General features: G+C 37.0%; 4 protein-coding genes across 4 annotated transcripts; 2 read left to right on the top strand and 2 right to left on the bottom strand.

Moving 5' to 3' along the window:
* The first annotated feature begins 5,742 nt into the window (after positions 1 to 5,742).
* LOC120769392 (cytochrome P450 6a2-like) lies at positions 5,743 to 8,021 on the top strand. The gene is made up of 2 exons (XM_040096361.1): positions 5,743 to 6,829; positions 7,240 to 8,021. Exons 1-2 carry the CDS (start codon positions 5,743 to 5,745, stop codon positions 7,653 to 7,655), a joined length of 1,503 nt encoding a protein of 500 aa, XP_039952295.1. The 3' UTR covers positions 7,656 to 8,021.
* Positions 8,022 to 10,031: 2,010 nt separating this feature from the next.
* LOC120769651 (cytochrome P450 6a22-like) lies at positions 10,032 to 11,852 on the top strand. The gene is made up of 2 exons (XM_040096756.1): positions 10,032 to 11,118; positions 11,310 to 11,852. The coding sequence occupies exons 1-2, from the start codon at positions 10,032 to 10,034 to the stop codon at positions 11,723 to 11,725; spliced, it is 1,503 nt and encodes a 500-aa protein (XP_039952690.1). The 3' UTR covers positions 11,726 to 11,852.
* Positions 11,853 to 30,156: 18,304 nt separating this feature from the next.
* Positions 30,157 to 37,608, bottom strand: LOC120768765. Its single transcript, XM_040095532.1, is given in 5 exon segments — positions 30,157 to 30,687; positions 30,872 to 31,765; positions 31,768 to 32,014; positions 35,796 to 36,214; positions 36,348 to 37,608. Coding segments are annotated over 5 exon segments (3,063 nt in total). The 5' UTR covers positions 37,435 to 37,608; the 3' UTR covers positions 30,157 to 30,271.
* A 6,666-nt stretch (positions 37,609 to 44,274) lies between these two features.
* Positions 44,275 to 46,141, bottom strand: LOC120769497 (probable cytochrome P450 6a14). Its single transcript, XM_040096527.1, has 2 exons — positions 44,882 to 46,141; positions 44,275 to 44,690 (listed from the first exon to the last, which is right to left on the bottom strand). The coding sequence occupies exons 1-2, from the start codon at positions 45,966 to 45,968 to the stop codon at positions 44,275 to 44,277; spliced, it is 1,503 nt and encodes a 500-aa protein (XP_039952461.1). The 5' UTR covers positions 45,969 to 46,141.
* Positions 46,142 to 60,948: the final 14,807 nt, after the last annotated feature.

Below are 60,948 nucleotides of genomic sequence, written 5' to 3'. Positions count from 1 at the left end.
AATGTGTCTGCCGAGATATTTTAATCTCAGTCCGGCAAAAGCGATATTAGGGGAGATATTGCAAATATGATTCCACCTTGTCTTCCTCCATACTGCTTTGACAAAGAGCGTCCGACAAAATATTTAGCCGCACCGCTTGCGAATCTATTGGACAGTCAGCAAGTAGTTCGGAAAACCTCATACGATTCACTCTGGGCTAGTAAGATTACGCAGTCGCATAAGTGCTGATCGTTGAGCGGCGCTTGCCGAGCGCACTAGAGATTTATAGGTCAAGTTGTAGAATACAAAGAGATGTCCGACTCGCTTCAAATCGAATGAAATTAGGGTATGGGTGTCCTCACTCGCAAAACTCATCCGCTATGCAGCTTCCGGCGATTCCACTGCGACCTGGCACCCATACAAGACTAATATGGAAGAAGCTTGAAGCTGTATATTTCTAAAGATATCATACACCCCTTAACTAGCTGTGAAAGCAAAGTAAACGAGCTCAAGCCCAGTACATATAGCCGCTCGGAGTGAATGCACACTCTTATACAAGAAGAAGCTGCTCTTCGGAGTAGTAGATCTACTGCTATATTGATGGCAGTCACTTCCGCTTGAAAGACGTCTGGTTGCTAAAAACTATAGTTAATGTAGAGCTCCAAACCGAAAACCTCATTCTCCCTCTTAACTTTCACCAGCCGTGAAAACTCACCCCACCTCTTCTCCAACAGCTTCGCCCCGCCCACAAACTCCCTGTTGGTGTATGAGCTGAGAAGGAATCGCCAAGAGAAGGTTCTGCTATGCAGTTAACTAGATTGTAAGGAATGCAATCCAAGTAGTCAAGAATTTGTTGTGTTCCTGTCCGGCACTCCTAGTATACCCAGCTTTCTTAAGTCTATAACAGCTTTGGCCGCAAAGCGCCTGCCAGCTATGTCTAGAGGTGTAGAATGTAGATTGCCATTTAGTGCCATTGTTGGTGTTGTCTTCTGCTGTATTAGGACATCCCCGAAACTTGAGTCTACATCGAATTTCACTTCGTTAGTCAGTACATTGCGACCCTGCAATGTTTGTAAGTATGTAAAAATAATCTATATATCTCTTCTATATATCTCTCCAATTGTTTAATCCAAAAACCAATTTTATCTCTCTCCAAATTGACTACATCAGACTTTAAGCCGTCCTTACCAGTTTGTGTTTCACCCACTTGCAGACTTGATTTCGGTCAAAAGAAATATACACACATATATAATTCTAAGTATGTATTTTAATCTCATACTATACAACATTTTAAAAAGCTACTTTAACCAAATGGAATAAAAATATGTTATACAAACAACTTCGTTGAGTACACTCTCACCTGCACTCTCACTCGTCATCGTAAACAGCGTTTCTCTTTCTGTAAATAATTTTATTTCTTTTTTTTACATTTATGGTCACATTAATGACACTTCTATGGCCACTTGTAAGTTTTTTGTTTAGCTCGTCGTTTTCACTTCAAAGTATATACATACATACGAGGGCAGTCCGATAAGCGTATAGCTTACAAAAGATAAACGGAAATTTTTAGTCAATTTATTGCACAAACTATGATTTTCTGAGGTATCTGGGCAATAAACTCCTAACTCGACTCAAGTGTTCGCACGGTGAGAGAGAAGTATTGAAAGAAAGAGAAGTCTCGTGCTAGCAAATCTGGAGAATATTGTGAATGGGGCAGTTGGTAGTATATTTCAAGCAAATTGTCAGTGGTGATGGCGAAGTTGCAAGTCAGTACCTTGTCGTTATGGAAGAACATTTGTATTTTGTCAAGTGGTTGGAATATTCTGCAATTGGACTTCGAATCGGTCAAATAGATCAGCATTATAGAGCCTTGTCACCAAGTAGTCTGTTTTTCACCAAGTAGTCGATGCGTGTACTTAACAGCTTATGAAGCCCAGAAACCGATTGCCATATCCATTCCGGCGAATAGGATAGTCTTTCCCATCTTTGAATCAGTTCCAAACGGTGAACTCCACTGTTTCGACTTCTGGTCTCTGGTGTATATTAATAAATCCATAATTCGACAGCGATCACAAAACGATGCTACAACTCTATCGGATTGCCCTCAAACCATAGGCAAGCTGGCTTGCGAAGCGTTCAAAACAGAATCACAAATCCGACTCTGCTAGGTACATATAGGACCACCCTCGTACATATTTATTTTTTTGTAATTTTCAACCGTTTGTGCCAGCAAAGCAAACCGCCTGGGCTCTTAAGTCCAGAGGCTCGAGGTTTGCCATTCTAAAGTGAACTCATATGGGGCTTGGGTAATATTTGCATTATACTTTACCTAGTTAACGTCCAAAGGGCTCTCACAAAGAGTGCAGCAGGTAAGCAGACGTTTATTGTGGATACAAAAATTTTATAAATTAAGGTTTCATTGGCTAAAAGAGTATGAGAGTTTTTTTTTAAAAGTAATAAAGTGTGTACTTTTTCAAACAATATTTCGATGGTGGTCCACAATAATGTGAGCAAGAAACGCAATAACGGTGGCGGTTTCTATGCTTATTGTTAAAGGAACATCGCCCAATCCAAGCAAAGAGTACTTAAATTTTACTACCAGCAATGCTTTATAAGCGTATAGGCAGATACTCGGCACAACCTGGAGTTCTCTCCCTCTCTCATCCAATGGTCCAACACAGCTATAGTTAGACCAATTCTGCTCTACGGTGCAGTAGTATGGTGGACAAGCGTACGAAAATTCACCTACCAGAAAGCCAATGGAAAGGGTTCAGACGTTCACTGTGATGTGCATAAGGGGAGCTCTAAGAACAACTCCAACGGTGGCTCTTGAAATGGCACTAAACCTGCCACCTATAGAACTTTTCGCTGAAAACTGCACAGCAAAATCGGCGGAACGGCTACTGGCTACAGGAGAATTTACATATAGAACCTTGAGGTATAGCGCCGTGTGTAATGGCGATTGGGCAAACACATGACCCCACTTTTCAACTGAAAAAAAAAATGTTTAAAGTAAACGTAGAAAAATATGGCTGACGTAAAAGTATCTTAGCTACTCGCAACACTCTAAACATCTATACGATGACTTGAAAATGAACGATGCGGGCCACCAACGCATAAGACAACCTTTTAAGTTGCCGGTCTACCGCAGTATATTTCAAGCGGAGTCGTTGTTATCACGAAAGCAGCGGAGCTGGCCTTCAATGCACCTGCAGGCAATTCCAGAGTCACCATCTACGAAGAAAGCCAAGCACCAACCTCATATCGCATATCGGTCAGAAGTGTCTTGGAAGCAAGGCGGCAGTGGAAAGTGTTGCCAATTTCACTTCTACTGGGTGCCAGGCCAGAAAGGCATCGACATTGGTAAACCCATGCATTGTCTATACGACAATCTCGACATGTTGATATGTTAAAAAAAATCAAAATCCGATGAAACAAGCTACCTAGGTGCAAAACTGTAAAAGTCATGTGCAAAACGGTAGATCGGAAATACACAAAATTTCTACTGGCATTCGATAGAAGATACTGTAGGAACATGATCGGAATACTAACTGGTCACTGCCTGGTGGCAACATACGTCCGCAGAATGAGCTGACAGATTGAGAATACTGCAGGAAATGATTAGATCAGGGCACCAGGGAAATAATGCAGCATCTCTTGTGCACTTCTCCCGCATTGGCAAGACTACGCTGTAATCATCTGTGGTCCACACATTATGATACACTGGAGGAGGTATCGACCTAACCTAACCTACTGTGTGCTAAAGGTTTAATAAGGAGATTAGATTCAATCATGGAGGATTACTTGGTTTGCAAATTTAATTTCCGAACGGTTCAAATAGTTGAAGCACTATTCCAATTTTTTTTTTCTTTTGGTGATAAATACTAACACTTATTAACGCTCTCGTATTCAATGCAACTACAACGATCGTCGAAATGAATTTCTGGCATAAAAAAGGTTCGAAAACTTTCTTGTAGATATACTTATATTTACAGCTATAAGATCATCGCTTACGCAGTGATAGGCGAGTTAACAACAGCGCGCCAGTCGTTCTTGGCAGATATTGAATATTCCTAGTGTAGCCAAGTCCTTCGCCACTTGGTATTTTCATCGGAGTGATGGTTTTCCACTTCTTCTGCTTCCACCGGCGAGTTTGATCTTTGTTCGTCAAGAGAGAACTTTAAATCTCAATTGCCTACTCAGTCGGTGGTAGCAGCGATTGGCAAGAATTATTCTGGGTAGGATCTCGAGGCTGACGTTGTGGTTGATATTAATGCTGGTTCCAAGATTGACGAAATTATAAACGACTTCAAAGTTATGGCTATCAACAGTGACGTGAGAGCCAAGTCGCGGGTGCGACTACTATTTGTGTGATGACAGGAGATATTTAGTCTTGCCCTCGTTCACATGCGCTACGCTTTATTGTCCAGTGTGCAAAAAGCAGAGCTAACAACGTGGTTGTTGAGGCCAATCGTATTAATATCATCGACATACGCCACTCATATACAAGATTGTGCCTTCTCGATTCAGCTGTGCAGCTCGAATTATTTTTTCCAGCAGTAGTTTGAAGAAGTCGCATGATAGGCAGTCGCCTTCTCTCAAACCTCGTTTGGTATCGAATGGCTCGGGGAGGTCCTTCCCGATCCTGACGAAACTTTTAGAATTGCTCATAGTCGGTTTACACAGCCGTATTAGCTTTGCGGAAATACCAAATTTCGACATAGCGGCATAAAGGCAGCTCCTTTTCGTGCAGTCGAAAGCAGCTTTGAAATCGAAGAAAAGGTGGTGTGTATCGATCTTCCTTTCATAATACCATTTGCAAATACAAAAGTTTCCTTACTAGTACTTGATTTTGATTGATCAGTTAGTCTGGCTACTATATGCTATAGTGGCCCAATATTAAAAATTTCTTTATATGTTGCAGTATTTTGCTGGAAAGTAACCCTTATTCATTATCTTGAAGATATCTTTTCGAATGTATATATTTTCCATACAGGAACTTTAGTTCGACCGCTAACATTGTATGGCAGCTAAATGCTATATAGGTACGAAATCGGCCTTTCTGACTAATGAGCAGCTTCTTGATAGTAGACGTGTTTAAAATTTTTGAATAATATCTCAAAAACTGACGGCCTAAATCGGCTAAGGTCTCCAAAGTTTTTTGCTGGGTGCAAAAATCTGTTCGGCAAATTTAAAAGATTATTCAGAGTATAAAAATGCTACACAAACATAATAAATTGATGCCACCAAAAAAAAATATAATAAACAAAACCATATACACGATATGAACCCCTAGAACGATAAAGATAGATAGTCACGTCTGCAGTCTGTTGAAATTGAACTTTGTGGCTATTCGAGTTTCATGTTATTTGTATATGGAATATATAGATATATTTTTGCTACATATCAGATAACTAATTGTAAGTCTCTCACTTAACTGTCTCTATAAAATGAAAGTCAGCAAAACAAACAGCTACACAAAAACCTTACATATGTAGTTGTACAATGCAGATAACCATAACGTGTAGTTTATGGCACGTTATCAATATGACTACTATATACAGCAGTGCATTTTATTGTTTGCTTTTACAAAAATGTAAAATATTTTACAAAACTAAATGATAGTGATTACTTAAACGGCAGCTGTCGCGAAGCTTACAACAACGGACGCGTTGAATTCAACTTCACTGAAACGAATAGCCGAAACGAAATTCTTGAAAGTCAATAACACGTTTAGTCGCGCAAACTAATTTCATATACAAAATGGATTTCTTTTTTATTATATGTTCCACGCTTTTTTTGTTAATCATCAGCTATCTACGCCATAAATATCAATATTGGGAGCTACGTGGTGTAGCACAGCTAAAAATGAATTTCCTCTATGGAAACTTCTTCCGCATAAAAACCATACATAAAACAGAAATCTTCCACGAAGTCTATCAAAAGTTTCGTGGTAAGACAAAAGTAGTCGGCACATATATTTATACCAAACCAATTGCGATTATACTCGATCTCGACCTGATAAAGTCGATATTAATAAAGGATTTCAATAAATTCACCGATCGTTTCGAACGCGACCGTAACCCGACAAACTCATTAAGTAACAATGTTTTTTCAATGCCCGGTGAGAAATGGCGTCCACTACGCATAAAGCTTTCACCGACCTTCACATCGGCGAAAATGAAGTTTATGTTTCCCACGCTGTTGACGGCAGCGCAACAATTGGAAGAGGCTTTCAGCAAAGAGTTGTCCAAAACAGCGAGTGGTGTTATTGAATTACACGACTTAATGGGTCGCTATACAACCGATGTGATTGGTTATTGTGTCTTCGGCATTGAATGCAATAGTTTGAAGGATCCGAATGTTGACTTTCGTCGCATAGGACATACTATTTTTTATCGGCAGTATTACTCCATACGTTGGCGCACATTCATGCTCACTTATCCGATTATGTTTAAAATACTACAATTCTTCAAGGTCAAACGTATCCCCAACAATGTCGAAGAGTTCATATTTCGTTTGGTGCGTGACACAGTGCGTTATCGTGAAGAGCACAAGGTGGAGTGTAACGATTTCATGAATCTATTAATTGAATTGAAAAATACAAAGGACTCGGAAGGTGTGCAACTAATGAGTATTGACGAGCTGGCAGCGCAGGTGTTCGTATTCTTTGCTGCTGGCTTTGAGACCAGCTCCAGTAATATGACTTATGGGCTATTTGAGTTGGCAAAGAATCAGAGAGTACAGGATAAGTTGAGAGCGGAAATTAAAATGGTGCTGAATAAACATAATGGCGAGTTAACATATGATGCTATGAAAGAGATGACCTATTTGGATCAGGTTATAACTGGTAAGTGAAAAGATGTTTCTGCTTATATAGTACCTTTAGGTTTGGTTAAGTTAATCTGGTAGGCCAAAAGGCCACGGATAGCTCAGTTTGGACCTTTACGATACCAGATGGAGTTCACTTGCTAAGTCCAAGAGAAGTGGTTATCGTTTAGGATGCCTGCGCTTGACGCGAATTTTAACATACTTTGCGGCCTCTATGAGTTTTTCGTGTACCTGAAAAGCATTCATGTAATCCGGGCAAACTGTACATATGTATCAACTTAAATCATTAAAGTATTTTATCAGTTAGATAACTTAAACTGCAAAAACAAAGATCAGAGCATATATAGTAGGTGTGTATACTTAATATCGATTCATAATCAACTAAAAACGATCACAACGAAATGAAACAAATGTTTCTTCTCTTTACAGAAACTCTCCGTAAATATCCAGCACTCGGTGCCATCACTCGTGTCTCCGTTGACGCATATAAAGTACCCGATACCAACATTACACTCGAAAAGGATACAAACATCTTTATACCCGCCAAAGAGATACATTATGACCCGGATATCTATGACAATCCAAATGAGTTCCGCCCGGAGCGTTTCGACCCGGCAGAAATGGAAAAACGTCATCCGCAAGCTTTCCTTGGATTCGGTGACGGACCACGTAATTGTATTGGTCTCCGTTTTGGACGTATGCAGGTGCGCGTTGGCTTGATAACTGTGCTCAAATCTTATCGCTTCAGCTTATCAGAAAAGACACCAACAGAATTGGAAATTTCTAAAGATCATATCGTGCTCGTGCCATGTAGCGAAGTGTGGTTGAAGGCAGAAAAAATATAAAGATAGACGAATGTATTTAGTAATAGTATATTTTCTTTTTATGTTTATGGATTTTTATAATTTCTTTTAAGTAGTTTTCGACTCAGAGAATTTAGATTTACCAGTAAATGAATATGGAACTATTGTCTGTCTAATATAACCAGTAATTTTCAGGGATGTTATTTGATACCATTTCAGTTGAAGAATGATCTGTACAATATGTAGCTCTAACTGAAATATTAAATAACTATACATGGTATGTACATATGTAGATATGCACTTAGTCCTGTCATAAGTTCTGCTGCAAGTTCAAGCCGTTATAAAGATGTAACTGTAATAAAATTTTGAATAAAGGTTATTGTGTGTAATAATGGATATAATAGATAAGCGAGTCTTCAAATTTCAGCCGAGTATTGGTAAGACAAGTTCTCCAACTCTGATCACAAACTGTGGTCTAACGATTTCTGTATCTCCAGACGGTCCATCATCTGCAGGCAATTATGATAGCAGGAATATTGCTTCTAAGACACTACTAGGTGGTTTTTGTTTTGTGTGCTGGAGAAGAAATTGGCTGGAAGATCCAATGTTCTCGATTAAAGAGATCTACTCGTACCCTGTTACCTCAATTTGAACCCTTTTTCAGAGAAGTGAAAAAGAAAAGAAATAGTGGCAGAACGACGGAAGCGCGAATTTGCTTTGAGATGCTGACTGGCAGGAGTTCGTTCCGAAAGAACAGTGCACGAAACTGCTAAGTAGCGAAAGCAGTGGTGCGACGAGAATAAAAGAATCCGTTCCAACAGTCTGTAGTGATAGCATTGTCGTCCCGCCTCTCCACAAAGACGAAGTGAGAGCAACTTTAAAGCGTCTTAAGAACAACAAAACACCAGTAGTCGATGGATTACAGGCTGAACTGTTTATAGCCGGCGGTGAGTGGAATATGAGTGTACTCTGGCTTATCTAGCTTATTCCCAAGAAGAGACATCTTGTCAGTATTGTGTGGAACACTTAAGCTTATTGCAAACAAACTGATTTGAACTTATTACTGTGGCCTTAGACTTGATAAATCCACCATAGATCAGATTTTCACAATATGTCAATCTCTGAGGAAGAAAATAAAACAGATCGACACCCATCACCTTTTTATCGATTTCAAAGACGCCTTCGACATCACTTACGTGAGCTGCCCATTCGACGCCAAGTTTAAATTTGGTATCCTTGCGAAAGTCATACGGCTAAGCAGAATACCGTTGAGCACAATCATCAGCTCCGTAAAAATCAGGAAGGACTTTTCCGAGCCGTTCCGGGATTTCCTCAAAGCGTCGCTAAGTAAACCGCAGTGGGGCCGTATATTTTCAAAATAAAATGCTACTGGGGTGCGCAGATGATACTGACATCGTAAGCCTTAAAAAAAAACAAAAAGCTTGGTTTTGTGCTAAACTACCTGGTGGCCAAACACATAAATTCTTCACGCCTGGGGTACTACGTCACTGTTTGGAAGCTATAAATTTGAAAAAGTTAAGCACTATGTATCTCTCGGAACCAGCATAAATTTCATCTTTAAGAGGCTTGGAGATGAAGCGCAGAATAACTTTGGCTAACACATGCTACATAGATCTGTCATTATTCCCTTACTATTATATGGTGCAGAAACATGAGTGACGACGATGTTTAGGTCATGAAACTCGCATGGAAGATGATGCTCCAGCAAAAAGCTCATTCAATTCTTGAACACCGGAATCAAGGGCGCCTACGAATCCAACGGAAGGGTGAAGTATATATGGATCTAAATGCACTTGAGATGTACAACTGCCACGATTTCGCAAAATACAGAGGCTCCTAGCGAAGTTTCTTACTTTATAGCCGGATACTGCGTACCACAGAAGAAGTCGTTTGCATCTAATTTTCTTCAATTTGAGTGATTTTGTTGGATGATACGAGTACTAGAAATTTAATTTCTCTTTTCTCACGCACTTTGTATTCAAGATCTTACTAATCCAGCCCATGACTAAGCATATTATGTTATCTTCTTTCTTTGGCTATAGCCGAGTTATGGTATCACAGTCAAAACTAGACAGCATAATTTCAAGACAACAAGAAATCTTACAATCTATCTTATCAATGCGATAACAATGCCACACAAAAATACCATCCAAAGTACAATGCACTAAGACAGATGACACTGATTTTTCGTATAAATACTTACCGAGTGGACCTACACCACATTAGTATATATAATGCAGAGCATGCATAATATGTTGCGGTAAAACAAAAAAAAATAAGAAACAGTTTAAAGAAAATATTTACGGACACTAAAAAGAAAACCGCAGAAAAACATTGTTAGATGAGAAAGTGGTGTTAACAGCAATATATAGTAAATCGGAAAACAAGTGTTTCAAGATGGATTTCTACTTCATTATATTTTCCACAATTTTTACGCTGCTGCTCAGCTATCTACGCTACAAATATCAATATTGGGAGCTACTTGGCGTACCCCAGCTCAAGATGAATTATTTTCTTGGAAATCTCTTCCGCATTAAAACAATACATAAAACGGAACTGTTACACGAAGTTTATAAGGAATTTCGTGGTAAAGCAAAATTAGTCGGTACGTACGTTTTTACCAAACCTATAGCCGTTGCGCTGGATTTAGACTTGGTGAAGTCCATATTAATTAAAGATTTCAATAAATTCACCGATCGCCTCGAAAAACGTAAGAGCAGTGAGAGCATTATCAATCGCCACCTGTTTCGTCTGGATGGCGAAAGGTGGCGTCCATTGCGCGCGAAACTCACACCGACCTTCACATCGGCGAAAATGAAGTTTATGTTTCCCACGCTGTTGACGGTCGCACAACAATTGGAAGAAGCTTTCAGCAAACAATTGGCCAAAACATCGAGTGGTGATGTTGAACTACATGACTTAATGGGTCGTTATACAACCGATGTGATTGGTCATTGTGCCTTCGGTGTTGAGTGCAATAGCTTGAAGGATCCGAATGTGGTATTTCGTCGCATGGGTCGTCGCATTTTTTATCCAAAATTTTTCTCCATACGTCTACGTACATTTATGACTTCATATCCCACTCTCTTCAAATATCTAAAATTTTTCAATATAAAGGAACGTTCAAAAGATGTCGAAGATTTTGTAGTGCAACTTGTGCGTGATACATTGCGGTTGCGCGAAGAACAAAACATACAGCGTAATGATTTCATAGATTTGTTAATTGAGTTGAAAAATTCCAAAGATACGAAAGGTATGCCACAAATGGGTATTGAAGAGATGGCTGCGCAGGTGTATATTTTCTTTGCTGCTGGCTATGAGACCAGTTCTAGTAACTTGAGTTATGGGCTATATGAATTGGCGAAGAATCCCCACGTGCAGGAGAAGCTGAGAGCGGAAATTAAAAGCGTCCTTGAGAAGCATAATGGCGAGTTGACATACGAAGCCATGATGGAGATGAGATATTTGGATCAAGTTATAACCGGTAAGCTGACCTGTTGAAATATTGGCTATGCAACAATGCAGGGCCTGAAACACATCTTTTTCAAAAACAACATAACGCAAACTATAGATATCGCTCCCATATATCATAAATATGTCAACTTAGTTATTATTGAATTAAAGTAAATCTAATTAGTAATATCAAAAAAAAATGCTTATGTGTTTCCCTTACAGAGACTCTACGTATGTATCCAGCACTTGGCGCTCTCAATCGTGTCTCAATTGACGACTACAAAATACCCGATACGGATATCACACTTGAAAAGGGCACACGGATCTACATACCCGTGAAAGAGATACATTATGATCCAGCTATCTATGATAATCCCAAGGAATTCCGCCCAGAACGCTTCCACCCGGATGAAATGCAAAAGCGTCACCCACAAGCCTTTCTCGGTTTCGGTGACGGACCTCGTAATTGTATTGGTCTTCGCTTTGGGCGTATGCAAGTGCGCGTTGGCTTCATAACTCTGCTCAAGTCGTATCGCTTCAGCTTATCGGAGAAGACACCAACAGAATTAGAGATTTCTAAATATAGTATAGTGCTTGTACCGCATAGCAAAATTTGGCTGAAGGCAGAAAAGCTGTAAAGATTATACTTGTGTTGATACACAATTATATATATTTTATGGTCGACGAAGTTGAGCAATATTTGTGCCGAAGTAGAATTTCGGAGCTTCAATAAATGGTGCCATATAAGAATTTCTGCAGAATAAAGTCGTTTTTTTTTATTTTATTTCAGGAGTGACAAAGTTCTTAACCAAACCATGAAAAAGTGGTTTAAGTGAAATGGTTTAAATTTTTGTGAAAATACTACAGCCTACAAGGGCTGCATCGATCAAACTTTTAGGAAATGTTTGTCTTCTTCTTTCACATTATCACACAGCAACTCGTCTATTGGTTGTTTTGGAAACTACTAAAAGTGCGATAACTCACTAAATAAATGCGTCAGAGACTTTTAATTTACACCCAACGTGATACGAAAAAGTTTCATAAAACACGGTAACAAAATTCGAAAATATTTAAGAGAACATCTGCTTGGAAGATCATATGACATAATGACAAGAATTTATCACATTGATTCAATACTTACCCTTGCCTTCGTATAGCTAATATAATACTTTGTCGCTCGCATTCGTCACGTTATTTTTCAAGTTCACTAGACTCTATTGTTTTTATATTTTTATATTTTGTGCTCATTTCTTATTGTTATTTGTTCCACCGACTAATAAGCAAGTCTAAGATGTTTATGCTGTGCCTCTCTTCTTCACTGATTGTGGACGTTTGACGTTTTTCTCTGCATATGAGTGAGTGGCTTTTAAGGAAGAGTGGAAGGAATCAAGCAAATTTATTTTATTTTCATATCAGAATCATATTTCTGTTAACCAAATGCAGTAAAATTAAAGGTTTCTGACGCAATAATAAATAATTCGTACAATCAACACGTTTAGCAACCATTTGTTTTGGAGTACTTGATACGCGAGTTACCTTTGTTAGATTTGGATCAACTGGAAACACTCCTTACAGACAACTGCTCTTTACTTTCCGTCTCTATGCGTAAAGCCACAATTCATCTCCTGCCACGTTATCACAGATGACCTTTGAAGCACCGTTATCTTATTTTTTAACACTTCTCTTGATCAATTGACACGAACCCGTTTTTGAGCAATTGAAAATTTGCGTTGTATCTAACCTAAACTAATTTTTTTATAGTCAAGTGCTCATTCAGTATTGAACAGTCTGACGATAGGTCACATAACGATATTGCGATATCAGTTTACTCACAGCATCAATAGTTTCCGGAACAACAATTGATTTTCGACGACCTACACAAAATTCGTCTTGGAGTGATCTATGGTATCCATTGAGTTGATTATGCTATCGATAGACATTGGAGCTTCATCGCCAAAAATTTAATTATGGTCATCTATGCACTCTTGATGGGTTAATCCAAGTCTAAAGTTACAAAACCTGATCGCACAAAAATGTTCGCGATTTAAATCCAATTGCCAAGATGATTATTTTAAAATACTGCAAGCAACACAAATAGCGCGCGATACTCAAAACGTTTTGAGTCTGTGTAGCATCAAAAATATGAAATTTTACGCTAAAGTTGTGAGTTGCCAGTTTCGGTTACCAAAAGTCGAAACTTAAAAGGCAACCTACGTTGTTAGCGCGCAACAACCATAATTTTATAAAATGTTTGAACTTAAAGAATGTACATTAAAATACAATTCTAAGGATTTATTAAATTTTGATTGTACATTAAAATGCAACCATGTAGATGTATGTCCCGCTATTTGTCTATGCTAGCTCACCTACGGCTTACCCTTTTGCGTTGGCTCATTCTCTTTTGATTCGCTGGCGGAGTGGTACATACACCTACAAGGAGCACAATTATTTTAGCGAACGATCGAACGATCGAATTATTGAACTTAATAAAATTCAAATCGGCTTAAAATAAGTGTTTTACTCTGCCACCCGCCAACACTACGTTTTGCATGCTTTCTTAACCGATAACTGGAAACAAGCCTGAAGCAAAAATAAATAATTTCCAAGATGACAAATATAAACGTCTTGATAAAAATCATTTAGAATCCGGAGCAGTGGGGGTACTCAAATGCAATTTTCCGCCTAACATATAATCATACGAATTGCCATTTCGAAACCGAATTGAAATCATTCTCAGAACATATCTGATAACCTTCGACGTGAGCTTCTTCTCGTACCTTCACCAAGGAAAGGAAGTCATTTACGAAACCACCATACCGATTATAGTATAATATAATTGGTTGTCCATTTCACGCTTTCCTACTTGTTTAAAGAAAAACCTCATAACCTTCAAATTTAATGGGGAATGTTTATTATCATTCGAAATAACATTCCTTCGTATTTATGTGGCAACGAAGAAAGGACAGACTAGAAGTGGGCGAACGTAGGGACAGTAACATGCAACACTGACTGCAATAGATAATGAGTAGCGACGAAGAAACGAGTAACGAAGACTTTGAAAACGACAGTCAGTCGACACGCGGACGAGCACGATTCACGTTGCAAGCAGCTTGTAAAATTAAAATAAAATCGGTTTGTAAAACCAAAACAAAAATCAGTCTGTATAATTAAAATCAACTTACAAACACTTTTATAAAATAATCACGAACCCACCCTACAAATTGGGGGCTCAACCGGTGGAATTGTGATAAAAAAGTTTTGAAATCATTTGTTTGTAGTGCGTTGAAAAATTGCGTCGTCAAACGCAGTGCAATACACGAACATCTATCAAGTGTCAGCCAGTGAGAAAAAAACGTCTTCAAACGCTATATAAATTTCTTATTTTCAAACATTTTAAAATTCTATAAAGTTCGGGAAGCGTCATTAATTGTTCGTCATCATACGAAATCGCCATTTCAAAATTAACGGCGTAAAAGCAGCTAATGTATTCCATTCGTATGAAATACAGATCCAGCTATAAGTGGTAGTAGTGAATTCGAGTACGAGAGAACACAAAATATGAGAAACAAGTAAGGAAGGGCTAAGTTCTCACCGAACATTTTATACTCTCGCACGATAAAGTGATAATCGAGATTTCATTATCAGTCATTTACATATTTTTCAAATACCCTATTTGTGTAAAGTTTTATTCCGCTATCATCATTGGTTCCTAATGTACATATATATTATACAGAGGAGGCATCAGAGGGAATTCAAAATAGCGTTATATTGGAAGAAGGCGTGGTTGTTAACCGATTTCACCCATATTTTGTACATGTCATCAGAGTATTAAGAAAATATTACATACCGAATTTCATTGAAATCAGTCTAGTAGTTCCCGAGATATGGTTTTTGGTCCATAAGTGGGCGACGCCACGCCAATTTTCAATTTTAAAAAAAAAGCATGGGTGCAGCTTCCTTTTGCCATTTCTTCTGTAAAATTTAGTGTTTCTGACGTTTTCTGTTAGTCGGTTAACGTACTTTTAGTGATTTTCAACATAACCTTTGTATGGGAGGTGGGCGTGGTTATTATCCGATTTCTTTCCATTTTTGAACTGTATATGGAAAATGCCTGAAGGAAACGACTCTATAGAGTTTGGTTGACATAGCTATAGTAGTTTCCGAGATATGTACAAAAACTTAGTAGGGGGCGGGGCCACGCCCACTTTTCCAAAAAAATTACGTCCAAATATGCCCCTCCCTAATGCGATCCTTTGTGCCAAATTTCACTTTAATATCTTTATTTATGGCTTAGTTATGACACTTTATAGGTTTTCGGTTTCCGCCATTTTGTGGGCGTGGCGGTGGGCCGATTTTGCCCATCTTCGAACTTAACCTTCTTATGGAGCCAAGAAATACGTGTACCGAGTTTCATCATGATATCTCATTTTTTACTCAAGTTACAGCTTGCACGGACGGACGGACAGACGAACGGACGGACAGACAGACATCCGGATTTCAACTCTACTCGTCACCCTGATCACTTTGGTATATATATGTAACTCTATATCTGACTCTTTTAGTTTTAGGACTTACAAACAACCGTTATGTGAAAAAAACTATAATAGTCTCCTTAGCAACTTTGTTGCGAGAGTATAAATATTGGACCAAATAGCTATTGAAAAGTTAACAATCGACATTGTGAAGTCATTTTCATATGACTATATGCATGTGGTGTGTTTAGGTGTCATGAAAAACTTACTTCTTGGCTGGATTAGGCACAAAAATAGATTGTATTCTTTAAAACCAGCCCAAATTAATTCATTAAATTGTAAAATACTCTTTTTAAGTAATCAGGTTCCCAAAGAATTCGCTCGACATCCACGTACCCTACAAGAAATTGAGAGGTTTAACGCTACAGAACTAAGGCAGTTTTAAGGCGGAATTGTTTTACTAGCTGATATTTTAGACGCTGAAAGGTACAATCACTTTTTGCTACTTAGTTTGGGTATGCGAATTTTATTAAATGAAACCTCTGGCATCGAAAATAATGAGTGTGCGAAAATTCTTTTAAGTGAATTCGTCAAAAACATTTCTAGACTTTATGACGATTCATTCTAAACTTTTAACTTCATTAACATTCTGATGCATTAAATTATGGAGGATTGGAATCTATTAGCGTATTTAGGTTCGAGAACTTTTTGTCCAAGCTTAAACGTAAATGTAATAGTAAAACTCTTATTGCTGCCCAAATTTATAATCGTTTAGTTGAGAAAAGTTTGTTCAGTAATGATAATTTTGAGGTTGCAAATGTAAAGCAAAATCAGCCAATGAAATCAATAAGTACAATTTCATTTCATTTATCCTTAAAAATGCCAGATAATTTTTACATCATAAAAAATAAGATTTTTAAAATCATAAATTTTTCACAGGAAAATGGTGTATCAAAAATTTCATCCGTGGAAGTTATCAATTTGAACGACTTCTTTATTACACCAATAAAATCATCAAACTTTATATATAAAATATAAGATATTGCTCTGCTTTACAATTTTCAAGTTGCGTCTATCAGCATTTAGCGGAAGAAATATCACAAAAAATGATCTTGCTTAATAATTTTGAATGTAGTGAATATGTATGTATTCCTCTTATTCACAATTAGATGGATTTCAATAGCTCGTTTATATTGATTGGATGTGAGCAAACCACTAAATCAAGTAAGTAGTTAACACAACATCGTTTTTTTGAAGTGGTTCTAACATTTTAATTAAATCGTAGATTTTGACGACTTAAGTAGCAAACTGGATAGTCTGGATAAGAAGGTAGAAGATCTGTTAAAAGGTACATACATACATATAATTTCGATAATTTCAGAACATCATACAACTCAAAAGCTTCTGAAGAGAGTATTGGAAGAAGTTAAATCGACCTCTCTTAATGCTACAAAAAAAAAAAAAAATAATAAAATTTTGCCACAAAAACCTTTTGCAGAAGCGCATGATTTCGCTACTTTTGAAGACAAAATTCAATCTTCCGAAACAAAATTTAACGATTTGGTAAAGTCGCATTTATATTATTATATCAATAATTTGTCTATATATTTTTATAGGTGGCTGAATTGCAAATGATAATAGCATCCAATTCGAACAAATTTGTTAAAATGGCTTGGCGAAAAGTTTTTACGGACGATGTTGCCCAGATATACTCCTGGAAAGGAACGAAGACGAAAAAACCGGCAAGAGCACTTAGTGTGACGACATCATTAAGCCGTAATATTTATTTTATTGCTTTATTCTTATTTTTTTAATTAATAATAATAAGTAATTTTTTTCTATTATAGAGGCATATCTTCAAAAATTCCCTACCGCTGCCACGGATATGGAATTCGAGCGGACTACATTGATTTTTTTCCAACACGCCAGCAACAGAACAAAAAAAGAATTGAATACGAAAACAAAAAGAATATGTCATCGGTAATCGTATATTAATTAGTTCTTATATTATTGCGCGACAATTTTAAATTTAATTTTGTAAGTTGTAATTGGATTATTCTTAAGTTTTGCACTGAAATTAACTTTTTCGTTTGTTTCCTTATCTTAAGAATGTACATTATTTTCGTTAATTTAAATTAAAAAATAAATTTTTGTTACGTTACCATGTTATTTATTGTTTAATAAAATTTATGTATATACATATGTATGTATATGTACTGCGTACAATATATGTACCTCTATAAATTCTTATATAAATAAAAATTAATTTCAAAACTTAATTTCAACCAGTTCTTATTTTTAAATCAGTGGCAACTTCAATTAATGTAATTGGAATTCGTTCCATTCCTCTCGTTTCATATTTGAGAAAACGTTTGAGATTTTGACATTCTCAAATTGAGAACAAATAAAATTTCATATTAAAAATGGCCTTTTTGTTTGAGAATGGCTTTGTTTTCAAATTGAAATGACTTAGAGAAAAAACGTTTGAGATTTGAAAATAAAGTTGATTCTCAAACGCATCTCAATTTGAGAATCAACAAAAATGTTCTTTGGGATACTACTATGAAGATCTGTGTACGAATGCATAAGTATATGTACATAAATATGTCAATGAATATAGTACATACATATATTTAAAGGCAAACAAAATTACAAAGCCAATGCCAAACAACAAAACAATGCTAAAAATCGAACTAATTACAAGTGGACGTTGCAAAAAAGCAGCGAATGACAGCAACTGCCTCAACAAATGGTCGGCCGAGCAGTGACGAAAATCACCTGCCGGACGAAGTTAAAGTGCAGCACGAACGAAATAATAACAACAACGGTATCGACGGTGGCTAACCACAAACCAGACGGTGGTCAAGCCATTATTTCCATATATGTATGTACATATGTATATACGAAGCAATCAGACCTATAGTACATACATACATACATAAGTACTATGTACATATTTATTCTGAAAAGAGAAATCAAATTATACTCGTCATAAAAACTTATGCAATTAAAATTTAGAAAATGAGATTTTTTAAGAAATTAAAATGTAGTATATTTAAAATCGTTAGAAACTAAATATTAATTTTTTCCGTTTCAAAGAGAAGATGGAATTACTATCGCTCGGTATTAAAAAGCCTATTGCTTTTGCTCAAAAAACTCCATTTAATCACCGCTGATATCGGAGAGTTTATCCTTGGCTCATACCTAAGATGTCTGTTATGTTTCAGGATTTGGCGATTGATGTTTTAATTTTTCAGAATTTTTTAACATACGAGCGCTATTTGTGTTGTTTATGCATAGTAACTTCATCTTGACAGAAATGGAATGGAATTCGATCGCGAACATTTTCGCGCGATTATTTTTTACAACTTTCGACGCGGAATTTCTCAGCAGCAGTGCATCAATGAACTTAATTCTATTTTGGGCAATGAAGCTCGATCAAGAACCAGTGTTTATTGATGATATGGTGATGGCCAGTCGATCAGTGGTAGATCACGTCGAGACGAATTTCTTCAGTTGTTGTTCCGGAAACTATCCATGCTGCCCGCAAAGTGATATTGCAAGATCGTCATGCAACTAAGTATTGACATTAATGGAACTAGCATCCATTAAATATCGCATGAAGATTTAATTGTAGAGCAAATTTTTCTCGTTGGATTTCACACAATTTGTTAATCGCTCAAAAAAGCCTCGTACCGATTGGTCGAAAGAAATGTTAGAAGAATACAATAACTGTGTTTCGAAACACGTCTGTCTGTAACAACGTGACAGGGGATGAATCGTGAATTTAAACAATTGAGCCCGAAGTCGATTGTACATATGATTGTTTCAAAATGAGTCGAATTCAAAAAATTTGTTCGCGCACGCAACTTACCCAAGCAAATTGTTGCCTGTTTTTTAGAAAAACTGAGCTTGTCGCAACCATACCACTAAAACAATACAGAGCAGTAAATTCTAAGTGGTTTGTAACCATTTGTTTGCCAGTTGTCTTTCAAGAAATCAGGAAAACCAACCACCGAAGACGGGTATCTCTTTACCGTTATAATTCGAGCCCTCATACATCGCCTAAATCAAAGTAAGTATTTCTGAGCACTTAAAGCATCGATTTGTTGAGTAAAGCACCGCAAAATCCAGACTTGGCACGGAAAGAGATCTTTTTATCCCCGTGCGAATATAATAAACTAAGAGGTCAACGTTTTGCGTCACCTGACGATGCGGTTGATGCCTTTAGATGTTTTGGAGATACAATACAGCGAAATTCGATGGTTAAAATTTTTTTTTATACTCTCGCAACAAAGTTGCTAAGGAGAGTATTATAGTTTTGTTCACATTACGGTTGTTTGTAAGTCCTAAAACTAAAAGAGTCAGATATAGGGTTATATATACCAAAGTGATCAGGGTGACGAGTAGAGTGTAAATCCGGATATCTGTCTATCCGTCCGTCCGTGCAAGCTGTAACTTGAGTAAAAATTGAGATATCATGATGAAACTTGGTACACGTATTCCTTGGCTCCATAAGAAGGTTAAGTTCGAAGATGGGCAAAATCACACCCACAACATGGCGAAAACCCAAAACCTATAAAGTGTCATAACTAAGCCATAAATAAAGATATTAAAGTGAAATTTGGCACAAAGGATCGCATTAGGGAGGAGCATATTTGGACGCATTTTTTTTGGAAAAGTGGCCGTGGCCCCGCCCCCTACTAAGTTTTTTGTACATATCTCGGAAACTACTATAGCTATGTCAACCAAACTCTATGGAGTCGTTTTCTTCAGGCATTTCCATATACAGTTCAAAAATGGAATAAATCGGATAATAACCACGCCCACCTCCCATACAAAGGTTATGTTGAAAATCACTAAAAGTGCGTTAACCGACTAACAAAAAACGTCAGAAACACGAACTTTTACGGAAGAAATGGCAGAAGGAAGCTGCACCCAGGCTTTTTTTAAAAATTGAAAATGGGCGTGGCCTCGCCCACTTATGGACCAAAAACCATATCTCAGGAACTACTAGACCGATTTCAATGAAATTCGGTATATAATAGTTTCTTAACACCCTGATGACACGTACGAAATATGGGTGAAATCGGTTCACAACCACGCCTTCTTCCAATATAACGCTATTTCGAATTCCATGTGATGCCTTCTCTGTATAATATATACATTAGGAACCAATGATGATAGCGGAATAAAACTTTACACAAATACGGTATTTGAAAAATATGTAAATGACGGATAATGAAATCTCGATTATCACTTCATAATACGAGAGTATAAAATGTTCGGTGACACCCAATAATAGCAAATCCAATAATTTCCTGACACCTTCACCAATTTTTAATTATTTTCTGTTAGTTATATAATATATAATATAACATTTACATATTCATTTTATTTTTTTTTTAAAGAAGATGTATCATATTTTAATATTTGTCATTACTTGCTCATTTAGTATGAAGAAAAAATTTTAGTAATAATTTAGATTCCACAACAATTGTGTTATATATAAACCTCTGATAGACCTAAATCATATACCCTTATACATAGTGCTAGTTGGCTACCCCACTAGTTGTATACCACTATCGCCCATTAATAAAGAGTTAGGCCGCATTAAACCACAAGAATTACAACGAAGAAACCAGAGATTGCCAATAGGACAACGACAAAAAATAATAATAATGGCAATGACTGCAAAAAATCACGAAAGCGTGTAGGTAGAAAATTATAAAAAGAAGAATTTCTACATACAAATCTGAATGCACTTAAAGTATACAACGGTGTACTTATTCGCTTGGAATTCGCTTTTTGTACATTTTTTGTAAATTAAAAGAACCAATGAGGCACGAAGTGTTTGGATGCGGGAGCATTGCAACAGAGAGTATTTTTTATTGCACGGTAAACGAATCTAAAACACTATTTAAATATGCACGCTCATTAAAAAATGCATACATACATAAACGAAATAAGTACAATGACGACTAAAGACGACGCACAGACAACTGTAGTGACCGAAAATGGAGCCCGTGATGCACGGCAGTGCAAAACTGCGAAAAAACGCCACAATTAGTAAAGTGAATAAGGGAACAAATGGCTTTAAATATTTGATGATCCATTAGTATGTGTGTATATATGTATGTAAATACACACCTACTTGTATTTGCATACATACTATAGAGCCATATAAACGTACATACGTAGTTCTAGTATTTACATACATATGTAAATGCATGCCCAACGAATGTCGACAGGTTGAGTAGAGTTTTGAGTCTACCTGAATGATTATAAGAAGATAAAAAATTTACTCTTACTTTTATACGCAACTACATATGTATATACATATAAGTTGTGAAAACCTATTTATAAAAAGTATAGTTAACCTCTGTAGCCCTTTAACCGCTCAGATGAGTTTTACGAAGTGATTGGAAACATACATCTCCAAAACACCATGATCTATACATATTAACGTGTATACCCTCCTCGCAGCACTTTGCGTTCCACATTTTGACTTCGATGTCACCAGATCATTAAGTGTTTTGAGCATCTCTTGTTATGCTCCTATTTCATAAAAGCAATGACTTGGCCTTTTTGTCCTTCCTAACTTTCCTGTTTATTTTACATTTTTGTTGCATGAACATATATGTTTTGATATTATCTGATCTAAAATTTTGTTCGAATGACGGCCGCATACGGTTATAATCATTGAACTTCTGTTTTCAACAAGTGTACTTACACCTACTCACAGGCCTAACAAAGCAGAATGAACAAAGGACTAAAACACGCTTCGACGGAATCCAACTTAAGGGCAAAGTTTCAAGATGAGGACTCCCTGTTAGAATGAAATGTTATATAAAGCGATCCGAATAGACTCAATTTGTGAAAGGAATTCCATTCCAACCAATTTAAATTGCAATTAGTGCTCTATTTGTCGATGTTCGATGAGAAATAACCCTAATAGAGAAATATACCAAAAAATGGCCAAAGCTTAATATAGAACGTTCATCAACTCTTATGGAGAATAATGCCCATTTGAAATTATTCCTGCCATTTTTAATCCAGGTGAGCTTTGCCCGATTTGGAAAAAGTTTTAAAAGCGGCACAACAAGGGTTTTAGTGATTGCACATATTATGTAAGAACTTAAAGCCTGTTATTGAACCTATTGTGCCAACCGCAAGAGATTATATTTCTGCAGCTAGAAATTCGGAATGGCTGTAAAACATCACCAGCCGTGTAGAATGAGATTGACTAATATTATAAACACTTAAGGATTGTCGTTAACTTGAAGTGGGTAGCAATACAACTTGGTCTGGTGTTTGGACGAGAAATATAACGTGCTACCGATCAGAGTAAGAAGTTTCTATCCGTAATGCGACCGACTAAGCCTAGGAGTTATTCCATAAAGCAAAAAGGTGTGAAGAGTTCTTAAAAACAGAGAGAACAATTTGCGTCCCGGAATGGGATAACCTAGGTTCAGGAGGTACAAAGAATTTTTAACCAGTGAAAAAAGGGGCTTCGGGCTACTTATCAAACTTTAGGAGAGATTCTTCAACTTAGGAAACATTATTTCAACCGATAACAGTACCTTGGAATTCCATGTATAATTATACCTTTCAACAACAGCTATTTTAGACCGATTATCACTCGAGGAATAAAAATAAAATTTGACATTATTCTAGGCGGTGGATCTTCTTACATTATTACTAATACAAATTGCTTAAAATAATTTTTATACTGTTGTAACATGTTTTTACAGAGCTTAAGAGTTTTGTTCACTTAACGGTTGTACGTATCTCCTAACACTAAGCGAGATAGATATGGGGTTATACATATATATAAGTTCAGCAAAATGATCAGGATGAAGAGAGTAGTTCAAATCAGGGAGACTGTCTGTCTGATTGAAGTTGGGAGGATGGAGTCCCCCCTTTTGATGACGACCATGGCAAACGTAATAAGAATAACGAGTTAAGGGCACGCACCTAGTTTTACTTACTATTAAAGCTTTTATGGTAAAAAATATTTATTTTTTTATAAAAACGTTATCTTATAGTTTTTAACAGTTCCTCTTCTACGTTGGCACACTACTAGGGATATGAACAAAGAGCTTTTCAAAGTAAACAGGACTTAAAAAAACAGAATAAATGGTTTTTTTTCGGCAAAATCAATTTATTTTATTCAAAATAGTCTCCTTCTTCTTCAATACAGCTTTCTGCATGGTCCAAAAGCATGTCGAAGTATGCCGGTGCAAGCCTTTTGAATGGCCTCTACGTCTGCATAACGCTTTCCTTTCATAAGTAAATGGATTTTTCCGAAGAGGAAGAAGTCGCACAGTCCCATATCAAGTGAATACGGGGAGTGGTTAATGGTTAAAATGTGATTTTTGGTCAAATAATCGTCCTTCGAATGTTGGATTCTGAGCAATTTTTGGTCGTCAGTCAATTTGTGCTGAACAAACCGTGCTCACACCTTTCGTAAGCCCAAATAATCGGTCAAACTGCGATAAATCGATTTTTTAGAAATGTTCAATTCCATTTCCATGAATTTCAATGATGATTTCGGCTGTTTTTGGATGAATTCACGCAGAGTTTCGGTGGATTTTTCGGTGATCACGGATTGTGATTGGCCCACATGTTGATCGTCATTTATGTCCTCACGACCACTTTGAAAACGTTGAAACCACTCGTGTACTCTGCTATGAGATAGGCAATCATTCCCATATACTTATTTCATCAACTGAAGCGTTTCAGTGAAAGTTTTACCCAAAATTTAATGCTGGCTTGTTGTTCGAAGCTCATTTTCTCACCGATAACACAAACATACTGACACTTAAAACGCAATAACTTCACTTTCAATCAATGAAATGTCGTGAAACATGTCAATGGACAATTGATAAAGATAGCGGATTCTAACGCACCAGTCGACATATAGATGGCGCCACCATGGGTCGCTAGTTCGAAAAGTCCTATTTACTTTGGAACGCACCATGTATTAAACTGTTTAACTTTTTCTTCATACGCTTGGCACATTTATATTAAATTTAGTTAGTATAATCACAGAACACATGGAATTTAGGAGACGTAAGTAGTAACAATCCGATACTGGGTAAAAGTAAATATGTAGAAACTCATTTATTAGAGGGAGATATGTATAAGTATGTAAAACTCAACCAGATCCCTTAAAAGGTCACTTTGACAGCTTAGCAAACAAAACCGTGAACAATATAAAAAAAAATAGTACTCACATTGAAATATCATGGATTTTATTATAGTTGTAATTTTATAAGCTTTACACTACATAAATAAAAAATTAATTATATATTAATTACCTGAATAATATCAATATTTCTAAAATGCCAGTCAGCTAGACAAATGAATGAAAGATAGGGAGACTCAATTCGAATGTAGCCGGATGTTCGTCAATTTGCGCGGATCAAAGGTGATGAAATACTTTCTGGTCTTGACAAAACTTTATATAAAATAATGTTGCGTTAGATTTATAATTCGTTATTTGATGGAATTGCTAATGATATGACAAAAACAATCCTAAACTGGTCGGACGCCTTAACACCATCACAATAAATGCTAAAACATTATAAAGTAGGGAAATATAATATAAACTTACATATATCTATTGATTTTATAAAAAGCACTTTATCAATATTTTGTGTAAATATAAATAAAAAAATTATAATCTTCAGAAATAAAATTCAATTTACCCTCTAAACACTAAACTTTTCTGAGTATTGGGAAGTGGCTACGCTCCATTTGCCTTGCAAAACTCTCCTCACAAGCATTTACTGTTTACTGTATTCTGTTATTGAACATAAATATTAACCAAGAAGCTTTTCACAGCTTTACTGCTGTGGAGCTTTAGGCATGTAAGCTTTTAGAAGCACATATTTTTGATATGCAAAGTGAAAATACATGCTTGACAGCTTTAGCTAAAAAGCTTTTGCTAATACAGTTAAAATGTAAACTTCTTAGAGCTTTTTTGCAGCAATACTGTACATGAACCAACACTAATTTTGATTTTCCAGCAAAATAATAACGCAAATAAAGAGAGGCTTAGAAAATCTTGCTAAAAAAAACATGATTCTTCTATTTCATTTAATGAGAACATTTTTATTTAATAATAATAATTCAAGATACAAAATTTTTCTTAGGTCTTACGCCGTAAGACTACAAATCCTTGATTAGTATCGTTTTTGCCAAGTCTAAATCGAACACAATGATTATAGGTTTGGTAAAAACGTACGTGCAGATTAATTTAGCTTTACCACGAAACTTTTCGTAATATTCGCGTAATAGTTCCGTTTTATGCATGGACTTTATTAGACGAAAGTTTCCAAGGTGGTTAGTTGTTGGCTGCGGCACCCCATGCTTCTCCCAATATTGAAACTTGTACCGTAGGAAGGTAACCAGCAGCAAGCAAAGCGTGGAGAAAATAACTAAAGAGAGAACCATTTTGTGTGTAAAGGAGCTTAACTAATTTTTGATTTTTCACAGTTCGGTCTCGGCCATACACTTTCGGTTTCAGTAAATCTAAATCGACTAGTGCGTTGTTGTAAGTTCCGCGGCAATTGGCGTTTGCGTAAAGGCAATCGCTTGACTTTACATCAAATACATTTTTATTCCTAATAGCCCCAAACGCCCTTCATATAGTTGCAAACAGGTTTCTTTATTATTATTTATTATGTTTTTTTATTTATATTTTTTCATGATTATCGATAAATCTCCTTGAATCACATGCTGCTGATTAGTATTATCTTTATTAATGTAATTTTAAGCTTTACTCTTAGTGCGCATCTAGCAGTTGTATGATTAGATACTTTTATACTTTCGCATTATGTCTGTGTATTAAGAGAGCGTATAATTTTGGTAAATGGCTGCATTAATAAACTCTGGGCCCAATTATTAATAAAAATAATTATTATTGTTAGTTTTGCTATATTAGTTGATGGTAAGCAATCACAAGAACATTTATGTTTAATGCCAAAGTAAATTCAATAGGTCCAGAACTTATCCTATCCCCAATATACCAGATAAATACCCCATACAGCCTATTTATTACTACCTCCAAAATACCTGATACACCCAATATACTCATAATAATGATTTCTGTATTTCCATTTGAATTTCAACCGCATATTTTGGGCAAATTCTATGCTTTGGTCTAAACTCCTAATTCTAATATAAAGATTTCCGATTCTTGCGAATCTTTGGTTAAGTTTATATCTCATATATCTTATATGAGTCACTGAGACTGTTTTTAATATTAATATGACGGCAGCATGTGGTACTGAAACGAAATGAGTATAAACTAAATATAAGATAGAGATATACAAAATTTCATTATCATCATTTACAATTCCAAAGAATAACGAATTTTAAATCCTAACGCAACATTCTTTAATATAAAGTTCTGTCAACACCTGAAAGTGTTTAATCACGTTTGATTACAATTGAATTTAGTCTCTCTTTCTTTCTTTTATTTGTCTAGCTAAGATATTTCAAAGTGAGTACTATCTTTTTTATATTGTTTGCGGTTTTGTTTGTTAAACAATCAAAATCAAAGTAATTTTTTTAAGGAATCTGGTCTAGTTTTACAGATATCTCTTTTTAGCTAATTAGGTTCACTATTTATCTACATTAACCCAGTATCGGATTGTTACTACTCTCCCACATTCCATATCATGTTTGTATATACGCTTATTCGAATAGAAGTTCCGGTCAAAGTTATTACATTACAAATTATACTAAAGATATCCATAGAAGTACTATGGCGCGGTGACTATCGCTTCTCTGCTCACATAACTGATGGTTAATTCCTGTAGGGAGCAACAAAAGTGAAAATGAATACCTCTTTAAATCATAGGTAGGTAGGTAGAAGTGCAGCCCTATCGGGCTCAATTAGCACTTGATGTGCCATTTTGATACACTATTCGTAGAACCTCCTGTATCTGCTTTACGTTTCACCTTCTCTCTCAAACCATTTTGAGGTTTCGATGAAACTACTTATGTCCGATATGCTTTTAGTGGAAATCCATTCAAGGTTTGGTGCTTGATGGATTCCAAGTGTTTTGTGTCGGATCTGTGCTACAGCTGGGCATTCACAGAGAAAGTGGAAGATTGTTTCCTTGTTCCCTGCTACTCCGCAGCCACGGCAGATGTCGTTGTAGGGCATACCCAATTTGGATGCATGTTCACCAAATGGCCAGTGCCCTGTCGTGGTAGCTGTTACTCTTTAAATTATTTTTCTTGACCTATTTAATAAGTCGTTGGTTACTTTCCTGTCTTATTTTGGCCATAATTGTTTAGTTATGACGCATTTTGTAATGTTTTTCCACCTGTTATTTGCAACTTGTTGAAATTGCCTATTGATATCTCCTTTGTTCGATCCTAGCGGGCTTGGTATTAGCTCCGCCTCGGATTCGTTGAGGAAAGCTCCTGCCTTTGCCAACTCGTCTGCTTTTTCGTTACTGAAAATGTTCCTGTGGCCGGGAACCCAAGTTTAGTTGGAGCTTGTCTTTTATTGAGCTTAGTGCTCTATTGTAGTTGTGAACTATGCTGGTATTTGTCATAGATGAAGCCATGGCCAGGACCGTCGCCTGGCTATCCGTAAATATAGTTGCTTTATGTATATTCCCGTGGTTTTCTGATAGAACTTAGCAGGGTCGAACCTTAAGCGTCTAACCTTCAAACTTCGCTGCTATGCCTTAGAACGATGGTGCCGAAATGGGGTAGTACGCGGAATGGAATCTACGCAGACGAATTAGCTTCCAGGGTTGAGGGAAGTTTCGGAATACCAATGGCATTTCCATAAATCTTTTAATGGCCGAACAAATTTTATTCACTACAAAAAAAAAATTTCAGAGGCTGATTGCCATCAAAGAATAAAGCAGGTCTTCGTCCTGCTGAGGGAGTTAAATACCTAGAAAACCAAATATATATATGTATATGCACAAATATATATATAAATATATAATCCTTTGCTGCGTAAGGCACTGATGGATTTAGAAGGAAGATCAATGGGCGCGACAGCTGCTTATGATTTCATTCCAAAGAACTTGAATCTCCACGTCTTAGACCCTAGCCCTGGCTATCGCTTCTCTGCTCACATAACTGATAGGGAGCCTGCTCCAGTTTTTGGCTTCCTGACCACTACAGCGTCTTTCAAATGAAAGGGTTGCCATAAAGGTAGCAGTAGATCTGCTGCTGCGAAGTGCAGCTTCTTTACTATCCACTCCGTAAGTATAACAGTGAAATTAGCCTTGAGCTCCCTGACGGTGCGCTCAAAATTAGTGAAAGTATGTCTAGACTCCTTATCGCTATCACCGAGTTACTACACCATTAGACGAGTGTGGATACTTGTTCTTAGCGGTATTTTAGGAATCTACAAGGCTAACCTCATCAGCCTACGACATGTACTTCAATAACTGTGGAACGGTTAGAATGTTGGTTAGCTTTTTTGTAGTTCATTACCGGTCTATTGGGCCGCAGACCACCTCGGCAAGCGTCACAAGATCCTTCTGGCTTAAATTCTATGGGGTCTAGTAAACTCTTCACTTTCTGCAAAGTACATTTTGTAAGATTCTAAAAATTTTAACTCCACACTGACCTTTCGGTAATTGTGCAGTAGGTTTTTACCAGACACCAGTTGCATCAGTTGTTTGGAAGAAAATGACATAGAATCATCGCAACATTCCACGTGCATTCGGCTTGCATTTGACAGATCAAAGCAAAAGCACCACGGATCATATAAATTTTAATGTCCAGGTATAATAGCGGAAATAGCAATAACTACTTACTTATAAGGTTTGTGATAGGTTCAGGTCACTTTTCACATAGTTAATATCAAAGTAAAGGAGGTTTTCATAGGGCTCCTCAAAGGACTATATACATATATGTAACCGTCTAAATGCTATCCCCCGTCATGTGGACGCATCAGCCACTTAACCCAATCTAATACACTCTTTCCAGGAAGAGGCGCTACTTGAATGTCATGAAGATTACTCTTATATTGACGGGTATCTAGGGTATAAAACCAAATAAAAGTACGAAGGACCTCATGTTAGGCGTATGATGGCTAGAGGACCTAGCTAGAAGGCCAAATTTTTTATAAAAAATATATTCTCTCTGAACTAAAATAATATCAATGCGGTTTCGACTACTTTTGCCATACAAACTGAACTATCAAATTCATGTCCTTGTACAGACGGAGGCAGTTTGGAGAATATAGCAAACATATTTTTTAGATCGGTGTATTTTTTTGTAAAAGTTCGTGCAGCTGCCATACAAACTGTCCGATGGAAATTAAGCTCTGTCAATAAAATTAAGCTTCGCAAAAAGAGATATTTTTATTAGTAGTGTACTGTAGTATCAGTATGGTAGTCTTATCTCATAACTATCCGTTCTTTTATTGTCTCTGATCTTCTAATATCTCAACCCAATCTTAATAATTAATACATTGCACATAAAGCAATTTCCGTTCATGCAGCAATGTGTGTCGAGTATGTCTCGTCTGACTTTCAGAAACTGTTAAAGGAATAGAGCACTACTGAGCTAGAGAGTTACTAAAATAAACAAAAAATAAATAAAGCACATATCAATCCATCTGCTCGACCTAAAATTTAATAAGTACTATTTATTAAAAATTCTAAAATTCAGATTATCTTTCAGCGTCCTTAGAATAATGTAGTAATATAAGTTTTATCTTCACAATTTTTCTGCCTTAAGCCAAATTTTGGAACCAGGCACAACTACTGAATTTAATTTAGCAGACTCTATAAGTGCTGGTGTCTTCTCCGATACGCTGAAGCGATAAGATTTTAGCAAAGTTACAAACCCAACGCGCACTTGCATGCGAGCAAAGCGGATACCAATACAATTACGTGGTCCAAAACCGAAACCGAGAAAGGCTTGAGAGTGACGCTTTTGCTCTTCATCTGGGTGGAAGCGCTCCGGGCGAAACTCTTGAGGATTTTCATAGATATCCGGATCGTAATGGATCTCTTTCATGGGTATATAAATATGTGTGCCCTTCTCGAGGGTAATGTTTGTGCCGGGCAACTTGTATTCATCAGTCGAGATACGAGTAATAGCAGAGAGCGGTGGATATTTGCGAACTGTTTCTGAAAGCAAAATAAAACAATATGAATCTCTTATTGCAAAAAATTATTATTTTAATTAAATACTTAAATATATAAACGATGAAAATGCTTGTGAGAAATTTAGATATTTTCGGCTATTACGATAAATTTCCCATGAAAAAACAAAATTATAAGGAATGGAAAATATATCCTGTGTCCAACTTACCTGTTATAATTTGATCCAAATATGTCATCTCCATCAGAGCCTCATATGTCAATTCGCCATTATGTTTTTCAAGAACGCTTTTAATTTCCGCTCTCGCCTTCTCCTGTACGTGGGGAGTCTTCGCCATTTCATATAGCCCACAGCTCAAGCCAGCAGAGCTGGTCTCAAAGCCGCCAGTGAAAAAAACAAATACCTGTGCAGCCATCTCTTCAACACCCATTGGAGGCACGCCTTCCTTATCTTGTGAGTTTTTCAACTCAATCAACAAATCAATTAAGTCATTACGTTGTATGTTTTGTTCTTCGCGCAAACGCAATGTATCACGTACAATCTGCACCACAAAGTCTTCTACGTCTTTTGAATGTTCTTTGATGTTGAAAAATTTCAAAAGTTTAAAAATAGCAGGATATGTAAGCATAAATGTACGTAGACGTATGGATATAAACTTTGGATGGAAAATACGATGTCCCATGCGACGAAATATCACAGTAGGGTCCTTTAAGCTATTGCATTCAACACCGAAGGCGCAGTGAGCAATCACATCGGTGGTAAAGCGTGCCATCCAATCGTATAATTCTACATCACCGCTTGGCGTCTTAGCTAAGTGCGCGCTGAAAGCCTCTTCCAATTGATGCGCCACCGTCAACAGCGTGGGAAACATAAACTTCATTTTCGCCGTTGTGAATATCGGTGTAAGTTTCTTGCGCAATTGACCCCACCTGTCACCGCCCACACGAAAAAGCGTCTCATTGAGAATGTCGAACTTGTGCGTATTGTTCTCGCGTCGTTGAAAGCGATCCATAAGTTTGTTAAAATCTTTGATTAGCATGGTCTTTGCCAAGTCCAAGTCAAATACAATGAGTATGGGTTTGGTGAAAACGTAGGTACCGTAGGATATGTTTTATAGTATTCGCGTAGTAGTTCCATTTTATGCATAGATTTTATGAGGAAGAAGTTTCCAAGATAGTTAGTATTTGCCTGTGGCACTCCACGCTGTTCCCAGTACTGGAACTTGTAGCGTAGGTAGCTGACCAGTAGCAAACAAAGCGTGGAGAATATAACAAAAGAGAGAACCATCTTGTGTGCGAAGTTTTGAGCCGGAACTATATGAGTTATTGACTTTTTGAGGTTGGTTTTTGACCACTATAGGTTTCGGTGAACCTAAGAGAACGAGTTCGTCGTTGTAAGTTCCGCGCCAGTCAGCGTTTGAATAATGATTATCGCCTGACTTAGAAGCTGATACCTTTTTTATCACTAGACGCCCTAAACACCGTTGCATTTAAATGCAAGTAGCTATCTATATAGTTTCTCATGAACATCGATAAATCACCTTGGATTACATACTACTACTTTGTATTATATTTAATAATATAAGTATAACTCTTTACTTTTAGCGCGCATCTAGCAGATTAGATATTCTTATACTCTCGCAACATATTGCAATAAAGTATACTATCTGTAGTTTTCTTCACCTAACGGTTTTTCGTAAGACCTGTGAACCACGCCAATGGTAACATTAGAAATATATATGTATATATATATTAAATATTCGGTTACATCCGAATTTAATCCCTTATTCCTTTCTTTATTTGTTTAGCTGACTCGCAATTCAGAAACGTTTATATCTGTCAGGTAAAGAATATACACTTCATTATTTTATTAGGTGTAGAGCTCATGAAAGTATGAAAAAATCTAAACGATATCACAGTACACTTTAATCAAACTGGGAAGATGGCTATCTTATCTTGCCGTTCGCAAAAAGATAATTGAGTATGTTTATTTAATTATTTTCACAATGTTGTCGTATTTGTTTACTAAGTTATTAGGTTTGTGCACGCCTATCTGTGAATGCTTTTATGACTTTTTCAGGGACATGGTCCAGTATTAGAGGCATATTTACTTATTTATTAGCTTTACTGTGTCAATATTTCTCTGGGAACTCAACTGACTTCCAGAGCGGAGGAAGTAACGTGTTATATTTCTTTAAATCAAAGTTCGTCTTATCTTATCGGGTGTAATCTTTTTATACCCTCGCAATTGGAGAAGCGCAAAGTAGGGAAAATATTCAGTATAAGGTGTATCCCAAAAAAACCGAAATTTACCCGACCTATGACAATGTGACTATTTAATAATTCCATAACGGAAAACCTATATGAAAGAAACATTAGATGATGATATCACGAGATGCTGAAGATTGTTTCTGTAAACTGCATAAAAAAGTCTATCCCTATGCTGGTTGTTCATTTGAAATGTATTGTAACGAATAATTAACAAACTTGAAAGATATTTCAATGTGCATTTATTTCTAAATTAGGTTAGGTTACCTTAATATTGCCAAATGGAGATTTAGTTTAGTTGGAGGTGAAGTATTCGTCATACAGAATTTGATAGGTTAAGATAGTGCGGAACAAAGTCTTAGGACTCCTCTGCACTTTATACATGTATCGTCAACATACATTTGATGGGATGCCAGTAAGTTTTGACCTGTCTAGAGGGCAAAATCCGTCAACTAGCCTAACTAAAGTTCCTAATACCATTTCCTATGTAGATCTGGTTAGTATTCCTAGAACTTCAGAAGATTATACATATTGGGAATTCTACTTAAAATCTGGTAGAAAACGAGGGTTTACGAAGTGCCTCCCAATCCTCGACCATTAGCTTCTTTTTTAGTATACATTGTGGCCCAATAAATGTTGGTTAATACCCCCGGTTAGCTACAGCTATGTTACTTGTCGTTATACATTTAAGTAACGACTCACCTCTTTCGTTGGTATAAACGCTACCCCATGCATGTGTGTCCATTGCTCCTGAACTAAAGCCGCATGGATTCAATCCTCTTTAGATTGTTGAGGACTTCGGCAGAGGCTACTTTACTTTTATGCAGATTTACTTCAAGAATCTTAACTTTCTTGTTCGGGTTTCATCACGAGGTTGGGTTCAGTCTTCGGCTCACCCTTATCTGCTTCATGGAGCTTAAATGTGTCTTTGGATTTCTCCTAGATTCTTTTCCACATCTTGCATCTCTAGCGAGTTTTCGTCTTTGTCGGCTGGTCGCGCTTCTTGAGATGAAGGTACACGCTACCTACGCCCCATGCCATCTTCCCGACCCGTTCGTATAAAATATGCTCGGCCGACTTGTTAATTTGGAGGATGTAGTTTTGGCTACCAGATTGCCGGAGTTGGTAACCTTCTAGACCCTCCAATCTTCTGTCGGAAAATTAGGATTTTGTCTCCTGCCGCCGAGCATCCTCTGGTTTTACCGCCTTTCGCCTTCGGTATGGAGTTGCTTCGGTCGATGAGACACATGATTAAACGCCTCTTAGCTATCTCGCTGGCCACCGTTGCCTCCTGAAAGTTGAGGGTTTCACTCGATGGAGTCTGGCGTTTAGCTATACAGCGTCGTCCTATTTCCCCGGTCATTTCGTCTGCACCGTTGTTTGATTTTCAACCAACCCATGCCTTTTGGCTGCAATTCCTTCCTCGATCCGGTTTGCAAATCTCAGATCCAAGGATGTGAATTACGACCTCGATGCGTAATATTTCCGGCCTTCTTCTATTCTTGCTGTAGCCGGAGCCAATCTTTCCTCTTCCTCCTTCAGTTCTTCGTCTGGTTGAACTTGCAGATAAGCTTTTAATGGACTTTCACCGCTGCTTTGTAGGTCGCTTTTGCCTTCAACTCCTTTTTACTGGGGTTAGCTTTCAGTCTAGTCTTTATCGTCGACATAGCACTTTTGGCCTCTCCCGGAGAGCATAGCAGAGCTTCTTTTCCATTGTATTTACGCTTTCAATGCTTTCGAGGTCTGGGTCTTCATGGACTATAGCCCATCTACGCCTCAAAGCGGGTTTGGTTGTAGCACTGCAACTACTGTGAACTGTTCCCTTCACAGCAGAGGTGACACAGCTAGTAAGCTCCCACCGATATTGCAGTACGAGGACCATTTCTATATTCCGAAGGTTGGTTATTTGAGCGCACACGCATATGGTTCTACGGAAATTACTAAACAGGTTTTAGAAGATGCAGTCTGAGTTTCACTAAAACATCCGGAATGTATCTAGCGTTTCGAGTTGACTGTAACATTATGAAATATTTAATTTTTGAAGAAATATGGGTCAATGATTCTTTCCGTCCATAAAGCAGACTTTTTGAGGATGCAATGGCGTCTCAGTAATCACTTCAAATGCGACAATTCTGCTTAGTAGCGAACCCCTTCGACCAAATGAGAGCTTCATGGTTGGTCAAAATTTTCTTGTGAAAGTAGGGATCGGTGGACGAATATGCGTCGTATTTGTTTGTTGTTCGGCTTACATTTTTACATGAACCGCATGGCAAGATCACTCCTCAAAATCTTCCATAAAATGGATCGGCACAGCTCCAATTCTTGCGCACTATGGCGTATGAATTCATTTTACTTGCAAACTCTGATGCACTGCAGCAGCAGACCCATAGTCTCTTAAGAAAAGTTGTCTGATCACTGTAAAAACTTTTTTTATATCTGAACATCAGTACTCCTATATTAAAATGCCTACGAAAACATGTGAAAACAGCATAGCTCTATAGATGGTTGGTTAAGGAGCTCTTGTTGCTGTAAATTTTTAGAATAACCCATGTTTCACGAAAAATTGCGAAGGTTAGGTGGAAACATCCAGACAACATCTACTCCATCACTCACCTTTTGCAGACAGAGATTGAAACATCTCGGCAGGCATACCTTCTGCGAATCGTGAGACGTAGCCGCTTTAACAATTTTGTGATCGGTTCAAAGTTATCTGGTACTTTGTGAGAAGTTTTATAATCAATTCATAGAAGTCTACCATTTAACATAATATATCTTAACAGTTAAATGTATATAATAAAATAAATAAAATCACTTTCTCGTGGAAAAAAAGTATCAAATATTCAAACTTGATATTTCAACGATTTTTATTTTTCCAATTTTTCGGCCTTTAGCCATATTTTGCTCCGCGGTACAAGTACTCTACTAAATTTAGAAATTTCTAATTCTGCTGGTGTTTTCTCTGAGAAGCTGAAGCGATAAGATTTGAGCAGAGTTATGAAGCCAACGCGCACTTGCATACGTCCAAATCGGAGACCAATACAATTACGAGGTCCATCACCGAAACCGAGAAAAGCCTGAGGGTGACGTTTTTGCACTTCATCGGGATGGAAGCGTTCCGGACGGAATTCCTTTGGATTGTCATAGATGTCCGGATCATAATGTATCTCTTTCACGGGTATGTAGATGAGAGTGCCCTTTTCAAGTGTGATATCCGTATCGGGTATTTTGTAGTCGTCAACTGAGACACGATTGAGAGCGCCAAGTGCTGGATACATACGTAGAGCCTCTGAAAGCGAAATACACAAGAAGATTTTTTCAATAGCGGTTAATAAGTTAGTTCGAATATTCATAAATTGTTTCAAAAAAACATGTTGTTTGTATAATTGTTTCATAGAAAAAATTTCAAATCGTCAGCTTACCTGTTATAACTTGGTCCAAATATGTCATCTCCATCATAGCCTCATATGTCAACTCGCCATTATGTTTCTTTAAAACGCTGAAAATTTCTGCTCTCGCCTTCTCCTGCACGTGGGGATTCTTCGCCAACTCATATAGCCCATAACTCAAGTTACTAGAGCTGGTCTCATAACCAGCAAGAAAAAAGATGTACACTTGTGCAGCCATCTCGTCAATACCCATTGAAGGTACGCCTCTCGTATCTTTGGAGTTTTTCATCTCAATTAATAAATCTATGAAATCGTTACGCTGTATGTGTTGTTCTTCACGCAAACGCACTGTATCATGTACCAGTTTCAATATGAACTCTTCAATGTCTGACGGAACTTCTTTGATATCGAAAAATTTTAGATATTTGAAGATAGCGGGGTATGTAAGCATAAATGTACGTAGACGTATGGATACAAAATCTGGATAGAACATGCGATGTCCTATGCGACGAAATACCACATTTGGATCCTTCAAGCTATTGCACTCAACACCGAAGGCACAATGACCAATCACATCGGTTGTATAACGACTCATCAAATCGTGCAGTTCTACTTCATCACTCGATGCCTTAGTCAACTGTTTGTTGAAAGCTTCTTCCAATTGTTGTGCCACCTTTAATAGCGTGGGAAACATATACTTCATTTTCGCCGATGTAAAGGTCGGTGTAAGTTTTGAGCGCAATGGACGCCACTTTGCGCCTTCCAGACGAAACAGATGCTGATGAACAACGCTGACTACTGTCTTACGTTGTTCGAAGCGATCGATGAATTTATTGAAATCTTTGATTAGCACAGACTTCACGAAGTCTAAGTCTAGTGCAATGGCTATAGGTTTCGTGAAAATGTATGTACCGACTAATTTTGCTTTACCACGAAACTCCTGATACGCTTCATTTAAAAGTTCGGTTTTATGTATGGATTTTATGCGGAAGAGGTTTCCAAGGAAATAATTCATCTTGAGCTGGGGTACGCCAAGTAGCTTCCAATATTGATATTTGTAGCGTAGATAGCTGATCAATAGGGCAAATATTGTGGAGAAAATAACGAAGTAAAAATCCATCTTGAAAGACCTTTTTGTCGGTTTGGATTGCTGTTAAAACCACTTTCTGATTTGTTAATATTTCTTTGTGGTTTTCGTTTTAATTCCTGTGAAATTTTTTTAAAGCTATGTATTTCAGTTCTTGATTTTAACACTTAAAATTTTGTTACCGTAATATGTTTTGAATTCTTCTATTATGTGTACTAAAGTGATCTAGATTCACTCAGTGACTATTTATAAGAGAAAATAAGTCTCACCTGTATTTTTGCAGTGCACTTTGGATCGTATTTGTCTAGAAATATTTTCAATGTATTACTTATTACACTGATAAGAGACATTGTAACCTTTATTGTTGCCTTAAAGTTATCCTATTTTATTAGCTCTCTCATATGATAGTACATATGTTCAGTATTAGGTTGGTTTAGTCAAGTTTTTCATTCGAGCACTGTAGGTGTAGAGATTGGGCTTTTGAAGGAAACATTTATCAAAAGCAAGAACGTAGGGGAATGTATTAAGAGGATTGAGTGTCGACTCTATAAGAACTTACTGGTTTCAAAGGATAAGTCATCATTATTTCTAAATTCTTAGTTTAGCAGTATTTAATTTACAGCGCACTTTCAAGGAACCTGTGTGTCATTTAGTTATTCAGAGTTCTTACAGAAAGAGGTTACAAGGATTATATCCTTTTTTGTAATATTTCGCAATTGATGTAACCAAAGAAGCTACAAGCTACAACCAGGTAGGCGCGGAATTTTTGCATAAAAATTTTGATTTTTCGTTTTAGAGACAAATACCTCCATGAACAAAACATCAAACCGCTAATGTGTAAGGTTCAGGTAAATTTAGATTTACAATGATTTTGGTTCATATATGATTGAATCAGATCAAATACTAGTGCCGAAAAAACAAACAAATCAATTCGGCTGATCACACACTTCTTTGTTGATGAGCCGAGTACCGACCAGCGTCAATAGTTTTATTGAAATGTGGACAATCTATTATTCGGCAAACACGAGCGAGTAAACGGTGTGAGCGTCTTCGGTTTAAGTAAAATCTTATCAGCTCAAAGCGTTGCGATAATTACCTGAATCCAATGTACGAATGCGGCTAAGATACGAGTAGAACCAAATTGACTGGAGTACTGTAGTATTGATTCAAGTCATGTTAGGCATACTTGGGTAAAAAGGTATGAACTGAGACGCAAGTGAGAGCATCGAATGCTGTATATACATATACATATGATCGCCTGCTGGAAGGTTTTGATTCATAACCTTTTACACATGTAGATGTGTGCGGCAAGTAAGGGAGTAAAGCAGTGTATACTGACAACTCAAACACTTTCGAAAATTTCATTCATACAACCATGAGTATGGTTCAATTTTATTTATTGCCTGTGAACTGAAAGCCTATAACCAAATTATGTATAAGCTGATTCCAAATGATTCAAACTTGTCCTTTGTCGCAACACTATGATCAAATAGAACTTTTAATTTATACTTCGCGTGTTTTTCGAATTGGTATATTTTTCTGTAAGTTGGTAGTACTATTAGTGACATCTGTGCTAAATTTCACGTCAAAATATTAATTAGTTTTTGAGATGCGCGTCGTTTTGTGAGGCTCTAAAAGTGAATTCTTTGATTTTTACTATGTCTGAATTTATTGAACAAGGAAGTGCGATAATGCATCATCTCATTCGTTATTCATGATCATTTCGCCACATTTTTAACTAATATCGTGCCGAAACCACCGCCTTCGCCTGATTTACCTTCGTGTAACTTCTGGCTAATAAAAGCTGAATCGAAGAAGGCTCTGTTCGCCATCACGACGGAGGATTTTGATGTGTCCTTTGATGACTGGAAAATTCGTTGTCATAAGTATATTGCAGCGGGAGTGGATTACTTTGAAGAATATGAAATGGACAAAATTCACCTTGCAATTTGATCACAATACATGAATTAAACTAACAGCATCAGCCAGAGGAACGGATCGTACTTGAATATGAGAAAAGAAATCTATTACAGCTTGCAATTCTCTGAGTACAGACCTAATAATTCATGCGTGTTTGAGTGAACATAGTAAAATATAGACAATGAGTGCAGCACATGTAAATATTAGAACATCATTAAAATTTCAAGTCTAAGTATTTCCGTAATTTTGTTTTGAAGATAACTCACTTTTAGTTTGCATAAAAATATACAGAAAATTTTTCTAACTTTATATGTACGTTGATATATGTATATTTTCCAATGTAAAAAAGACTTTTTGAATCTAGCGCACCCTGGTGGCGACATCAATATGAGCTTTAGAATCTGCTATCTTTATCGATTGTCCAGTGAGAATTTCATGATATTTCATTGAATGGAAGAGAAGTTATTGCGTTTTAAATGTGAGTATGTTTGTGTTATCGTTGCGAAAATGAGCTTCGAACAAAGAGTCAATTAAATTTTGTTTTTAAATTGGTAAAGCTTTTACCGAAATGTTTCAATTGATGAAATAAGTTTATGGCGATGATTGCCTATTCCATAGCAGGGTGCGCGAGTGGTTTCAATGTTTTCAAAATGGTCGTGAGGAATTCCTCAAAAATCATCCGAAATCATCATTGAGATTCATGAAAATGGAATTGAACATCTCCAAAATATCAATTTATTGCATTTTGACCGAATATTTGGGATTACGAAAGGTGTGTCACGGTTTTTTCCGCACAAATTGACTGACGACCAAAAATTGCTCAGAATCCAACATTCGAAAGACATTATTAAATAGATTATTTGACAATCTGCTGCTTATGCTGGTGCACCTCATTTGTGCTTTACTATTTTTACAATGAATAAAAATATCGAACAAAGATTTGGTCTCCAAACTTTTTTTCTAACCAAATTGCGTGTGCAAAATCATTAAAGTTTTGGAAAAGGCTTACGATGATTCCGGTTAATCAAAAACGCAAGCCTACCACGGGTACAAAGCCTTCAAGCACGGTCGAGAGATCGTTGAAGACACTTTGAACAACCTTCGACCTTTTCAAGTGATGAAGCAAGTGCTAGAGAGATGGCAAGAGAGCTCGACATGCCTCGCGAGTCCTTTGGAAAGATTTTGATAAATATTTATGAGTTTGACATGCAAACGAGTCATTAAACATCGGAATGGAGGGGAAAAACGATATGGAACCAAAAAATGCAAAATGAAAATTCGGTGGAGGATTCGTGGTGGGAGCTCTCTTCCACAATGTGACCAAAGATGACTTCTATGAGCGCTTGGAGCGCACCGATGAGACCTGCTCCCACCACAATGTCAAAATCGTGCTTGGCAATTTTAACGCCATGGTGAGCAAGGAAGGTATCTTTAGCACAACAGTCGGTAAATTCGGCCTCCACGAGGAAACATCTTCAAATGGGTTGAGGCTGATCGACATCATCGGAGCCCGAAATATCCAGTGTTTTAGACTATCTTGATGCGGCCAAGATACGCACCCACCTCTGTGCAGCAACAAACGCACGTCAACAAACACAAGGAAGGTTTGATGTCGAGAAGCTGGAATCACAACACTCGACCTGCACTCCTGCTCTCTGAGAGCACAAATTAGCCACTCGGTGTAATAGGACTGTGGGACGGCATTTGAAGCTTCTTACATACAGCTGCAAACGAAACCCTTGACTTTCAGAAAAAGCAAAAGAACAGCTGGTACGACGGGGAGTGCCGAGTCGCAGCGGGGAGAAAAAATATTGCCTACCTCGCAACGTTACAATCGACCAAAGCACGTACGGGATGGGATAGATATCGACAGCTGAAAAGGAAGTCGAGACGCATTTGCAGACAAAAAAGAGAGAGCGGCCTCTCGTGAGTATGAAGAGCTTGACAAGCTGGCCGACAAGGGTAATGCTCGAAACTTCCGAGTGATTCTTTTCTTGTTCCCCAAACTGATACTGCCGCTCCGTGGGACCCGTTTTAAGCCGATCGAAGAGATAACGTAAAAAGGCCATCTCAAAAAATGCTTATTAAATTTGTTTCGAGGAATCGAAAAGTCGTTGTGGAGATTGCTTTACTTGAATTAATAGTTTCTAGTTTACGATAAGAAAACAGAGCTCAAACGAAAGAAGACGATCACGCGAGAGTCGTGTCATACTTTCATATTATTTTTTAAGTTAAGTATTGTTTGGCATTTCATCAAGGAAATATTCAGTCTTTAACACGTTTAAAAAGTGTTAACTTTATTATGAAAATTCACGTTTTGTAAGGAATGTGTTTTCCGCCGTTTGCTCAAGTTATGATCAACATAATAGGCCTACTGAACGTACTTTTCGCGATACCAAGTCTCATATTGAAATCCAGCATTTATTACTGGATATTATTCGACCAAATAGACTACATCCAACACGCAGACTGTAGATAGCCGTTTTGGCGCCGTTCGGAACTCGGACTGACGTATGGAAAGACTTGACGCATTTTACGGCGAAATTGAAAGCGTACCAAATACAGCTTGTGCAAGAACTGAAGCCCTCGACTTTCCCAAGCGACATCGCTTACTGCTATGGGCTCTTGATAAGTTCCAACTAAATCCGACGTTAACGAGACATTTTTTTTTAGCGGTGAGCCGGATTTTATGCTCAATGGGTATGTAAACAAGCAGAAATGTCGTGTTTGGGCCGAAGGGCAACATAAAGAGATTCAGTACTGTGAGGATATGTGAAGACTAAAGACTATGCAGACAATCCCGCTTCGATTAAGACCTTGGAGCAAAACATCAGGCGTGTCATTCACCAGTTAAAAGTCGAAATGCTCGAAGGAGTCATTAAAAATTGGATTTACCATCTGAGACATAGCCAGGGCCAAAATTTGAAAGAGATAATCTTCAAAAAATAAGTACGAAGGAATCTTATTTCGAATGAGAATAAACATTCCCCATTAAATTTGAAGTTTATAAGCTTTTTCTTAAAAAAATTAAGAAAGCTTGAAATGGATCACCCATTATATTATACTAAAGTCGTTATGGTGGTTTCGTAAATGACTTCCTTTCCTTGATTAAGATGCGAAGAGAAGCTCACGTCGAAGGTTATGAGATATGTTTTGAAAATGACGCGATTTCAATGCGGTTCCGAAATGGCAATTCCTAAGATTTTGTCTTAGGTGGAGTCGATAGACGGCACTTGAGAGACCATTTCAATGCCCTCACTGTAACGTATTCTAAGCAATTTTTACAAAAATGTTTCTAGTTGCAATCTTGTATGATTTATGTTTACGTCAAGTTTATTTGTAGTTATCAGTTAAGAAAACATGCATTACATAGGTCGCCTTTTATGTTTCATTAACCTTAGTGTTTTAAACCAGCAACTGTTAACTTTATCGTAAAGTTGGACATTTTTCATGTTACACATATTTAACACGTGTTGACAATCAAGCGCGATTTGTGTTGTTTACAGTATTTTAATATTTATCTTGGCCAAAGAATGGAATTAAATCGCGAACATTTTCGAGCGATTAATTTTTACAACTTTAGACTTGTATTAACTCAACAATAGTTCATCGATGAACTTAATTCGTTTTTGACGATGAAGCTCAATCAAGGACCAGTTTTTATCTATAGAATAGTTTATCTAATCGATGTCGTATATCACTCCAAGACGAATTTTGTGTAGGTCGTCGAAAATCAATTGTGGTGCCGGAAATTATTGATGCTGTGCGCAAACTGATATTGCAAAATCGTCATGTGACCTATCGCCAGACTGAGAGAACTAAAGGCTTTAATTGTACAAGCATCTATTCAATACTGCATGAACATTTGACTATAAAAAAACTTTTGTTCACGTTGGATACATCTCAATTTGACAATCGTTTAAAAACAGATAAAAATATAAAATAATTGTATTTCGTCTAGACAAAGTGGTAAGAGATGAATTCTGGCTTTGCGCATCGAAAGTAAGCAACAGTCATCTGTATCGCTGGTTCCAGATGAGCCGAATCCGACAAAAGTAACTCGTGCATGAAGTACTCCAAAGAAAATGGTTGTACAAACTAATTATTATTGCGTTAGAAACATTTAATTTTACTGCACTTGGTTTACAGAAATATGATTCTGATATGAAAATCCGACCAGCAATTGCAACACACATAAAATAAATTTGGTTGGTTCATTCCACTCTTCTCCAAAACCCACTCACTCACATGCAAATAAAAACGTCAAACATCCACAATCAGTGAAGAAGAGAGGCGCAGCATAAACATCTTGGACTTGCTTATTAGTCGGTAGAACAAATAACAGTAAGAAATAAGCACAAAATATAAAAACAATAGAGTGTCGTGAACTTTAAAAATAACGTGACGAATGCGAGCGACAAAGTATTATATTAGCTATACGAGGGTAAGGGTAAGTATTGAATCGATGTGATAAATTCTTGTCATCACGCTATATGATCTTCCGAACACATGTTCTCTTAAATATTTTCGAATTTTGTTACCGTGTTTTATGAAACATTTTCGTATCACGTTGGGTGTAAATTAAAAGTCTCTGATGCATTTATTTAGTGAGTTATCGCACTTTTAGTAGTTTCCAAAACAACCAATAGACGAGTTGCTGTGTGATAATGTGAAAGAAGAAGACAAACATTTCCTAAAAGTTTGATCGATGCAGCCCTTGTAGGCTGTAGTATTTTCACAAAAATTTAAACCATTTCACTTAAACCACTTTTTCATGGTTTGGTTAAGAACTTTGTCACTCCTGAAATAAAATAAAAAAAAACGACTTTATTCTGCAGAAATTCTTATATGGCACCATTTATTGAAGCTCTGAAATTCTACTTCGGCACAAATATTGCTCAACTTCGTCGACCATAAAATATATATAATTGTGTATCAACACAAGTATAATCTTTAAAGCTTTTCTGCCTTCAGCCAAATTTTGCTATGCGGTACAAGCACTATACTATATTTAGAAATCTCTAATTCTGTTGGTGTCTTCTCCGATAAGCTGAAGCGATACGACTTGAGCAGAGTTATGAAGCCAACGCGCACTTGCATACGCCCAAAGCGAAGACCAATACAATTACGAGGTCCGTCACCGAAACCGAGAAAGGCCTGAGGGTGACGCTTTTGCATTTCATCCGGGTGGAAGCGTTCCGGGCGGAATTCCTTGGGATTATCATAGATAGCTGGATCATAATGTATCTCTTTCACGGGTATGTAGATGCGTGTGCCCTTTTCAAGTGTGATATCCGTATCGGGTATTTTGTAGTCGTCAATTGAGACACGATTGAGAGCGCCGAGTGCTGGATACATACGTAGAGTCTCTGTAAGGGAAACACATAAGCATTTTTTTAATATTACTAATTAGATTTACTTTAATTCAATAATAACTACGTTGACATATTTATGATATATGGGAGCGATATCTATAGTTTGCGCTATATGTTGCTTTTGAAAAAGATGTGTTTCAGGCCCTGCATAGTTGCATGGCCAATATTACAACTGGTCAGCTTACCGGTTATAACTTGATCCAAATACGTCATCTCCATCATGGCTTCGTATGTCAACTCGCCATTATGTTTCTCAAGAACGCTTTTAATTTCCGCTCTCAGCTTCTCCTGCACGTGGGGATTCTTCGCCAATTCATATAGCCCATAACTCAAGTTACTAGAACTGGTCTCATAGCCAGCAGCAAAGAAAATATACACCTGCGCAGCCATCTCTTCAATACCCATTTGTGGCATACCTTTCGTCTCTTTGGAATTTTTCAACTCAATTAACAAATCTATGAAATCATTACGCTGTATGTTTTGTTCCTCGCGCAACCTCAATGTATCACGCACGAGTTGCACCACAAAATCTTCGACATCTTTTGAATGTTCTTTGATGTTGAAAAATTTTAGATATTTGAAGAGAGTGGGATATGAAGTCATAAATGTACGTAGACGTATGGAGAAATATTTTGGATAAAAAATGCGACGACCCATGCGACGAAATACCACATTCGGATCCTTCAAGCTATTGCACTCAACACCGAAGGCACAATGACCAATCACATCGGTTGTATAACGACCCATTAAGTCATGTAGTTCAACATCACCACTCGATGTTTTGGCCAACTGTTTGCCGAAAGCTTCTTCCAATTGTTGTGCGACCGTCAACAGCGTGGGAAACATAAACTTCATTTTCGCCGATGTGAAGGTCGGTGTGAGTTTCGCGCGCAATGGACGCCACCTTTCGCCATCCAGACGAAACAGGTGGCGATTGATAATGCTCTCACTGGTCTTACGTTTTTCGAGGCGATCGGTGAATTTATTGAAATCTTTAATTAGCACGGACTTCACGAAGTCTAAGTCTAGTGCAATGGCTATAGGTTTGGTAAAAACGTATGTACCGACTAATTTTGCTTTACCACAAAATTCTTTATAAACTTCGTGTAACAGTTCGGTTTTATGTATGGTTTTTATGCGGAAAAGGTTTCCAAGAAAATAATTCATCTTGAACTGGGGTACGCCAAGTAGCTTCCAATATTGATATTTGTAGCGTAGATAGCTGATCAATAGCGCAAATATTGTGGAGAAAATAACGAAGTAAAAATCCATCTTGAAAATACCTTTTTCCCGGTTTGGATTGCTGTTAAAACCACTTTCTCATTTGTTAATATTTCTTTGCGGTTTTCGTTTTAATTCCTGTGAAATTTTTTTAAAGCTATGTATTTCAGTTCTTGATTTTAACACTTAAAATTTTGTTACCGTAATATGTTTTGAATTCTTCTATTATGTGTACTAAAGTGATCTAGATTCACTCAGTGACTATTTATAAGAGAAAATAAGTCTCACCTGTATTTTTGCAGTGCACTTTGGATCGTATTTGTCTAGAAATATTTTCAATGTATTACTTATTACACTGATAAGAGACATTGTAACCTTTTTTGTTGCCTTAAAGTTATCCTACTTTATTAGCTCTCTCATATGATAGTATGTTCAGTATTAGGTTGGTTTAGTCAAGTTTTTCATTCGAGCACTGTAGGTATAGAGATTGGGCTATTGAAGGAAACATTTATCAAAAGCAAGAATATTTCTGTAGGGGAATGTATTAAGAGGATTGAGTGTTGACTCTATAAGAACTTACTGGTTTCAAAGGATAAGTCATCATTATTTCTAAGTGCTTATTTAGCAGTATTTAATTTACAGCGCACTTTCAAGGAACCTGTGTGTCATTTAGTGATTCAGAGTTCTTACAGAAAGAGGTTACAAGGATTATATCCTTTTTTTGTAATATTTCGCAATTGATGTAACCAAAGAAGCTAAAAGCTACAACCAGGTAGGCGCGGAATTTTTGCATAAAAATTTTGATTTTTCGTTTTAGAGACAAATCCCTCCATGAACAAAACATCAAACCGCTAATGTGTAAGGTTCAGGTAAATTTAGATTTACAATGATTTTGCTTCATATTTGATTGAATCAGATCAAATACTCGTGCCGAAAAAAACAAACAAATCAATTCGGCTGATCACACACTTCTTTGTTGATGAGCCGAGTACCGACCAGCGTCAATAATTTTAATGAAATGTGGACAATTTACTACTCGGCAAACACGAGCGAGTAAACCGTGTGAGCGTCTTCGGTTTAAGTAAATCTTGTCAGCTCAAAGCGTTGCGATAATTACCTGAATCCAATGTACGAATGCGGTTAAGATACGAGTGTAACCAAATTGACTGGAGTACTGTAGTATTGATTCAAGTCATGTTAGGCATACTTGGGTAAAAAGGTATGAACTGAGACGCAAGTGAGAGCATCGAATGCTGTATATGTATGTACATATGATCGCCTGCTGGAAGGTTTTGATTCATAACCTTATACACATGTAGATGTGTACGGAAAGTAAAGGAGTAAAGCAGTGTATACTGACAACTCAAACACTTTCGAACATTTCAATCATACAACCATGAATATGGTTCAATTTTATTTATTGCCTGTGAACTGAAAGCCTATAACCAAATTATGTATAAGCTGATTCCAAGTGATTCAAACTTGTCCTTTGTCGCAACACTATGATCAAATAGAACTTTTAATTTATACTTCGCGTGTTTTTCGAATTGGTATATTTTTCTGTAAGTTGGTAGTACTGTTAGTGACATCTGTGCTAAATTTCACGTCAAAATATTAATTAGTATTTGAGATACGCGTCGTTTTGTGAGGCTCTAAACGTGAATTCTTCGATTTTTACTATATCTGAATTTATTGAACAAAGAAGTGCGATAATGCATCATCTTATATTGCATTGGTTATTCGTGATCATTTCGCCACATTTTCAGCTAATAACGTTTCGAAACCACCGCCTTCGCCTGATTTACCTTCGTGTAACTTCTGGCTATTCAGCAAATTCACACGACCAGTCCGAGGACACCGTTTTGACTCAATTGAGGGTATAAAAGCTGAATAGAAGAAGGCTCTGTTGGCCATCATCAGGATTTTTTCAAGTGCTATAATGACGGCAAAATTCGTTGGCATAGGTGTATTGCAGCGGGAGAGGATTAGTTTGAAGGAGAAGAAATGGACAAAATTCACCTTTCAATTTGATCACAATACATGAATTAAAATAGCAGCATCAGCCAGAGGAACGGATCGTACTTGAATATGAGAAAAGAAATCTATTACAGCTTGCGGTTCTCTGAGTGCAGACCTAATAATTCATTTGTGTTTAAGTGAACATATTAAAATAAAGACAATGAATACAGCACATGTAAATATTAGCACATCATTAAAATTTCAAGTCTAAATATTTCCGTAATTTTGTGTTGAAGATAATTCACTTTTAGTTTGCATACAAATGTACAGAAAATTTTTCTAACTTTTTAATTACGGCTACATACATATATACGTGCATTGTGACAAAAAAGTAAAAGCAAATTGTATTTTAAAATTTGTATCAAAAGTATTTTCCTAGCTTGTAGGACTTTCCTTAATAACTATGCTAAATATGTTAAACAATTTATTACTGCTGCCGCTTATGTTGGTGCACCTCAGTAATGCTTTGCGATTTTTATAATCCCCAATTTTGTATTTCTAACCAAATCATTGCAAGTGTTGAAAAAGTCTTACGGTATTTTATCAAACACTCAATCCTACCAGTGGTAAAAAGGCTTCAAACACGGTCGAGAGATCGTTGAAGACATAGCTCGCTTTGTACAACCTTGGACCTTTTCAGGTGAGGAAAATATTAAAAAGGTGTATGTAAAAAAAAACAATAAGCTCGGGTTTGAGACGAAGGGCATCATGAAAAGATTCAATACTGTGGGGATGTGTAAAGTCTAAGGTCTGTGCGGACAATCCCGCTTCGATTAAGGCCTTGGAGCAAAACAACACGCGTGCCATTCACCAGTTAAAAGTCGAAATGGTCGAATGAGTCATTGAAAATTGGATTTACAATCTGAGACGTTGCCGTGGCCATTATTTAAAAAAGATAATCTGCAAAAAATAAATGTGGGCTGAGTTCGAGTTTATTTTATAAAAGTGATTATTTTATAAAACTGATTATTTTATAAAAGTGTTTTTAAGTTGATTTTAATTTTACAAACTGATTTTTATTTTGGTTTTACAAACTGATTTTATTTTAATCTTACCAGCTGCTTGCAACTTGAATCGTGCTCGTTCGCGTGTCGACTGACTGTCGTTTTCAAAGTCTTCATTACTCGTTTCTTCGTCGCTACTCGTTGTCTATTGCAGTCAGTGTTGCATGTTACTGTCCGTACATTCGCCCACTTCTAGTCTGTCCTTTCTTCGTTCCCACACTCGGACGTCCTGACATTCGTTCGTCCTCGAACGACGTGCACCATTTTTTCATGAACTCGGCACCGGTTGTCGTTTGATACGGTTCTTCGTGTTCACCTACTTTTTCGACATCACACCTGCCATGATTCAATTTCTTAACAATTTTAGACAGACCTAAAAATTTTTTCTTAACCTTTAATGCGGGACCATATTGTATACGCTTGACAGCTACTAACTCATTTTCTTTCTACGTTTGTTCGGCTTTTTTTGTTGCATTAAAATTTTTTCGATTTTCTTCCTGTATTATTTTGATATTTTTCCTAGCCATCTCTCTAAACTGGTCACGTTCTGTTTCAAGCTCTTTGATTACTTCATTTTCAATGTACTCACTCAAGTCTTCCTGATTTTCTACACTCGTGTCAAGCCCTGCTAACGGCTTGAATGGGGATACCTACGTTTTTGATAATTGTTTAAACTTCTTTGTACATTATCAACGTTTTTATACCATTGATCTGGATTGTTCAAAGAAAGTTTCGTCAACATTGGAATTACTGTTTGGTGGATGCGCTCAACTTGTCCGTTTCCGCTCGTGACACCCGTCGCTGTAAAGAGATGTTGTATTTCCTGCTCACTACAATAGTCTTTAAAAGCTTGAGAGGTAAAAGCTGCTCCTCTGTCCGTGATGATTCTTCTTGGCTTTCCAAAAATAGCAGCTTGTTTACGTAACCTATCAATCACTGTTGATACACCAGTATCTTTGGTACGATATAACCAGATAAATTTGGAGAATGCGTCTACAACTGATAAAATGTGGTTATAACGTTATAGGTGCTTAACGGTTGATCATCTTTAGGAATTGGGGTAAGAAACCCTTCGTTCTTGTCCATTTTCGCATTTGCTACAATGCACTCTACGCAACTGTTTACTATTCGAACAACTTTCAGGCCTAGTTTCGGAATGTAATACTACTCTAACTCTACTCTCTACTAACTCTTGTGTTTTACGTGCAGCAAAGTGATTTTAACTATACACTGTCCGTATTATGTCATCTTCCATTGAACCGGGAACAACGACTAGTTCTTTGGAGTGATCTTTGCATAAAATTCCATAAGCGATGTAAAAATCTTCGTAAGGACCCTTTTCTAATATTTAGGACTATATTCTTTCTTATGCTTTCGTCCAATCATCATTCATCTGTGCTTGTAATAGCCGATGTCTTAAAGTATCTTCCATCAGTAAGCAATGCATTCTGCTTAAGCATCTACATGCCTCATCTGAGTTCCGGATCTGTGTACAATTTGGTAGTCAAATTCCTATAACGCTCATCTTGCAACTCTGGGGGGTACGTCTTCTTTTCGCATTGTAAGCGCAAATGCATTATAATCTGTAACTATTGTAAGTTTTATTCCTTTCAAGTATATTCTCCACTTTTTTAACGCTGTAATGACTGCTAAGACCTCTAGTTCATATGAACTGTACTTTTCTTCTGCCTGATTTGTTTTTCTACTTAAAAATTGAACTGGATGAAAATTATGATCTTCACTACACTTTTGCATAAGTATTGCTTCATATCCAAATTTGGATGCATCCGTATGAATTTCGGTTTCACCATGAGGGTTATATAACGGAGGAACTGGTGAGGAGGTTAACGCACTCTTTAAGTTTTGAAAATAAATTACCTGTTCTGTTCCTATTTGGAAATTGCTATTCATCTTTAGCAAATCTGACAAAGGTTTTGCCAGTGATGCGTACCCACTAACAAATTTTTCTTAATATTCAGGCCAGTAAGAAAAATTTGTCCTTTTCCTCAGATGGCTTAAACATACCCGACTCAATGACATATCCAAGGAAATTAACTTTCCGTTTTAAAAATTGACACTTTTTCCATTTGATATGCACACCGTATCGCGATCCTACTTCTAAAACTCGTCTCAATTTCATTATTCCTTCATTAACATCTTTGGATGGAATAATGATGTCATCCATATATATAACAATCGTTCCGTCTTTTATAAGGTCTCTGAAAACATAGTTTATGAACCTACAAAACACAGTTGGTGAGTTACATATACCAAATGGAACGTATTTAAATTCGTAATGCCCATCTGGGGTAACGAATGCTGTATATTTAATTGAATCTTCAGCTACAGGCACATGAAAAAATCTATCTTCCAAGTCTAGCGTTGTAAACATTTTTGCTTCTTGCAACCTGTCCAAAACGTCACCGATCTGTACCATGGGAAAGTTATCTCGAATAATTTTCCTATTTAACAACCTGTAGTCACAACACAACCTTTTTGACCCATCTTTTTTATTTACCATAAAAATCGGAGATGCGTAATTCGAAAAACTTGGCTGGATAATGTCAGCTTTTAGCCAATTTTCCACTTGCTGGCTTACGGAATTTTTTCTTCTAAAGAAAATTTTCGTGGATGTTGGACTACTGGTACTTCGTCACATAAAACAATCTTCATTATACCCTGAACAGGGTATATTAAGTTTGTCACGAAGTTTGTAACACCCAGAAGGAATCGTCGGAGACCCTATAAAGTATATATATAAATGATCAGTATGTCGAGCTGAGTCGATTTAGCTATCTCCATCTGCCTGTCCGTCTGTCTGCCTGTATATATACGAACTAGTCCTTCAGTTTTTAAGATATCGTTTTGAAATTTTTCAAACGTCATTTTCTTTTCAAGAAGCTGCTCATTTGTCGGAACGGCAGTTATCGGACCACTATAACATATAGCTGCCATACAAACTGAACGACCGGAATCAAATGCTTGTATGGAAAACTTTCACATTTGACAAGATATATTCACGAAATTAGGTATGTAATATTTTCCAAAGCAACAATGTAATCTCCGAAGAAATTGATCAGATCGGTTAACTATAGCATATAGCTTCCATACAAACTGAACACATAGTTACTAACAGAAATGCACCTGTAAAGGGTATTTAGCTACGGTGCAACCGAAGTTAACATTTTTTCTTGTTTTATATTGACATTTTTAATACATTGGAGCTTATAACTGTTTATCAATTTCTGAATAACTACGTTGTCACTATCTTCCCCTACACTCACACATAACTCCTGAAACTCTTCTAATAACCCTATTCTTTTTCCATTGTGGCTTTCTTTCACCTCTTGTTCAACATCACTCCTCTCTATGAATTCTGCACCTTCTGGCTTTATATTAACATTGATTTTATCTAACATGGAAAGCGGTTTCGCTGGGGATGTGGAACTGTTGTAAGAATTTTAAACCATCAACGTCCAATTCCGGGACAAAACTACCGTATTCGTATGTTGAAAACTCTTTGGCAAAAGCGCCATACAAAGTTTGCTTATCATCGACTACTTCACCGTCAAATTTAATTTTTTTGAAGACATCGCTTCTTATTAAGCATAAACAACACCCAGTATCAACTAATGCATCAACTTTTAGTCCTCCTACCTTCACTATTTTTACCGGTAAACTTATTCCTGCTTTGTCAATATTCACAACATTAATTTTATCTGATTCCTTCTTTACTTTTGTACCCGCAGTACCATTCAAAAGACTTGTGTCCTATACCATTACACTTGAAACATTTTGTTTGTTGACTGCTGCAGTCGCGAATGAGTTGTTTAGAGCTTCCACAATTAAAACACGATTTTGAGACTTTTTGATTATAAGGTGTTTTTATGACATTCTGTATTGCCTTGACTGCTTTGGTATGTATTTTTTCGTAAATTTTATTTTTTTCTTTTAACTAACTAATCGTTTTTGCTTCGTACAGAACTGCTTTGTTCAATTTCGTATTATATATACTATTATACTATTATACCCTCAATAAAATATTATATTAAACTTTCAGTATCGATATTTACTGGCTTTTCAATTTCAGTAAGAATATTCAAATTCTCGCAAAACGTTTCGTTTACCCTCTACCTACGACTTCTCAACTGACTATGTACTTCTGACGACAACAGCTTTTTCTCAATTTCACAGATCAATTCTTTTTTCAGTGATTCCCAACTGACCAAGCCAAGTTGGTTTCTAATAAACAGTTGGGCAGCTCCTTTCAGCAACTGCTTACTATAAATAAATTTCAAATTCATTTATCCATTGTTGAATATCGATATTATCGTCACCACTTAATTGTGTTAGGCCTTCTTGGATATCATTAAACATAAAAACAGATCTACCTATCGGTGCCACAGCGGCAGTAAAATTTGTTTTTGGTACATCGTCGTAGGAACTAACTGATTCAATGAATAATATATAGTAGTTTGTTAAAAAAGTCTTGCGGTATTTTCCCTAGTTGGCGCTGAAAGCGCGTAGTTCTAGTTCTATTCATCGCATCGGGTCGTGCTATACCTTTTTGGAAAGCTCATTTCACGCGCTAACACGTGTTTGTCGTTTCTTTTAAGTCGTTTGTGAGTTATAGCGTCGCAAACATGGAGCAAAATAAAGAGAAAATACGGCTTATTTTACAGTACTACTACGATAAAGGCAAAAACGCATCTCAAGCCGCCAATAAAATTTGTGCAGTTTGTGGACCAGACACAGTTTCCACCGCACAACGATGGTTTTAACGTTTTCGTTCTGGTGTAGAGGTGGTCGAAGATGCCTGTCGTCGAAAATTGCGATAAAATCGCTGAATTGGTCGAAAGAGACCGGCATAGTAGCAGCCGTAGCATCGGTCAAGAGCAGGGCATGAGTCATCAAAAATTCATTTCAATTTAAATAAAAAAAAAAAAAATCAATAAAAATACCGCAAATAATAAATATATGTATTTATCTTATGTTCAACTTCAAAAAGCATTTCAAAGTAACTCTAGGCAGTAAGAAGGAGTGGAACGATTCCACGCTGGAAAGACTGCTGGAAGACAGTACCATTCAGTGGTACACAGATGGCTCGAAAACACCGGAAGGCATTGGGGCAGGTATTGCGGGTCCGCGAACCAAGCTATCCATACCTATGGGCTGCTTCCCAAGCATCTTCCAGGCTGAAGTTCTTGCCATCAGTCAGTGCGCTGAAATCAACCTCAGCCGCAACTACCGTAACCAGCGCATAGCTATTCTCAGCGATAGTCAAGCGGCACTAAAAGCAATCTCATCGTACGAGACCAAATCGCTTTTAGTAGAAGAATGCATAGGAAGGCTAAACCGCCTGTCCCTGTGCAACCGGGTGCACCTAATTTGGGTACCAGGGCATAAGGGAGTAGAAGGGAACGAGAAGGCTGACGAGCTGGCAGCGTCCAAGATGTGGGGACCAGAGCCGTTCGTAGCAGCAGGACCCCACATTCTTAAGGAGCTGCTCCGCACGGAGGAGAGAGAGGAGAGAGAGCGGCACTGGCGGCAGGCAGTAAGTATGCGCCACGCCAAGCTGCTCCTAGGAGGATATAACCTCTCCAGGTTTAAGGAATTAATTAACCTCCCCCGTGAGAAATTCCGAATCCTCGTCGCAGTCTACACAGGGCACTGCAAGCTCAGGAAGCACCTGTCCAACATGGGCATGGTCTCCTGTGCTAACTGCCGGTTCTGCGACCTGGAACAGGAAACACCAGCACACCTTCATCCTAGATTGCACAGCAATCTGTGGAAAAAGGCTTAAGGCCCTGGATTCCATCTTTATCAGCAGGGATCACATCACCTCACTAGCGCCCGGCAAACTACTGGAATTTTTCAGACCGCTGGGGCTTTGGGAGGTCATGTGATACAGGAGAGGGCACAATAGACCCAAGGTCGCGGTGCAGAACCTCAATAATATTCTTATCTTATCTTATCTTATGTTCAACTTATCTGCTTTCTGCGTCCAACTTCTCTATTTCTTTCTTCAGCTTGCTCAACTTTTCAACTTTTTTGCTTCCCTCGTTCAACTTCTCTGCTTCTTTGTTCAACTTCTATGTTTCTTCCTTCAACTTGTTCAACTTGTCTACTTTTTCGTTAGACTCCTCTGGTTCTTTCTTCAACTTATTCAACTTCTCTGCTTCTTTCCTCAGCTTTTTCATCTTGTTCAATTTCTCTGCTTTCTACTTTCTCTCTGCTACTTCGTTCAATGTATAGTATTCACCTTTCGTTCCTTTCAAATTGCTGGTTTATGCTCCCAATTGGTTTCTATTGCTAACTTCTTCGCTGCACTCGCAATTTACTTCTTTTGTTTCCCACACTTCGTTACCAATATGATTTTCCTTTTCACACGATCGTCGTTTTTATACTCTCGCAACAAAGTTGCTAAGGAGAGTATTATAGTTTTGTTCACATAACGGTTGTTTCTAAGTCCTAAACCTAAAAGAGTCAGATATAGGGTTATATATACCAAAGTGATCAGGGTGACGAGTAGAGTTGAAATCCGGATGTCTATCTGTCTGTCGGTCCGTCTGTCCGTGCAAGCTGTAACTTGAGTAAAAATTGAGATATAATGATGAAACTTGGTACACGTATTTCTTGGCTCCATAAGAAGGTTAAGTTCGCATATGGGCAAAATCGGCCCACTGCCACGCCCACAAAATGGCGGAAACCGAAAACCTATAAAGTGTCATAACTAAGCCATAAATAAAGATATTGAAATGAAATTTGGCACAAAGGATTGCATTAGGGAGGGGCATATTTGGACGTAATTCTTTTGGAAAAGTGGGCGTGGCCCCGCCCCCTACTAAGTTTTTTGTACATATCTCGGAAAATACTATAGCTATGTCAACCAAGTTCTATAGAGTCGTTTCCTTCAGGCATTTCCATATACAGTTAAAAAATGGAAGAAATCGGATAATAACCTGGCCAACCTGCCATACAAAGGTTATGGTGAAAGTCACTAAAAGTGCGTTAACCAACTAACAAAAAACGTCAGAAACACTCAATTTTACGGAAGAAAATATGCAGAAGGAAGCTGCACCCAGGCTTTTTTTAAAAATTGAAAATGGGCGTGGCGCCGCCCACTTATGGACCAAGAACCATATCTCAGGAGCTACTAGACCGATTTCAATGAAATTCGGTATATAATATTTTCTTAACACCCTGATGACATGTACGAAATATGGGTGAAATCGGTTCACAACCACGCCTTCTTCCAATATAACGCTATTTTGAATTCCATCTGATGCCTTCTCTGTATAACATATATACATTAGGAACCATGATTATAGCGGAATAAAACTTTACGCAAATACGGTATTTGAAAAATATGTAAATGACTGATAATGAAATCTCGATTATCACTTTATCATGCGAGAGTATAAAATGTTCGGTGAGAACTTAACCCTTCCTTACTTGGTAAATGTGTATATACAAGAAAATCGACTTTATACCTGAATATAAGATTGTCGAATTCTCCCAAATGCACTGCCGTTATGACTTTATGTCAACTTCAGTGAGATGAAGAAGGTAAATTAACTTAAATATGTTAAATTAATGATTTAAGGCAATTCAATATCGACTGCTAAATGTGTATATACAAGAAAATCGACTTTATACCTGAATATAAGATTGTCGAATTCTTCCAAATGCACTGCCGTTATGACTTTATGTCAACTTCAGTGAGATGAAGAAGGTAAATTAACTTAAATATGTTAAATTAATGATTTAAGGCAATTCAATATCGACTGCTAAATGTGTATATACAAGAAAATCGACTTTATACCTGAATATAAGATTGTCGAATTCTTCCAAATGCACTGCCGTTATGGCTTTATGTCAACTTCAGTAAGATGAAGAAGGTAAATTAACTTAAATATGTTAAATTAATGATTTAAGGCAATTCAATATCGACTGCTAAATGTGTATATACAAGAAAATCGACTTTATACCTGAATATAAGAATGTCGAATTCTTCCAAATGCACTGCCGTTATGGCTTTATGTCAACTTCAGTAAGATGAAGAAAGTAAATTAACTTAAATATGTTAAATTAATGATTTAAGGCAATTCAATATCGACTGCTAAATGTGTATATACAAGAAAATCGACTTTATACCTGAATATAAGATTGTCGAATTCTTCCAAATGCACTGCCGTTATGGCTTTATGTCAACTTCAGTAAGATGAAGAAAGTTAATTAACTTAAATATGTTAAATTAATGATTTAAGGCAATTCAATATCGACTGCTAAATGTGTATATACAAGAAAATCGACTTTATACCTGAATATAAAATTGTCGAATTCTTCCAAATGCACTGCCGTTATGGCTTTATGTCAACTTCAGTAAGATGAAGAAAGTTAATTAACTTAAATATGTTAAATTAATGATTTAAGGCAACTCAATATCGACTGCTAAATGTGTATATACAAGAAAATCGACTTTATATCTGAATATAAGATTGTCGAATTCTTCCAAATGCACTGCCGTTATGGCTTTATGTCAACTTCAGTAAGATGAAGAAGCATAATTAACTTAAATATGTTAAATTAATGATTTAAGGCAATTCAATATCGACTGCTAAATGTGTATATACAAGAAAATCGACTTTATACCTGAATATAAGATTGTCGAATTCTTCCAAATGCACTGCCGTTATGGCTTTATGTCAACTTCAGTAAGATGAAGAAGCATAATTAACTTAAATATGTTAAATTAATGATTTAAGGCAATTCAATATCGACTGCTAAATGTGTATATACAAGAAAATCGACTTTATACCTGAATATAAGATTGTCGAATTCTTCCAAATGCACTGCCGTTATGGCTTTATGTCAACTTCAGTAAGATGAAGAAGCATAATTAACTTAAATATGTTAAATTAATGATTTAAGGCAATTCAATATCGACTGCTAAATGTGTATATACAAGAAAATCGACTTTATACCTGAATATAAGAATGTCGAATTCTTCCAAATGCACTGCCGCTATGGCTTTATGTCAACTTCAGTAAGATGAAGAAGGTTAATTAACTTAAATATGTTAAATTAATGGTTTAAGGCAATTCAATATCGACTGCTAAATGTGTATATACAAGAAAATCGACTTTATACCTGAATATAAGATTGTCGAATTCTTCCAAATGCACTGCCGCTATGGCTTTATGTCAACTTCAGTAAGATGAAGAAGGTTAATTAACTTAAATTTGTTAAATTAATGGTTTAAGGCAATTCAATATCGACTGCTAAATGTGTATATACAAGAAAATCGACTTTATACCTGAATATAAGATTGTCGAATTCTTCCAAATGCACTGCCGTTATGGCTTTATGTCAACTTCAGTAAGATGAAGAAGGTTAATTAACTTAAATATGTTAAATTAATGATTTAAGGCAATTCAATATCGACTGCTAAATGTGTATATATAAGAAAATCGACTTTATACCTGAATATAAGAATGTCGAATTCTTCCAAATGCACTGCCGCTATGGCTTTATGTCAACTTCAGTAAGATGAAGAAAGTAAAGTAACTTAATTATGTTAAATTAATGATTTAAGGCAATTCAATATCGACTGCTGAATGTGTATATATATATATATGTACCTGAAAATCGACTTTATACCTGAACGTAAGACTGTCGAATTCTTCCAAATGCACTGCCGTTATGGCTTTATGTTAACTTCAGTAAGATGAAGAAGGTTAATTAACTTAAATATGTTAAATTAATGATTTAAGGCAATTCAATATCGACTGCTAAATGTGTATATACAAGAAAATCGACTTTATACCTGAATATAAGATTGTCGAATTCTTCCAAATGCACTGCCGTTATGGCTTTATGTCAACTTCAGTAAGATGAAGAAGGTTAATTAACTTAAATATGTTAAATTAATGATTTAAGGCAATTCAATATCGACTGCTAAATGTGTATATACAAGAAAATCGACTTTATACCTGAATATAAGATTGTCGAATTCTTCCAAATGCACTGCCGTTATGGCTTTATGTCAACTTCAGTAAGATGAAGAAGGTTAATTAACTTAAATATGTTAAATTAATGATTTAAGGCAATTCAATATCGACTGCTAAATGTGTATATACAAGAAAATCGACTTTATACCTGAATATAAGATTGTCGAATTCTTCCAAATGCACTGCCGTTATGGCTTTATGTCAACTTCAGTAAGATGAAGAAGGTTAATTAACTTAAATATGTTAAATTAATGATTTAAGGCAATTCAATATCGACTGCTAAATGTGTATATACAAGAAAATCGACTTTATACCTGAATATAAGATTGTCGAATTCTTCCAACTGCACTGGCGTTATGGCTTTATGTCAACTTCAGTAAGATGAAGAAGGTTAATTAACTTAAATATGTTAAATTAATGATTTAAGGCAATTCAATATCGACTGCTAAATGTGTATATACAAGAAAATCGACTTTATACCTGAATATAAGATTGTCGAATTCTTCCAACTGCACTGGCGTTATGGCTTTATGTCAACTTCAAGAAGATGAAGAAGGTTAATTAACTTAAATATGTTAAATTAATGATTTAAGGCAATTCAATATCGACTGCTAAATGTGTATATACAAGAAAATCGACTTTATACCTGAATATAAGATTGTCGAATTCTTCAAACTGCACTGGCGTTATGGCTTTATGTCAACTTCAAGAAGATGAAGAAGGTAAATTAACTTAAATATGTTAAATTATTGATTTAAAGCAACTCAGTATCGACTGCTAAATGTGCTTATACAAGAAAATCGACTTTATACCTGAATATAAGATTGTCGAATTCTTCCAACTGCACTGGCGTTATGGCTTTATGTCAACTTCAAGAAGATGAAGAAGGTTAATTAACTTAAATATGTTAAATTAATGACTTACGGCAACTCAGTATCGACTGCTAGATGTGTTTATACAAGAAAATCGGAGGAGGATGGAGTCATGTGTAGAAGTTCACGCAAGTGAGGAAAGTTCTCTGATCGCCATTCACGTGGGAGTGGCCAGAAACGATTCTTTTACACATGGCTCAAGCAGCTCACTACTTCCGGTCTTTGACCAAGTATCCTCTGGGTAGCCTAAGAACATCCGTTCGAAGGCGAGCTAAAGTGAGAAGGCGAAACATTCCCTACAAGGGTTGTGCGCTGGGTTTGGGACCCGCCACGTAAAAAACACCCCCAGTGAAGAGCTACAACCAGCCTCGGATGAGAGACCCCCCCTTTTGATGACGACCATGGCAAACGAAATAAGGACTACGAATTGAGGGCATGCACCTGGAATGTCCGGTCCCTTAATTGGGAAGGTGCCGCTGCCCAGCTGGTTGATGTCCTCGTAAAGACAAAGGCTGACATCACCGCCGTCCAAGAAATGCGATGGACGGGACAAGGACAGAGACGAGTAGGTCCTTGTGACATTTACTACAGTGGCCATATAAAGGAGCGCAAGTTTGGTGTAGGATTCGTGGTGGGAGAGAGACTCCGTCGCCGAGTACTATCATTCACTGCGGTGAATGAACGTCTAACCACAATCCGCATCAAAGCGAGGTTCTTCAACATATCGCTGATTTGCGCCCACGCCCCGACGGAAGAGAAGGACGATGTGACCAAAGATGCCTTCTATGAGCGCTTGGAGCGCGCTTATGAGAGCTGCCCCCGCCACGATGTCAAAATCGTGCTTGGCGACTTTAACGCCAGGGTGGGCAAAGAAGGTATATTTGGCACTACGGTCGGTAAATTCAGCCTCCACGACGAAACATCCCCAAATGGGTTGAGGCTGATTGACTTCGCCGGGGCCCGAAATATGGTTATCTGTAGTACTAGATTCCAGCATAAGAAGATTCATCAAGCTACCTGGCTGTCTCCGGATCGAAAAACTACCAACCAGATCGATCATGTTGTGATAGACGGAAGACACGTCTCCAGTGTTTTAGATGTGCGTGCGCTCCGAGGTCCTAAC

The sequence above is a fragment of the Bactrocera tryoni genome, chromosome 2 (genome assembly GCF_016617805.1).
Source record: "Bactrocera tryoni isolate S06 chromosome 2, CSIRO_BtryS06_freeze2, whole genome shotgun sequence".
Lineage (NCBI taxonomy): Eukaryota > Metazoa > Arthropoda > Insecta > Diptera > Tephritidae > Bactrocera > Bactrocera tryoni.
The sequence above is the reverse complement of the archived record's forward strand: the minus strand, read 5'-3'. Positions and strand labels throughout refer to the sequence as shown.

Excerpts from the sequence above, each read along its gene's own strand:
- LOC120769392 (XM_040096361.1), top strand. The coding sequence starts at position 5,743 with ATGGATTTCTTTTTTATTATATGTTCCACGCTTTTTTTGTTAATCATC. Across the intron at positions 6,830-7,239 it reads TTTGGATCAGGTTATAACTG|AAACTCTCCGTAAATATCCA; the intron begins GTAAGTGAAAAG and ends TTCTCTTTACAG.
- LOC120769651 (XM_040096756.1), top strand. The coding sequence starts at position 10,032 with ATGGATTTCTACTTCATTATATTTTCCACAATTTTTACGCTGCTGCTC. Across the intron at positions 11,119-11,309 it reads TTTGGATCAAGTTATAACCG|AGACTCTACGTATGTATCCA; the intron begins GTAAGCTGACCT and ends TTTCCCTTACAG.
- LOC120769497 (XM_040096527.1), bottom strand. The coding sequence starts at position 45,968 with ATGGATTTTTACTTCGTTATTTTCTCCACAATATTTGCGCTATTGATC. Across the intron at positions 44,691-44,881 it reads TTTGGATCAAGTTATAACCG|AGACTCTACGTATGTATCCA; the intron begins GTAAGCTGACCA and ends TTTCCCTTACAG.